The following is a 72,089-nucleotide window of genomic DNA, read 5'->3' as shown; positions in this document are numbered from 1 at the left end:
GAATCCCAAACTGTACTGTACCTCGAACATAACGAAGTATTCTTTTAGCTGCTTTCCAATGACTTTCACGGGGGTTTTGCATAAAACGAGCAACAAGGCCAACAGCAAAGGAAAGATCAGGACGAGTATGGGTTAAATACAAGAGTTTTCCGACAAGTTGACGGTATAAGGTAGCATCAACTTCAGGAGAAGTACAAGAGACTGAAAGTTTGACTCCAGACTGAAAGGGAGAAGGGGCTGGCTTACAGTCTTCCATGTGAAAATGACGAAGAATATCACAAGCATACTTGGACTGGGAAAGGAAAATACCCTCTTGGGATTGCAAGACTTGAAGACCGAGAAAATAGTGTAAGTGTCCTAAGTCTGTCATTTCAAATTTCTTTTTAAGGCTGGACTTCACATGGTTTATAAGGTTGGGATCACTACCAGTAAGAATAAGATCATCAACATAAAGAACAAGGATGATAAGAGAGTTTCCCACTTTCTTTGTGTAGACAGTATTGTCAGAATGACACCTAGAAAAGCCAGATTCTAAAAGAAAGCTATCCATTTTGGCATACCAAGCCCGAGGAGCTTGCTTGAGGCCATAAAGGGATTTCTTAAGTCGACAAACAAGGCTGGAGTCTGTTTGTATGAAGCCAATGGGTTGTTCCATATAGATTTCTTCCTGCAAGTCCCATGCAAGAAGGCAGATTTAACATCCATTTGATGGACTTCCCATTTTAAAGAGGCAGCAAGGGAAAGAACAAGGCGGATAGAGTTCATTTTGGCAACAGGGGAGAAGGTTTCAGTGTAGTCAATGCCTTCAACCTGTGAAAAGCCCTTAGCAACGAGACGAGCTTTATGTTTATCAACTTTCCCATCTGGTCCATACTTGGTTCTGTAAACCCATTTACATCTAACAAGTTTGCGTCCCTTTGGTAGAGGAACAAGATCCCATGTATCATTTGTCATCAATGAATGATATTCTTCATTCATAGCTGCTTCCCAATGTGGATGGCCTGAAGCTTCTGCAAAAGTGTCAGGATCATGATTTACTGGAGCTTGAGCCAGTAAAGAAGAGGCTCTTTCAAACTGAGAACGTGTACGTCGCTGATCTGTAGGATCACCGGCAAGATCACCTGCTGCATCCCGAGTAGCACGGACCCATCTTGGAAGTTGAGGATCCTGAGAAGGTGGGGGAGGATTATCATCCTCGCTTTCATCATCTGAAGAAGAAATGTTTTCAAAGTTAGAAGAGAGAGGAAGAGGTGGCACATCCGCCGGACTAGGCTCGCAGGCCAATTTATTTTCATCTCTTCTAATGATAACATTTTTGGACTTAAATGGAATAAGTCTATAACCTTTTACATCTTCAGAATATCCAACAAAAGTACATTTCTCACTCTTAGGTTCTAAAGCTTTATGCTTTTCATCTGGAATATGGGCCCATGCTTCACTTCCAAACACACGAAAGTGACTTACATCTGGTTTAATGGAACTCCAAGCTTCTTCTGGAGTGATATTCTCTAGAACCTTAGTAGGAGTGCGATTGATTATATAATTTGCACAATTAATTGCTTCGGCCCAAAAACTAAGACTGAGTCCTTTAGATTGCAGCATACAATTAGCCATTTCCTTTAAGGTGCGATTTTTCCTTTCAGCTACACCATTTTGTTGTGGAGTGTATGGAACAGTATGTTGCATTTGAATTCCATTTTCGGTGCAAAAGTTGATGAATGTGTTTTTAACATATTCTCCACCATTATCAGTTCTTAGCTTAAGAATTTGATGTCCAGATTGTTTTTCAACAAATGCTTTGAAGGCCAAAAAAGTGTTAAATACTTCGCTCTTGAGTTTTAAGAAGTATACCCAAGTGCGTCTGGAGAAATCATCAATGAAAGTTAAGAAGTACTTGCAGCCAGAGAATGAAGCAACAGGAAGAGGACCACATAAATCACTGTGCACAAGCTGTAAAGGGGCTGAGGCGTGCCAAGAGGCACGTTTGTCAAAACTGTCCCGATGATGTTTTTCGAGTACACATCCGGAACAAACACCATCTCTGCAAGATACCATAGGAAGACCTGTCACCATATTTTCTTTACATAGATGCTGAAGGGAGCGATAGTTTAAGTGACCAAATCGCTCATGCCAAAGTTTGCTCACTTCATCATTATGAGCAACAAATACTGAGGGAAGATTTGATGACCCAAAGTTGTGAAACTTATACAACCTTTTGGAATCATCAGCAAGACCAGTAGCTAGAATCTGTTTAGGATCTTTTAGATCCTTGATTACAACATCATGAGGTGAAAATTCAACAATTTTACCTTCACCTGAATGAGTTATCTGATAGACAGATAGAAGGTTGCAGGATAAGGTTGGAACACATAATACATCATTAAACTGACCATTGTCTAGATGAACAGTTCCAGTCCCTACAACATTAAGAGATCTATCATCACCAATATATATATTTTTGGTGTTACAATCATTTAAAGAAGAAAACATGGCTTGGTTTTTGGCCATGTGACAAGAGGCTCCAGAATCAATGAGCCACTCATGAGAATGAGAAGAAGAAGAAGATACATTTAATGCATAACCAGACTGAGATGATTGACAATGACATGCAGAAAGTGCCATTCCGGAAGTTGAAGTTGAAGTAGGCTCCACATGGATGTTATGTTTCTTCATTGCGGCTTCCAAGGCTTCCATCTTCTTAAAGCATTTAGATTCTAAGTGGCCATCTCGATTACAAAAGTTACAATGTCTATCAGTCTTCTTCCATTTGTTTTTATTGGTCTTATCATTTTGCTGAAATGATCTTTCATTTTGAGGCTGAGATGGTTTAGGACCATTCTTTTGAGGATATGACTTCTTAGGATTCTTTGAATTTGGTTGCTGCTGGGCGGCTAACGCTTTCGTGGAAGAGTTTCCAAGATTAAGAAGACCAAGGTGTAAGAGTTTTTCTTGTTCTCTTATTAAGGAATCACAAAAGGAGTCAAAGGAAGGGGCCTTGTATTCTTGTCCTTGACAAATGAAAGCTTCCCTTGTAGAATGGAAAGTGGAAACAAATACAGAGTAGGCTGGTCCCAACTTAGTAAGGATGGAATAAATAAGGTTACCATCTTCTTTCTTAACTTTAACACCTTCCAAGAGATATCTAAGGGTCTTGAATTTGGACAAGAAATCTTCAATGCAAGAAAAATTATTAGGATCCAAAGTAAGCAGCTCATTTTCAAGTTGATGGGCTCTAATTTCATTTTTAATCCCAAAAACTTTAGCAAGTTTTTCTAATGCTTCATGAGGAGTCTCAAGTCCTGCAATGTGGAATCTAAGATCAGGAGAAATAGACATCCCTATCAAACCACGTGCTTGATCTTGTCTATTTTCCCATTTTGCCGCCTTGTCTTCATCTTTTGGTTTCTTTTCTTGGTTTGTGGCTATTCTGAAGAGACCTTTACTTCTAAGTAAATCTTCCATGTATTCTACCCATTGGAAGTAGTTAGTGCTGTCAAGAATGACTTGGCATGGACTTTCCATTTTAAAAAAAAAACTGAAGCTGAAGATGCTGAAAGTAAGTGTTCCAACGGATAGATCTCGAAAAAATAGGCGGTTTTAAAAAAAACGGCTCTGAAAAAGGCTTCCGGATGAAGAAGTTATGGCTTTTTGAAAAACAATTGTTGACGTTGCCGGCAAAGTGCGCGAATGTGCGGGAATGAAAAAATCCGCCCCCACAAAATGGAGACTTGAACCCAAGACCTCTACTCTCTTAAAATAGCTTTGAACCAATTGATCTATACAAAAAATTTGAGAGAGAGAGAGAGAGAGAGAGAGAGAGAGAGAGGGGGGGGGGGGGGGGGGGCTTCGTTTGCGTGCTTGCCTTGAGAAAGCTCTTTTTCCCTACAAAACACAAAACACAAAACCCAACACGAATATGCAAAGAAAAACGAACCTTGCGGCTCGAAGTTAGCTTTAGCCAAAAAACTAGAAATTTAAAAAAAATCTCAAGGTTAGCTTTAGCCGAAAAACTAAATATTTTTCTCAATGTTTCTGATTTTCCGAGATCACACTAAGGTGCAGGGAAAAGAGCATACGCATGAGAAAAATCCTTCCTTTCTGTTTCTGATTTGCCCAGATCGCACAGAGTCGCAGGGCAAAGAGCATACGCAGAAATGAAAGGTATAGATCCGGTTGAAAAAAAAGGCTAAATAAACTGAGACCGAAATAAGCAAAGAGAAAATAACAGTAAACTGCAAAAAAAACACTGTATACCTCCCGATCTGAAAAATGACGCAGCTAGGGCTACCAGAAATCTTTTCGCGTGAAACGAAAGGGTTTCCTCACTGGAACAGATGCTCCGAACGCAACAGAGCAGTCCTCTCGGCCCGAAAGCAGTCAGAAACAACAGATCTAGGAATCGACAGCCGCATGTAGTTCTACCGGCTTCAGATTTGGATCACCAACGGACGCGGCCCTCAAATAGCTCTGATACCATGTAGGAATTTACAGGGTAAGTTCCACAGAAATAATACCAAAAGGACACCGCTCACAACCAGATCTCAAATCAATACACCAGTATTTTTGACGTGGTTAAAACCCTCAGAGTGCAAGGAGGGAAACAGTCCACGGCCTGTCCCAACGTGGGTACTACAGGCAATTTATTAATCAAAGAATGAAAATTTACATAAGCTTCTCTCATGCACGGATTACCCGAACAATGACCCTCCATGCGCTTTAAATAGAACTCATGGACCAATTGGGTGTCAAGCCACGGATCAAGTGTCGGTAATACCGAGGTGAGAGTGAACCATCGGATCACTACATATCGTGACCGTCGGATTGTAAGTTACAAAATGTACAATGGTAAAGAAACACACTTTACCTAACTCTAACCTAACTCTATACTAGACCAAGTTGAACTTCACTATATCCTATCTGTCGGAATATCCTAACAATATTTCTTTAGGAAAGATTCTTTCATTTGATCCGAGTTATTTATAACCCCACCACCTAATCCCATAAACCATCTTAAAGCAGCCCCTTTTAATGTAGAGGGAAATAGTTTCCGTTTCTGGGGGTCGGTGGTGTAATCATATCCCCTGCACAACACATCAAATAAAAATAAAAATGCATTCGGATCTTCCGATGTGAGACCGTGAAATGTAGGAATATGTTGAAGAGGGATTGCTTTCATAGGCGCATTTGCCGCAGAATTCACTATAGGGTATTGTAATGTAGAGGTTTCAGCGTTTGGCTTATTTTGAGCCATAGGGTCAAATATATGCCAATAACCTTCTGGGATATCTAGGAGGGTATTCCTAGGTTGAGAGGGAATGGCTTTGACAGGAATAGTTTTAATAGCACTTCCTCTATCTGGGATAATGAGAATGCCTAATGTTTGAGGAGATTGGGTTCCTTCAACAATGATTTTTGCAGCACTCCCCTTTTCTGGGCTGTTTAATGGCTGATTTGTTCCAATAGGAGATCTTGGTTCCTCGGTCTCACCTGTTCTCCTTCTCCTTCACAAAGATTGCTGAAATTCCCTTGCTGCAATAGTTCTGGAGTAGAATTTTCAATCTCTTGAAAGTCCTGCTCTTCAGTTTGACTATGCACCTGAGCAAAGGCTACAGATGGTGAACCTGTGGCCTGAAGGGAACTAGTAGGCTGTTTGGAAATAATTCTTCTGGGTCCTACTGATGGCTAAGATTCTGCTTTCTTGTAGATTTCGTCTATGAAGGTTGTTCGGCCAAGGGTCACCGGCCCCTTAGCTTTTTCTGGCTTGGGTGGAGGTTTGGTATTTTTTTCTGGTCTTTTCTGCTTAGTCATGCACTCAAATGAACTACTAAATTCTAAACAAAGCAACAACAAATCTGTTAGGAAAGCAGACAGAGAAGCAGGGCTTTTACATGCTCCGTACGTATGTTCTTACCTTCCGTTTTTAAAATCCAACTCTTCCCTAGTAGGTTTGTACACTACTCTGAAAAAAAAGGACAAATGGCTACACTCTTTCCTCGACAACGACGCAAAAATGTAGAGCTATAAAAGGGTCTCTTTCACCTCTAATTACCTCACATTAATATGTCAATCCAGGAGCATTTTGTTATTTCAAAGAGTGTCTCATTTTGAGGCTATCATTTGCCAGATTAATGCTAGTAGTACAGTGTTCAGAAATACAAGAGTAAACGGATGCTTGTCTACAACTAAGCTACTCCAAAAGAGCAAATCACACACTCAGAAGACTAGGCAACTTATCAGTCAAGGGTTCGGTAGCGATAACCCATCCCTTTGGAAACTGATGGAAAGGAAATTAGAGAACAGACCGTGGATCTGGGAGCTAGACAGTAAATGCCAAAGCCCACTACAGCCTTAGATCGTCTCCCACATGAAAATAACAAACACTAGCAATTGGAACGACAGATAATAAAATGGAACAACAAATAAGAAATCAAACAACAAACCTGTAATGGAACAACAATTCTTAAATGGAACAGCAACTATGAAATAGAATCGACAACTAAGTCTCGCGAGCAGTAACAAACTTAATCTACCAAATCAAAGGCATTAATCATAATCAAACAAAAATCTTTCACTCTTAAGGAAAATCGAACAGCACGCACTAATGGAACAGCACTAAGTATTGATAAGTTATGCTTAAGAACCATATACGCACACAACATGCTTAAAGAATAATCTGATCCAAATATCAATCATAGTTAGAGGGAATACGACTGCATTTCAAAATAGAACAACATCGTTCATCAACTCAACAATCGTAAAGAACATAACTCTCAGGATAAATTCTGTAATCGTGAATGAACAGATGCACAACACAAAAGCTCTGTAATGGAATAGTAACAATATTCTATTAAGACTAATAATATTAAATCAACTCTGAAAGGAATAGTAATATGATGCAGAGTCAATACAATAGTTCTGTCTGTAGAAATCTTAATGAATTAAGCTTAACAGAGCATGTGATGTAAACTTATAAAGCATATCAGATTACCAAATAATGACGATAAGCAAACCACGCAGAAATCAAATCGTAATAATACAGGAGCAAGTGTCCTCCAGGGCCGGGCCCTTAGCCTCCAGGGGTACACTGCTGAGGTTAATCCAGACTTAGAGATGAAGTAATTGCCAAGTTTGTATTAATGCATGAAGCAAAATTACAATAAACCAGTTCTTATCGAGATTCGATGATCAAAGTTTTGATCTTAACAGAAATTACATAAAAGCATAATCATCCCTCTCTCTGAGCTAAAAATGTTGTCCCTTTTATAAGGGTGATGGTGGAGATGTCTAAGTATAAAAATAGATAAAGCAGCGATCCCTCAAGATCAAGGATCTTGAGGGATTCGTCGAACCGTTAATCCTTAATCATCTCTTTTCCCTCCTGCGTCGAGCTGGTGTCTTCACCTCATTTTCAGGGCCGATTTGCTTTGATCTGCTTAGCCTTATTTGCATTTGGTCTCCCATAAAAGGGACAGCGGTTACCTCGTCCTTGTCCTTTCCTTTGGAACAACAACTCCTTGTTTTCACCCCTTCCTGCATGAGGAAATGACAATTGTCAATGTTTTAGTCTTGTGTATTAATCTCACATGTTTTGTTATAATTCTTTATCATTTTCCAAGTTCATAATACAAAAAGGTTTTCAAGTTATACTGAAAAGCCACTGAAATGATCATCAAAAACATACCTTTTTAGTACTCCACAGTCAGAATCCCAGTCAACCCTATACCCAAAATTTTGCATGTTTGACAAAGTAGGTAGAACTCTCTATCTTTCTCATACTGGCTCCGTTTTGAGTGAAACGAGTTGCGTTAGGATCGTATCACTGAGACATATGCGGTTGTTCATTTTTTGAGTGATTCTGAGAACTTTGATTTTTGAGCAAATTTTTGCCCCTAATCCAAATTTTGATCAAATGACATGCTCTTGCCTCAAGGTCTAATGTTGAAACTTCACTTTAATGGTCTGCATCTCCTGCTCTATCTCAGTCGATACATTAGCATCATAACATACCAATATCATCATGATGGCCTAATTTCATACAATGACTTCACAATGCATGTCTGACCTACCATACATGCATAACCATAACCATGAAAATGCATGCATAACAACATATAGACACTAACATGCATAAAAAATGCATATAAAACCATACACTCATGATGACACATTCCACAACAACACCATCAACCTTCACATGAAAACATCACTACAACCATGATCAAAACCATGGAAATGCAACAAGAACATGGAGTATAAGCATAAGGAACACATATGGAACCGATGTGAATGCATGAAAAAGACACCACCCATCCAGTCTGAGGGGTGAACCATGCTCTAATACCACTTTGTAACACCATCCTCCCACATATACCCAAGTAACTGGCCAACTGGGGTAAACATGTGATGATAAGTTACTATGATATGATTCGACCTCCTAAGTACGATTTAGGAAGTGGAACTGATGGAAACACACAATAGCGACCTTCCACACCAATAATAGGACTCCGAAGAGCCATCCAAACCACTCAAGTAACCAGCCTATGAGACAATCTAAAGTTTGAGACCACTAAACCTCCAAACACTCCCCTGATATGGGCAAGCAAGTGTCCAAGAGGCTCCAGGTGTTCCAACAACATGGGTTTGCATACATACATGGACTTTTCTTCCTAGTGTTGTGCCTGAGTCTCTAGGATTTGAGCCACCTTTTGAGGCCCAGAGCCCAGGTCACTGCCCATAACTCAATGACACTTTAGGAAATGAATTTACACAACATAACAATGAAGCATTTGCAAAAACAAGGACAAGGTCTAGACTGGACCCCTACTAGTCATGATAGGCATTTTGTCAAACATGTTACCAAGATGAAATCTATAGGTTTAAACAATAGATCTGAGAATAGGGGTCTCATACTTATCTGAGACTAGTTAGAAGCATTGATGCGTTAAAATATTAGCCTCAATTTCCTCTATTAGGCCATAGATAGATTGTTCAGTCATTTTCAAGTAAGAACATGATTAGATCCAACATAGCCATTGTCATAATACATGTTCATAGCCAACATAAGAACAACAAAAATACCAAGGAAATCACAACCATATCATCCACATATAGAACAATATAATACTCATGAAATAACAAGGAGAAATAACCTCATATTAATGATGCAAAGGCCAAACAATTGTGGGACTTCCACGAACTACCTGACCGTAGACATGGCTGAGCCAATTCTATCTTCAGCCAGTCACCCCGGTGCCATATTCCTAGCATGAATGTGGGATCTCATGAAACACATTAATAAAAAACATCCAAGGCTTCTAGAGCCCAAACCACCTCAACCCATCAAACAGTGATTCCACCTCACAGTTGGGCATCACAAAATCATCATCATATTGGTCTCTAACCAAGTCTTCTAGGGCTCTAGAGCGTTTTTTCCAACTAAGGCTCAAGGACTAGTAAGTCAATGCACAAATGTTGTTAGGATCTAGAGTGTTTTTCCAACCAAGGCTCCAGGACTAGTAACTCAGCGCACCAAGGGCTCCAAAATGTTTGTCCAACGAAGGCTCCAAGACTAGTAACTCAACCCAAGGTGTTACAGGGCTCCAAAGCATTTGTCTAACCAAGGCTCCAAGAAATAGTAACTCAACCCAAGATGAAGGAAACATGAGAACCAACCAGAAATAGAGAAATTAGCCAACAACACCATGGTTATCCAGTAAATGGAAAGACTAGGAAAATCCACTTTCAATCCAGGAAATCCTCCATGCTAGTGACCGATCATGACCAATAAACCAAATGCATATGCCATGCATGCCAAAACTGGTGAGGAAATCAGACATGCAACTCAGTACCTACAAGAGAAACCCAATGTATCTATTGATCCTGATGTCATCTTGTGCTTTCGTGCTCTTCCTTTACATTCTTGCTCCAAACTCCAAGTATGCCACACTCCTCCAAGGGTGCTCCAACAAAAATCTAAGTGTCCAAGAGAATGAGAGAGAGAGAATAGAAGAGAGCTCCACCAAAACTTGTCAAAATATTGCCAACTAATCCTCAGAAACATTTTTATCAATGAGGCCTCTATTTTATTCAATTTCAATTATTTTCCTTCAATTTCCTCCTCACATGCAACCTATGACCTTTCACATTCCTTTTCTCCTAATTTCCATTATTTTCATAAATAAATGTGCTAAAATTCCATTTACCTTTCTGAAGCCTTTTCCATTGCCTTTGCCAATTTTCTTTAGCCATAATAACTTAAATGAACACCCACTAAGATTTTTTTCCCACCATTCAGCTTGGAATACGTGTCCCACGACCGTGTTCTTATATATTTTTATACGGATGTTTAACCAGGGTTGTTACACTTACAAAGAGACTTTTAGCTGTTGTGGCTGATGAAGATTACACCAAAATGGCAGATTAATAGGTGGCTTTCCGAAAGATGTATCAATTTCTAACTCTAGATAAAATTCGTTGGGAAATATGTGAAACTTTACCCTAGAAAGCTACAATTGAAGTTGAGGAACCATGTGTTGAACCCTAAGGGAAAAATTATGTTGCGCATTTGGATTATTAAAGGATGAAAAACTTGTATTTTGTAATAATGTATAAGTTTTAGTTAAGAGATATTTAGACAGTTAGATTCCTAGATAGTTTAATAGTGATATGTAACATTTCTTCAATGTAATATTTCTTTAAAAAGAGGGGAAGAACCAATCTAAGGGGGTCCAATTTTTTTTCCTCAAATACATTTTTTTAAGCTTTTTTTGTGTAATTTTGGGAGCTCTTTTGGAAGATTAATGAAGTTTCAAAGTGAGTCCAGATGTTTGTTGGTTATAGTATGTGATTCTCGTCTTGATAATTCTTTCATGGTGTATGTTATTCTTTGAAATTCATGTATGTAGTTGTTGGTTTCTTTATTTATTAAACAAATTTATCAATGTTGTGAGAGTAGTAAAGGATACCTGTAAATATTTATTTAAAGAAGCCTTATTGAAGTACTCCATAATTCCATCACTTTGTCCCCTTTTTTCATGGTTTCTACTAATATTTGGTACATAGGGTTTTGTTTAGCCCTATACATTTGATATTTCTTCTCAGGAATTCTTCTCACTGTACTACAAATTCATAAAATACTATAACCATAGATATGCCCCTTTTGAAGTAGTTTGTATATTCTTCCAAAATTTAAAATGCATTAGTTATCAAGGGTTGGCCCTTGGGAAAAATAGAAAATAAAATGTATATATCTTTGCTTGAACTGCATGGATGTCCTAGGCACTGACCTCCTTTCAACCAGAGATGGTATATAGGGTTACATATTTTGGCACTATTGTTGGGGAATGGATTTGAGCATTTTTAAGTGGGAATATTTTTTAGCATTTCTTTGATTGGTGAGAAAAGAAAGTGTGGGCTGGGATCACTCACCTGAGGGAGTTAATAATCAGTAATCATTGCCCCAAGAAGACCTCACACCCTCTCTGATACCTCATAGCAGAATACACCATTTTTTTTCTAATCCAAATAAACTTCTTTCAAAGAGATTTTGGGGAGAAATATCTCCAAAACCCCCAGTTTTACCATATCTACTCCCGGGGATTTAAGTTCCATTTCCCAAAAGGCTAAAGTAAATACCCCTAAAGTTTCTCCAAAGACTTTAGGCGTTTCAGAAGAAGAGTTTCCCTCTCCTATCTTTCCTTTCTCTTAACCTAAATTAGAGAAATAATATTTTGAATCATCTTATTTCTCTTTTCGAGTCTTCCTAGAAGTTGAAGAGATTAAAGATATTGTTATACTGCTCACATCTCAAGTTCTTGCAGTCACGTCACAACATGTTCCAATAACTACAGTCCCTCTTGTTTCATCTACGTACCAAACAATAAATATTCCTCCATCCCCACTTCGAAATATCGAAATAACAGGGTGTGTCCTTAATAGATATGCCCCTTTAAATATTCCACAACCAATGAATGATATTCCATAATATTATTTGAAACTCTTACCTTGTTTCATAGGACAAGATGAAATAGCAATTGAGAAACATGTGCCAACCTCCTGTGCATTTGTTGAGAATATTAACGTTTAGCATCTTGATGTTGTTATGGGGATGTTTGTACAATATTTAAATGGGGAATCAAGAAAATGATTTAAAACCTTACCTGATAATGGAATTAATACATGGGAGGAATTAGAAAATGTTTTCATGTAGAAATGGGGAGGCAAGGAAGATCACGAGTACCTTTTAACAAAATTTAATGGAATAAAGAAAGAGGCTAATGAAGATGTTATTGAATTCATAAAAAGATTTAATAAACTTTACAATAGTCTACCAGTAAAACTAAAGTCTCCATAAAAAAATTCAAAGGTAGTCATTGCAGGGACCTTTAACTCTAATTTCGGATTTACTTTGAGAGAATGAAAATCACCTACCCTTGAATAAATTTACACTGATGCTTTAGAGGTGGAAGAAAATATAGAAACAACAAGAAACATAAAATCGAAGAAAAATCATGTTGATAGGAGAAAGGATAAAGAAGAGGTTCGTCCTACAAGGATGCAGAGAGATATACAAGAGAAAAAGTTCAGTGACATGACTAAAGTGATTAGAATTATTTCAAATAAGTTGGTAAAGTGAGAGTTGCAAAATAAAAATCCTACAAGGAAAATTAAATAAGGCCCAAAAAGTAATTTCAACCTCGAATACAGGAGGCCCCCTCTATATATTCTATAAAGGGAGAGGAAATATCAACATGATCAGGTTCAACCAGCTTTCTATATAGAGGATGAACCATATGAAAATTTTGGAGAAGCACTAGAATTTCAAGACAATCAATATTCTACATTGTCAAAAGAGGAAGTTGAGGCATAGGAAGAGTGTGTAGATTTGGATCCTCAAACCCTTTTACATCTAGCTCTGGAGGTTAGATGCAAAGATTGCTTTTTCCTAGATTTTTTGCATGCACATCATGAGCCTCAAAATTATTTATTTGATGCTTCATAGCTAATTCTTCACATCGAACTTGGATCTCTAACATCCCAGAACACATCCAGGTGTCTTTGACACATCTAGCTCAACTATTTCTGGGTAAGTTCACTTAACTTGTAGTTTGCAGCATTTCTGACGCTTTTTGTGTTTTGGCTTCTGCGAGTGATGTCTGCTTGCTTTCTATGAATTCTTCTTGTCATTTTCATGCATCTTAGCACGTACAAGCACCATTTTAGTTTTCGTTAGCTTCTCACTGTTGTCACATGCATGACAGTGTTTTGCACAAACAATCACTGTTTTGGTGAATCGTTTCATACACGTGCATGGTGTTCCGTTTTTTGAATCTTGCATTCATTGTTTGCATGCATGATCATTCACCTATGCTTACACTAAGTTTCACCATGCATTCACATCTTCATTTTATTCCAGTCACCTGTTAGCGGGTTTGGGAAACCTTTGCCCAAACTCTGCCTCACCCGGATAGCATTGCGAAATTCTGAGAGGAAAGGCTCTGCCTCCCTCCTAGAAAATGCACAAATATGGCCAGTCACTACCCTCGAGCCTAGCTTTGCATAATTCTAAGAGGAAGTGGCTGTTGGCCCAGAAAATTGCAGAATGCAATCCCTAGGCATGCATCACTTGCCAGTTGAAACTGCGCATTGCACAATCTCAACACCTAGTAGGCTAGTCTGGATTGTGCATTGCGCAATTACAACAGTCAACCAACCTCCTGATAGTCTGGACTAACTTTTGCATAGTTCCGATAGTTAGTCTCCCGACCTCCCAGTGAAAATTTCGTAATCCTTACCAGAAGTTCCCTAGGTATGTTGCATGTCATCCCTCATTTGCTTTGTTTTTAACTGATAGATTTCTTAGCATGCATGTCGCTATGTCTCCAGCTATATCAGGTGTTCATCCATATCTCGAAAGTTCAATATCAATGGCCTCCAAGAGAGTAGGGTCAAACGACACCGACGAAAGCACAACTAGAGGAGTAGTTGAGTGAGTGTCTACAAGTTTGTCAATCTATGAAGACACCAAGATGATCGTAGACAAAGAAATCAAGCTGAAATGGAAAGAGGTCAATGATGCATTCTTAGACACATTTGGGGAAGATTTCAAAGACCACCAATTCAATGTGAATATTCACAGGTATAGCTTGTACCGAATTGCATGGAGGTATCCCGCGTTCCCATGCACGGACATGATACATTGGATCATCTTGTACACTGGTCTAGAGATGATGACATTGAGCAGTGTCAGTGGGATAGAGATTGGTACCTTCAGGGCACAAGATTATCAACAGATGTACCACTTGCCGAAGCCAGTGATCACCATGGAGACACAATTCAGCATACCCAACAACAATGCCAACTCTAGAGATGTCTTAAAGAATTGGGTGAAGGATCCAGCCAAATTCAGGATGACGCCCAACCACATTTACAAGATGAAGATACTGAGGAAGGCATATCAATACTTGGTCATATTTTCATGTCACTTGTACGGCCAAGAGAGCACGAAGACCTTCCCTCAAAGTTGGGTGATCGTGTTGGACGAACTGGACAGTGAGGGAAAATCATGCAACTAGTCTGACATGTTGGCTCACAGGCTGAAGGAATAGCTAACAAGAGTTTGAGAGCCGCCAAAAGGTTAGCAAGAAGAAATCTACATGTCCACGTATATCTTGGATGCAATCTGTTCCCGTTAGGAGTTCCTGGGCAAGAAGTGGGCATGGACATCAACGGAAACCTCTGTTATTATTTATTGTAAATTGTTTTTTGAATGTAGCTTCAGAGGGGTTATCGCACAACTATCGGATCATTTTGTCACCCTGATGTATAAGATGATATTTGAGCAGGATCCACCTTGCGTGTCAAAGGCAGTGAGGGATGCACTGATTGATATACCATATTGGTATGCCTCACCATCCAACACCTTCATACGAATGTACATCGCAGAGAAGCCTCCGAATTTTTTGTTGAATTTTTCCATGGGCAAGCTTGTCATGCAAGAAGTGTCATACCACATCTCAAATGGATTTTCAGCTAGGCTACACCGGAAGAATAAGGCACCTTGGCCCACTCTTCCATTGTGGGTCGAGTTGTACAAGATATGAAATCTCAAGCATGCGGATGCCGAAATAGAGGAGATCAAGAAATATCTTTTCGACACTTGAAGCTATAATCTGTATTACCCGCATTGTTTGGTGAAGGATCACTATGTGAGAGTACAGTTTCTGTGGATCCACTGGGCATGTCATTGGGTGGAGGAAGACTAGTGGAGATATTGTTACAGCTTCTCCAGGCCCAATTTTTATAGACATATTTTTGCATATCAACCGAAAATCATATGTCGATGATATTAGGGTTCATCCACCCCTAAAATTGTTGTTTTATGCCCTAAAGAAACTTAGTCATCAGAATGTCTCATTCCCCAAAAGTTCCATCTCAAAAATCATCTAGAAAGTGCCTAAAATGAATCATTGCTGAAACCCCTGTATTAGGGTGAGATGCATCTCAGGTGTTGCACTGTCAAAGTGAGATGCCCTAAGTTAGGCTGAGATGCATCTCAGGTGCTGCACTATCAAAGTGAGATGCATCACAGTTTGGCCTTCTAGAATGTGCAATGGGCGAGGTTGGAGAAATGTTGGGAGAGTTTGAGAGTTGGTTGCTCATGGAACCTTTTAGAAACTTCTCCTATGCCACCTGCCTCACTGAATTCGCCCAAGGATGACCAAGGGAACAAGGAAACCATATCCAATTCCCCTCCTTTATGGAACCAATTTCAACAAATGGAATGGCATTCATCATCCCCCATTGATGAATCATCCTCCTGCAATTATCTATAAAAGGATCTCTCATCCAAGAGATCAGAAGGCTGAATTATTCTGAGTTGTAAGGAAGTGATGCTAGTTTCAATATTGAGGTGAGAGCATTCTGTTATTGTTGGTGTGTTCTTGCTGATTCATGAGGTGAAGAAGGCTTGAAGCTGGGAGGATGGCGCTGGATCAGACTTCTTATGGGTTGTAATTCTTCTTGTTATCAATAAAGTTCTTTAAGATTTTTCCCATTTGATTGTGTTAACTGTAAATGCATTCATTTGTTTATCATATTTTTTATTCTATGATGTTTATGTTGTGATGGATCATTAAGCTTTGACAGGTCTTTGTTTCTATAGTTGTGCAGGTACTCTCCAAGCGTGTTAAGTATGGGGAGGAGTTACGGGATTAGCCAAAGGAGAGGGAGATCAAGCGAGGATTCAAGCAAAAGTTACAGGTTGGTCCTTCATAATCTCTTTCTTATATATCACTAATAGGAAAGATAGTGAATTGCTTTGACTGTTGTTTCTAGGTTAGCTACCAAACCTACATCAACTAACGATCAATTCACTGATGTTGTACATCATGTACTGGGGGCATTGGAACCAAATCTCTCTTTCATGACCTCTTATGAGTTGTGATTGAATATGAGGATAGTTCGTTGTCTTATTTCAACCACGTTAAAAAATGAAACAAGGGTATGAGGATAGTTCTATTACTGTGTCAACCTCGTTAAAAATGAAACAGGTATGAGGATAGTTCTTTTACTATGTCAATCTCGTTAAAAAAATGAAACAAGTATGAGGATAGTTCTTGGCCTTTTGTTAACCTCATTAAAAAATGAAACAAGTAATCTGAGTAAAGTTCCTTGTCCTCTGTCAAGCTCATTAAAAAATGAAATAAGGTCCTTGGAAGAAAAGTTCTAAGTCAAGTCTTTGAGTAGATCTCGTAAAATCCTAGTCAAGTCTTTCACTTGATCTTGTAAATGAACCTTCATTCCATCCACCTAATAGCCACAAGTAGTCTACTTAGGTGAATGTAATGAAGCTTGGGGGGCATGCACCTAAGGGTAAAATTAAGTTTCCCTGTAGGTTATGTGAAGGGAATCACCCCATTCACCTTTATCCCTATTTGGATGAAGCCAAAAGGTGTTGGATAACCGTCCTGCTTCACCGAAGCGACTTCCATCTGGTTATAGGAGACTCTCCCTTTCATCATGCTAGGGGCATGTAAACCAATTTGAAGCATAGTTTTTCGTTCAAGCATAGCTTGTGTAAACATGAAATTGAATCCAAGAATTGTTCCCTATGGTTCAAGCTTGTCTAAAAATGAACCCATTTCCACTTTTAACCCTCGTGATTGCCATTCTATTAGCCTTTTCAATCAGATGAGCCTTGGTTGTTTCATTCCATCACTACCATCCCTTTGGCCAATCATACACTTTCACTTGGTTGTTTTATCCTTTTTTGAGGAACAGTTGCAATGAGTGGTCTTATTAGCGAGACTCTTCACATAAATCAACATGTCTTGAGAAGTTCCAACATCATTGGAATTATTTGCTATCCTAGACACCACTCGTTCCTCAAATTAGAGTCCTCTTTAAACTCTTTTCAAACTCTCTAAATAAGAAAAGATAGTTGAGTGCTTGTTTTTTTCCAGCTTGTTAAAGTATTGGAAATGACATCTCTCTTGTATTATTTTATCCTTTTTCGGACATGAGGGATTATTTTACGAAAAAGAGAATTTGGAGTTTTCTTTTCGTCTCTTGTCAAAATCTCTAAAAATGAAAAGGAACGAGTTATCTTTGTCGTTAAACTCGTTAAAATAATAGCAACAAACTCATCCATCTAGACGAGACCGAGTTTCACCGTCACTAGACTCGTTAAAGCATCAAATAACAATGGGTTTGCTTGAAGGGCGAATTATATAACAAGCATATGTTATCCTCCTCAAGCTTGATAAAAAATAAAGAGGTACTGGTCAGCAATGATTGTGGAAAAAGGGGAAAATCTTGAAAAACTAATGGTAGTAAGTTGCTCTTGAACATGACACTTTCACTTCATCTCCGTGATCCAGTAGTCATCATACCATTGGTCTATCATACCATCCATATTTTTGGGTTAACGCTACCAATTCATCTCAGTGTCACCGATATGTTTAAGAGAAGTCATCCAGTTGAGAAGTCATCTAGTTGAGAAGTCATCCAATTAAAGTCTCATCTATTGCAATACCATAAGCCTTCATTTTCATGACTGCCATTCCTGAACCTTGTGTTGACAGCTCATTTTCATCTCCAAAATCATTTGCTCCTTTTCATGTCGTAGATGTGGGATACATCAAGGCCCTCCTACAACGAGTCGCTTCTTGTCAAAATCAACTCACTATCCAAGAAGTTGACTTAGAAACACCCTTTCAGTGCTTTGAAGCTTGCATACATCAAAGGCAATTTTCTCTCTTCCGGCGACAGGTTGACATCAATGATCTTCGACCAAAAGATTTTGCGTGGTGTTCGACATCAAATCATCTTTTCACACCACGTAAAATTTATTGTCATACCTTGAGGATCATCTTCATTATCGGTGATCCCTCTCACATCCATTAAGAGCTTACATCATTGGCTAGTAATCAGATGATGTCTCTCAATGTTCGACCTCAGAACATCTTTTTGCATGGTTTGACTTATATGTTGAGTGAATATTGAACAAGTTTGAAGACCTCGGATCTACTTTCATCAATTTGGGTTGTGATATATTCAGGAGTACAAAAGCATCAAATGTACACATGCTTTACATAGATGGTCATCCAATCATGGATTACAAGTCTATATCTGCAAACGACTGTCTGATCTATGTACATATAATGGAATTTTACAAAGCTGAGCATAGGGATGCCTCCCTCAACTAAATCATGAAAATTCATATTATCATGTATTGTATTGTAATTGATGCAGGTCAATTTCCAGTTCAAAACTTCCGATCCTCATGATAAAGCATTTCACCCGACATAGATATTTATGACCTCATGCTTTAGGGGGCAACTGTTATAGACATATTTGGGTACATCAACCCCAACTCATATGTCGATTATATTAGGGTTCATCAAGCCATAAAATGGTTGTTTTATTCCCTAAAGAAACTTAGTTATCTGAATGCCTCATTCCCCAAAAGTTCCATCTCAAAAATCATCTAGAAAGTCCCTGAAATGAATCATTGTTGAAACCCCTGTGTTAGGGTGAGATGCATCTTAGGTGTTGCATTGTCAAAGTGAGATGCATCTCAGGTGCTACACTGTCAAAGTGAAATGCATCGCAGTTTGGCCTTCTAGAAAGTGTTATGGGCGAGGTTGGACAAAATGCTGGGAGAGTTTGAGAGTTGGTTGCTCATGGAACCTTCTAGAAACTTCTCCTATGCCACCTGCCTCTCTGAATTCGCCCAAGGATGACCAAGGGAACTAGAAAACCATATCCAATTTCCCTCTTTTATGGAACCAATTTCAACAAATGGAATGGCATTCATCATCCCCCATTGATGACTCATCCTCCTTCAATCATCTATAAAAGGATCTCTCATCCAAGAGATCAGAAGGCTGAATTATTCTGATTTGTGAGGAAGTGTTGCTAGTTTCAGTATTGAGGTGAGAGAATTGTGTTATTGTTGGTGTTTTCTTGCTGATTCATGAGGTGAAGAAGGCTTGAAGCTGGGAGGATGGCGCTGGATCAAACTTCTTATGGGTTGTAATTCTCCTTGTTATCAATAAAGTTTTTTAAGATTTTTCCCAATTGATTGTGTTAACTGTAAATGCATTCATTTGTTTATCATATTTCTGATTCTATGATGTTTATGTTGTGATGGATCATTATGCTTTGATAGGTCTTTGTTTCTATAGTTGTGCAAGTATTCTCCAAGCGTTTTAAGTATGGGGAGGAGTTACGAGATCTGCCAAAGGAGAGGGAGATCAAGCGAGGATTCAAGCAGAAGTTACAGGTTGGTCCTTCATAGTCTCTTTCTTATCTATCACTCATAGGAAAGATAGTGAATTGCTTTGACTGTTGTTTCTAGGTTAGCTACCAAACCTAGAGGGCTAACATTTCTTAGAAATACTAGTTTTTCCATAAACACCAATGAACTGGTCAGCATCGCTGTGGAATGGTTAGTGAAGCAGTGTGAAGCAACATCTAAGAGAGCACTAGCAACAACAACAACAGAGGTAAACATACTAGTGCAAGCCAAAGGCAAGAGAAATATTAACAACAATGTGGAGGCAGAGCAAAGATGCAAGTTCATAACATACCCAAATGTGCAAAAAGCAGCTTTGGCCATAGAGGCGAAGAGGCAACAATGCGACATGAAGAATGCACAAAGGAAGAGAGAAAAACATGGGATGGAGGAAACAGTGAGGGAGTTGCGTGAGTTGAAGGAGCAACTCTGGAAGGAACATGAGCTGCACAAAAAGAACAAGGAAGCGTAGCAAGAATATGTACAATAGGGGGCGCAACATGTGCAAACAAATGAAACTACACATGTACAGGTAGGAGACTCATCCAAACAACTGGCACAAAGCAGATAGGGTGAGAAGTTGTAGGAGTAGGACTTTGCTCAAGAGATTGAACGAGAACTTGAGCAAATGGATATGGATATGGAGAAACAAGAGTTAGAGCAAGAGATCAACCTCATGCCTTTCCACCAAGAGGTTGACCCACTAGCTTCACCGGATCTAGAAGCAGAGCAAGTCCCAACCAACCAAGGAGACATCGATATCCTTGGAGACAATCCGAAAGAAGAGATGCACAACATATTAGTCGACGAGTCGCAACATAGAGTTGTGCAATCACACAGAGTGTCTACTCCATATGACAACACATCTCCTATGTAGTTTGAAGAACAAGTGATCACGTCTAACGTGTGCAAGCATCTAGTAGCATTGGTCGATGCCACCAGAGCATATGTCGAAGCCACTGGCTCGAGTGTTCACTTTTTGATAGTTGAGAATGAGCTAATGGCTAAGGAGTTACAGACAATAAAGTAGGGAGAAGAATTGGTTACAACATCTACCCGAGCAGAGTTGAAGAAGGCGATAATGGATGAAGTATCATCCCTTGAGACATTCATGTGGGCATTGTATTCCAAGTTTGGTACCGTGCATAAGGCAATTGTCCATCTCAACGGTTGGCAATAGTGATGTGCTAGGAGAGCACATATCTTGTCAAATGTGCATATTGTTGTTGACTACATGCAAACAAGGACAATGAGATACAAGGGAGCCCCGTTACACTTGTCTAAGATGATGAAGCTGAGAGTGGTCGAGTTGAAGGCACGCATCTAGAGTCAGATCCAGAACTATGAACAACTCCCATCGCTCATCACTAGTTTGGAAGCTTCCCATGCATGGGTATTTAGAAGCATGGATGTTTTTGTGCGTGCACATTTGATCACATCTATTGGGACACTCACCATGGCAAATAAAAAGTCACAAGTCTGATTGGAGCTTGACTTGTACTATGATGAGTTGATAACCATATCCACTAGTACATAATTAGTGATTAGTGCAGACACCATGCATCTATATGTCGCTAGTCCGACCGCAATCAAGGCAATGATGTGCATGATATTAGACGAGTTAGACAGAGGAGTGAGAGCAGTGTACCTAGATGCAATAGAGACAAGAGTTCATTTCTAGAAAGATGTCACTACAGAGTACATGGACACCATTATGGACTACCAAGCTTGGCATCAGTTAACCACCATCGACCATCATGAGGATGTCAAAGAGTTGGTCTGCCCATAGTTGTACAAGTCATAGTGATGCCTTGCATGGCTTGCTCAAGCCTATTTGTCTCACATGGGTACATGTGTAGATTATATGTAACATCTTTCCAAGTGGAAGTTGAAGTGTCAGTAAGTGAATGTGACAATCGTACAATAGTTGAAGAGTCATGAGGGTAGATGAATGGTCACAAAGGGGAATGTCAAGGGTCACCCCACCCTTTGCTATATATATCCCTCATAACTCATTGTGGAGGCTTTTGGTCAACCAAGTTTCCTATAGGAGTATCTTAGAGAAAGCTTGGAGACTATTGTAACGAGCCTTGGCTTCTTCATGGTGGAGAGCTAGTACATCTCTTTGGAGGAGCACGTGACAATGACTATAACGTTTTGTTATTAGGACTAGTGGGTTGGTAATTGTTGTGCTATATGATTGGAACTTTCGCTTCTTAATATAACAGAGCCAACGCACTTACTCTAATATTTCAGTTAACTTGTTTACTCTAATGATATATGTATATGTTTGCTTACGCATGTATGTATGGACTCTTTCTGTATATGTATGTATGAATCTTAATAAAATGTGTTGTTGGGTTAACCATAACTTTGGATTTTTGGTTCACCTTCCTTCCAACTTGTGATGCATCTTTGCTCGTGTCTTCCCTTTAAAACTACATGTTTACAGAGGTTTTCAAGGGGCGCACTCACCTTACTCTCAGTGTGTTAGAACCGTTGATGCACTTTCCTTGACTTTTTGCATAAGTCACAACCTTGCTACCAACAGGGACATCTTACTTGCCTCTATGGGAAACTATGGTCAAGGTGATACCATATGACCCACTGCTCAGACTTCTTCACCAAACGGTTTGAGGTCTAGTTTGGACTTCTTATCGGGGAGATCCCTTGACATGTTGGTGGGTCCAAAACCGTCAACAATTAGTTAATCATTTATATTTATATACTATTAAATTTATTGTTACCATACTATTGGTGGTGTTGTACTTGCCAGCATGTAAAGGGATCCCCCCAATAAGAAGTCCCAATTAGACCTCAGACCATTTGGTGTAGGAGTCACAGCAGTGGGTTGTAAGATAATACCTTGACTGTGATTTCACACAGAGGCAGGTAGGATAACTCTGTTGGTAGCAAGGGTGTGACAGCTATAGTGAGCCAATGAAGGTGCATGAGAGGTTCTAACACACGAGGGTTGAGATGATTGCGCCCCTTGGAAACCTATGATAGCACACAGTTAAGAATGGAACACACAAGCGAAGATGCATCACAACATGGAAGGCAAGTTAGAAAGCAATCCAAAGTGATGGTTAAACCAACAACACATTTTAGAAAGATTCATACATACATACACAGATAGCTATACATTCATGCGTAAGCAAACCAATATATATATCATTTAGAGTAAACCAGATAGCATAGAATACAATACAACATATGCATGAAATGTGTCGGCTCTTGTTATATTAAGAAGTGTAAGTTCCAGCCATACAATACATCCATGTCCAACCAGTAGTTCCAATAGTGGAATGTTACAACCACAATCGCTTGATCCTCCAAAGAGATGTACTAGCTCTGCGCATTGGAGAAGCCAAGGCTCGTTACAATACTATCCAAGATTTCTCTAATATACTCCTATCAAAGCTTAGCTGAACAAAAGCCTTTACAATGAGTTATGAGGTTCTACTTATAGCAAAGGGTGGGGTGACCCTTGACATTCCCCTTTGTGACAGTTCATCTACCCTCATGACTCTTCATCTACTCTATGGCTATTACATCCAACTATCGACACTTGAACTTCCACTTGACAAGACGTTACATTACAATGCACATGTGCCCATTTGAGACAAAATGGCTTGAGCAAGCCATGTAAGACATCATTGACACTCGGTCTATTGTGTTGAGACCAACTCTTTGACATGCTTGTGATGGTGAAGGTGGTGAGATGATGCCAAGCTTGGTCGTTTGTAATGGTGTGCATGCACTCCTTGGAGACAGCTTGTTGAAGCGAACTCTTGCCTCAGTTGCATCCGGATGCATTGGTGTGGCTCCTCCATTCAACTCGTATGCTAACATGCATATGGTCTTCTTGGGTGTGACCGAACTGGAAACGCACTGATGCATAGTGTTCATGTTGATATTCCAGTGTGTGCTGGTAGTCATGCACATCAACTGTCAACTACATGTTCAGCTCCTGTTGGACTTTCTTCTTGTCTTTGCCTCGGTGAGTGTGTTGAATGGGTGGGATCGCATGTGTGCACACGATGACATGCATGCTGCTGAATTCCCTTACAGGTGATCAACAACACTGCTCACCATGTTTGTTCCATGCTAGCTACTAGGATGGATCTTTAACTTTTATGAGCACAACTTCACGCATGAGTGCATGTTGAGCCTGCTATTGTACCTATTCTTGCTACAACGTATTCTATTGTCTATGCATCTCTTGTTCTTCCTTGAGTTGCTGCTTGAGCACTTGCAACTCTTTCTCTGTTTCGTTTTCTGCCTTCGCGTCATCTTCATGTCGCGTTGTCACCTTGTAGCCTGAGTTTCCAAATTTTCTTTCACCACAAGTGGATCTGCTTGAGCTTGCAACTTTGTTCCACCTCTGTGTTGTCAACAACCTTCCTCTTGCATTCATTGCATCTGGTATGTTGCCTTCAACTGTTTTTCATGGTGCTACTTGTTGTGATGCTCCTATCGTCATATATTGATGTCCTTGTCTACGAACAACTTGATGTCTTCATGGGTAGGCAAGTTCATAGACACTTGATCGACTACATCCACAAGTCTGCTTTGAACGCTGTCTTCGACTCTACTCTCCTGAAGCCATTATACCTGTGTTGCTAAGAGGGAGATGAACATATTTGATACCTGGAAACATGGCAACACTCATGGCAAGCAATCTGTCAGTCAAAAACCAAAATGAATTGGAGAACTGACTTGCAACATACCTTTGTGACTAGTCATGAAGGTTGCACAATTTCCGCCAGGAGGTCGGGAGACTGACTGCCAAGACTACGCAAGGCACAATACGCGCTTCAGGAGGTTGATTGGCTGCTGGAACTATGCAATGCATAGTCCAGCTCAGTTATTGACTGCTGGAATTGTGCAATGCACAATCTCAACTAGCAATGGCTACAGGCTCAGTGAGTGCATTGCACAATTTTCTGGGCCAGCAGTCAATGTCCCTGAGAATTCCACAATGCAAGACTGGAGGATAGTCACTGGTAAAAAATGTGCATTTCTTAAGAGGAAGACATAGAGTTAATAATCAGTAATCATTGCCCCAAGAAGACCTCACACCCACTCTGATACCTCCTAGTAGAATACCCCATTTGTTTCTAATCCAAACAAACTTCTTTCAAAGAGAGTTCGGGGAGAAATATCTCCAAAACCCTTATTTTTACCATATCTACTCCTGGGGATTTAGGTTCTATTTCCCAAAAGGCTGAAGTAAATACCCCTAAAGTTTCTCCAAAGACTTTAGGCCTTTCAGAAGAAGAGTTTCCCCCTCCTATCTTTCCTTTCACTTAACCTAAATTAGAGAAATAATATTTTGAATCATCTTATTTCTCTTTTTGAGTCTTCTTAGAAGTTGAAGATATTAAAGATATCGTTATACTTCTCACATCTCAAGTTCTTGCAGTCATGTCACAACATGTTCCAACAACTACAGTCCCTCTTGTTTCATCCACATAGCAAACAATAAATATTCCTCCATCCCCACTTCGAAATATGGAAATAACAGGGTGTGTTCTTAATAGATATGCCCCTTTAAATATTCCACAATCAATGAATGATATTTCATAATATTATTTGAAACTCTTACCTTGTTTCACAAGAGAAGATGAAATAACAATTGAAAAACATGTGCCAAAATCCTATGCATTTGTTGAGAATCTTAATGTTGAGCATCTTGATGTTGTTATGAGGATGTTTGTACAATATTTAAATGGGGAATCAAGAAAATGATTTAAAACCTTACCTGATAATGGAATTAATACGTGGGAGGAATTAGAAAATGTTTTCATGTAGAAATGGGGAGGGAAGGAAGATCACGGGTATCTTTTAACAAAATATAATGGAATAAAGAAAGAGGCTAATGAAGATGTTATTGAATTCATAAAAATATTTAATAAACTTTACAATAGTCTACCAGTAAAACTAAAGTCTCCATAAAAAACTTCAAAGTTAGTCTTTGTAGGGGCCTTTGACTCTAATTTTGGCTTTACTTTGACAGAAAGAAAATCACCTACCCTTGACTAAATTTACACTGATGCTTTAGAGGTGGAAGAAAATATAGAAACAACAAGAAACATAAAATCGAAGACAAATCATGTTGATAGTAGAAAGGAGAAAGAAGAGGTTGGACCTACAAGGATGCAGAGAGATATACAAGAGAAAAAGCTCGATGAAATGACTAAAGTGATCAGAAATATTTCAAATAAGTTGGTAAAGTGAGAGTTGCAAAATAAAAATCCTCCAAGACAAATTAAACAAATCCCAAAAAGTAATTTCAACCTCGAGTTCAAGAGGCCCCATTTGTATATTCTATAAAGGGAGAGGAAATATCAACATGATTAGGTTCAACCAGCTTTCTATATAGAGGACGAACCATAGGAAAATTTGGGAGAAGCACTATAATTTCAAGAGAATTAATATTCTACATTGTCAAAAGAAGAAGTTGAGGCATAAGAAGAGTGTGTAGATTTGGATCCTCAAACCCTTTTACATCTAGGAAAAAGCGATCATCTAGGAAAAAGATTGGATCATTTATTAGTAATTAGTACTTAGTGAATGATAAGGTTCATTGGCAATTGGGAGAGTCCTTAAGCCTTTCATGTAAATACTTTTCCAATTTTGTTGACGCCCAATCATTCATCGACATCTAGCAAAAAGTTCAAACTTTACAATATTCTACAGTGTTTTGATGGTGCATCAATCCCAATGGATTGTTGATCTTATCACTGGCCTTCAACATAAGTGTGTTATTGACATTTTTAGGAATTATCCATTCACATCCTCACTTAACAATAATTCAATATTTTTCAACCTTTTCCTTTTTTGGTTGGTGTTGATGGTTCACTGTGATTTCCTAGTAAAGTTTCCATTAGCATTGACATTTTGGGAAAACTATTTTCTTACTTATTTCACCCAAACTTCAACAAGTTCATCGGCATTTTGGATTGACATTTTTGAGTTTGTTCCCTTTTTCAAATTTTTTGGGTTTTTGTACTTAAGCAAAAAATGAGATTCCTTTTATGGGTTTCACAATTTTTTGAATTATGAAATGTGAAGGAAGAAAAGTGCATCAAATTGCTAAGGGAAAAAAAAATGAATATGCATACTATGGGAAGCAAAACGGAAAAATATGAAAAATGCTCAAAGAAAATGGTACCTAAAATTTAAATGAAAATTTAAAGGGTATGTTTTGTACTCAACACCCCTATTACTTATATATTTTGGGCTACTTTCATGTGGACATTCGAAATATTTTAAAAGGTTCAAAACCTTATCACAATTGAGGGTTGAGAAAGGAAAAACCCTAACCCTAGATGGCTATGCATTATGTTGAATACCTAACCACTAGGAGAAGAAGGGAATTCAATTCCTTATCATTGTATCTTGTTGCATAGTTGAGAGAAAAAATCTAAGAGTGGCATTTTGTGACCATAATAGAGGAGGATGGGGGTTCGGGTGGGGGAACATTCTCTAGCACTTGTTCAGGCCATAGTTTCAAAAGGTAACTCCATAGTGTTGTTTTTGTGACACTAGTATTATAGGGACCTAACACATAGTGAGTTAACAGTGCTTTGTATCTACATTTTCAGAACTAAAGCAAAGATAGAAGAGCATAGGCCTCACCTTATAGCTAGGTTTTCTCTTGTATTGGGTTTCTTATGATAAATCTAGCATTCATTGGAGTGAATGTTGCATTTATGTGCTTCTTGTATCATTTCTATGTCAATTATTTCATGAATTGAAGCATTGGTAATATTCAATCAATCTAAGATCTGAGGAAAATTAATTTGCATAGTCTAAGATTCCAAAACATTATAATATTTTTTGTGAATAATGATTTGAGTGCAATATCCATGACATTTTACACATAAGTTTGTGTCTTCAATTCATTTTTTTTTTCCAATGGTTAATATTATTGTGCCTAACTTGAAGAAAATATGGTCATGAGTCAAGTCCTCTTCATTGCCTTTCAATTGACATAAGATTTGAGATCATTAATTTGATTTCAAGCCATTAATATCTGGGTAGACTTCATTTCAAGAAAATATGGTCATGGGTCAAGTCCTCTTCATTGCTTTTCAATTGGCATTGGATTTGAAATTATTAATTTGATTTCAAATCATTAATATCAAGTTATCAATGCTTATTTGTAGTATTTTATTATTCATTTTTCATATATATATTAAGTAACATGAGAAAACCTAAGGCTTTCTAACACCATCAATAATAATGTTTGGTAAACTTATATATCTAATTCTTATTTATGGTGTAAATGGTTTCTGAGATGAAAATATGTTTTATTGTTTTGTATTATAAGTTACACTAATTGCTCAGTTATTTAATTGAACATTATTGTTATTAAAAACAATAATATTGCAATATTTAAATTTTATTATTAAATATTAAAAAAAAATTAATTATATATTTTAATTGTAAACAATATATATATATATATATATATATAAACCTTTATATTTAAATTTATAAAATAATTAAAAACAAAAACACCATAAATAAATAAATTAACATACTAAGGTAGAATACATTGCATCAAACTATGCATCAAACTAGTGGGGAGTAATAACTTTCTTTGATTCCTATTCAAGCTAATATTTCTAGGCCAGCCATTAGAAAAGTCTAAGAAATAATCAAATAATTTTTTTTTGTTTCAGAAAGAAAAAAAGCATGATTATCTGTTCATAAAATATACAGGACATGTTCATCCACATCAATCATGGTATATAGGAGAGTATATCATGCATCCTCACCTAAAAGTATCAGGAAATAATTATCTTTATTTATGCATAATATTAGACATTCAAGTTTTAAGATAACTCCTTTATAATTTTCAAGAACTGTACTAATCAGCAGCTTGGACAGCTATGGTGTGTAGCTTGTTGTTACATGCAGATGTAATTGCAGTGACAGCTAATTCTGTGTTGGAATGACTGGTGCGTTCTTGTTTTTATCAACCACTTGCAAAGCAGATATCTGATACATACACACTTTATCTAGTACTATACAAAATATCAACTTATAATAGGCATTCTAACGACACCATGGCTGGACCAATATTTTGTTGAAATCTGACCATATTAAACAATTGATCTTTTTCCTTATGAAATATTTCCAGAATCTACATCTACTTAAACATCCTTATAAGTCAGACCCAAAAATAAATAAAAAATAAAAACAACTAAGAAATCATTAAATGGTGATTTTTTTATTTAAGGATAATTTTAGATATTCAAGTTCTGCAAGTTGGAGTAATCAGTAGCTTGGACCGCCATGTTCGGTAACTGGTTGTGACATACCGATGTAGTTGCAGTGACTGCAATTTCTGTGTTTGAATGACTGCCACATTCTTGTTTTTACTGACCACTTGCAAAGGAAAGAATCACATTAAACTTTACTTCATATTTCTATTATGGGATAGAATCAGATTGCATTCAGAGGTTTTTCATGGCGGTTGATACTCCATACAAAATGCCAAATGACCTTTAGAGATCATGGATAACTGTTTCAAATATTTAGTTTCTTGGCCTTTGTGGCCTGTGCAGGGATTTTTTTCCCTGCAAGTGTTCCTCTTCCAGAACTTGAAGCTGACAGCCTCACCCTCTCCTGTAACATCACTTCCATTTGCTCAGACAGAGTTCCCTGGTTTCAGGCCTCAAAATCAGGGTGAAAAATAGACCGGTCAGAGTCGAACAAATGTATCTAATATATATTCAGAGTGTATCCTATATTTAGAATAAAGAATGACAGTATTATAATCCACTGCAGATTTTAAAGATATTTCTAAATTTAGTAAATAAAAATTATATTTTTTAAATATTAAATTGTATGATAACCAACACATTCTTACCGTAATTTTTGCACACTGGCCTCTGCACTTAAGCAGATATATCTTAGAATTGACTACCCATGGGATCGTGCCCATTCCAGTGGAGAAGAAAATAATATAGAGAGCCAGGCCAACGATAGCCAGGAAGCCCAAAGTGTGGGAATCTTGCCCATTCCAGTGGAGAAGAAAATAATATAGAGAGCCAGGCCAACGATAGCCAGGAAGCCCAAAGTGTGGGAATCTTGGAGTGAAGCACAAATTATACCAATCCATAAACAAATTTATACTTGAGAAAATTTATACATATAAACATATATAGAAGAGGAAATTAGTGAAGAATCAATTCCATTAGTGCTATGGTGTCATGAAATTCACCTAATTTTATAAATTGTTTTCAAAAATTTTGGATTTTTATAAGGCTTATTGGAATTCACTCAAACTATATCTTTAATTTGATTACATATTGGAAAATCCCTCTAAAAATTACATTATTTAGCCCCCTACCAATATGAACTCAATACAACTTCCCAATTTAAAAAGCTCTTACTTTCACTTGATATTGTAGATATTTATTTATCATTAACATTTTTTATACCCCTTATATATCTCTCAAAATTTTTCCTCAATATATATCCCCCAATATGAACTCACGTGGTATGATATTTCCCCCCAATAAAACCCGGTGATAAAGTTATGGCTACAACTGTATTATAAAATTCATAAAATGGAAAATGCTAAATTTTAAAATTTATCCACCTAAACTAATATCATACTTATTAAACAATCATTTTCAACATTCTCTTATACTATGCTTAGGAAACACTTCTCACCCGCTCTCATTTATACAAAGGAAATGAATGGTCAATAACTAGCTAAGATTTGCCCTCTCATATTATATTTTCTTATTACATTCTCTTATACTATGCTTAGGAAACACTTCTCACCCCCTCTAATTTATACAAATGGAAGGAATGGTCAATAACTAGATAAGATTTGCCCTCTCATATTATATTTTCTTATAATAAGAAAATATAATAACAGCTGTAATTATACTATATGTAAACACACACACACACACATATATATATATATATATATATATCATTTTACTTTCACTGTAATTATACTGTATGTAAATAAATATATATATATCATTTTACTTTTACTATTAATTTACCAATAACCCGTGTGAAGTAAAAAAATGCCAATGGGTGATTATTTCTACTTTTTCTTCCATCTCTGTTTATTACTCGAGCATCATGTATTAGGGAATGGAAAATGGTTTATATCAAGTAAGACTATAATTAATAAATTTAATTTAATTTTAATCGGTATATATAAATACATACATATAAATTAATATGGTTATGGTTTATATTAGGTAAGAATATAATTAATAAATTTAATTAAATTTTTAATTGGTATATAGAAATACATATAAATTAATTGATTTTGGTTCACTTAATTTATAGGGATTAGGAAAATATTGTAAATATATAAAAAAAAAAAAAGTCTTTTAATATATATCAATAATTAATATTAATAAATATTTTTAATAAAAATTTAAATTAATTGATTTTGGTTCACACTTAAGTTATAGGGATTAAGAAAACATTGTAAATATTATAAATAAGAGAATGAAAAAGTGAAAAGATACCGAATATGAATTTCAAAAGTCTTTCAATATTTATATTGATAAATTTTCTTAATAAAAATGATATTTCTTAAAGTTAAAGTTTGGCCCTGACATGTTATCAGAACTACAAATTCCATTTAATCTTCTCTACTCAATAACTCCTCTACTTTCCTCAAATAATTTGGAACGTTAATTATCTGTTAAATGCGTTGAACAGTCTTGAGCTGTGCGTTGAAGCAGCATATGGTAACAGTGATTTTTTCCTTGGCCGTAACAGTGAGATTATATGTGCACTGGTTACAAGTCGAACTGTCCCTTCTCTGCGTTGATTAAAGCAGCTAGCTGGTGTAGCAGTGTATGAATGTATGCATTGGGTTATCTAAGCATGCAGCCACCATATTGACAATTCATTTCGGTCTCCATATGATGGTCTCTTTCAAAGCAATTCAATTCATTTCTATCTAGGCGCATTGGAATGGGAATGGTGTTGAATGATAGTTACTAAGTTTAAATAATTTATATGAAAAAATTTTAATTGGGAAAATATTTGATAATATATATTTTAAATATTTAGAACTATACAATTTTTTTCTATAACGGCAAGGGTTTTTGCTCATTTTTTTCTATTAATTTTGAAATTGAAATAATTTCTATTAATTTTGATTAATATAAACAATTTTAAAATTACGATTAAAAAAAATTCACATTCCTCCATATTTTTTCTTATTTTCGAAACTCAAAACTTTAATATAAAATTCATTCCTAATTTTAAAATCTTTCTAAATTCATTTAGTAATTAATATATATTTAAAAATGGTTTAGCCTTTTTCATGACCTGGTTAATTTTAATTAAAACAAAGATTTTTAAAAACTTGAGTTTAAATTGTTTAATGTGCATAATTCGAGTGTTGAATCATTTGTGCATTCAAAAATATATTTTGAACAACAAAAATTCTTGAAATTGTATTTGATTAATTTTAGTGAATTTCTGTGAAAAATGCTATTTTGTCTATAAGTTAGACTAGGTCTTTAAAAATTAAATATTAAAAAACAAAGAAATTGGAAAATAGATTAATTTTAGTGAATCCTTGTGAAAAAGGCTATTTTGTCTATAAGTTAGACTAGGTTTTTAAAAATTAAATATTAAAAAACAAAGAAATTGGAAAACAAACATCATGGACAGATTCATCAAATCAATTTGTATATTACTCACAAAGCCAAATCACAAATCACATAAATAGTGCTCATGAGATCCAACAGATTCCAAACAAAAGGAGAATATTCTTGAGAAAATCTCTCAACAAAACTCCAACAACCAACAACACAATCCTACCTATATAGTAATGTAAGAATTATTCCAAGTCCCCCCTTAATGCTTACATTACATCTTTACAAAGATTAATACAAAAATAACAAATACAATTCACATGTCAAGTCTATTTGGTCTTCCTCAATGCTTATCCCCACTCTGAAGTCTCCCAGAAAATTCTCTTTTCACCACCACAATATGCAAATTTTCCATTCAACTCATGTAAGACATAATAATCTCTAACCATCTTTGATGAAATTTGTATAATTAAAGCTTCTCAATCTCCCTAAAAACAATCTCAATACTGCACTGTATCTAACAATCAAATTGTCACACCTACTTTAACATAAAAAAAAATAAAAAATCTTTTGGATATATAAATTACACACACGATAATCCTTTACTTGCAGCTCATTATGTGATCACCAGCCTTATTTGCACATTATACTTTACAAAGATAAACGTATAGGTTACAGTTTGCATGGAATGGAAAACATATGGCCCACGACACGATTGGCATACAATATTAACATTATACAATTGCTACCCAATGTATTTCATTTGATTGACACCTATGATAAGGTCTCGGTTACGTCTCCATGCGGCAACATCTCCAGTACAGGTGGTAGGTTATGTAATGTTTAAACTTCTGCAGTCACTGCAGATATTTTAACTCTTGGTATTAATGGCGTGGGCTTTTCGGATCCCACCGCAGTACCCTTCATTGACAGATCACCGAAGCTTTTATGTCCGCCCGTCCTTCTTGGGCAGGTGGCATGGCCTGGTTCTCCCAGCCATGTGACTTCTCGGTATTGCCAACGTTGATTCCTCCGTCAGCTACTCCCGCCATACTCCGACGGTCCAGATCTCTTCCTGAGATCGGAGGGCTGGAAATTGTTCAGGGTTTTGCGTGGATATTTAATCGACCATTCACACTATTGTTTCCTTTGTTGTCCGTGGTCTTTGCGGAATGGTTCCTCACTCCTCCTCGAGTTCACTATCAACAGCGCTATACTGCCGTTCTGTCATGCCGGAGCTGGACCCTGTTCGCTTTAAACCTTACAGGTACTAAGAAGGTGTTCTTGTTCATTATTCTGTATTTTTTTTTATGGCTGGAATCGCATGGTTGATTACTTATTGCAGTTTGGTTTTCCCTTGACAAATCCTGGTGCAGCGGCCCTGGTTACATTTGGTCAACTCCCACGGGATTACTCTGCAACGACTTCTATCAAACCCAGGTAAGCTTCTCAGCATTTGAAAGTTGGTTTATTCGGAAATATTTCAGGGTTTATAGTCATACATGCCCTAAGGGTCGGTTTATTCGAATACATTTCAGGGTTTACCGTCATGCATACCTTAAATGGTCTATGCAGGTCTCAGTTTCCCCATTTGGTAGTCTCGTTCCCTCCGAGTTGCTCTCGGTGAAGAACCTTACATCCGGCTTGTTGCTTAACTAAGATTGTCTGTGTTAATGGTTACAAGTTGTTCTTTCAGAAATTCGGGGTTCTGTGGTAACCATCGAGGTCTTCCTTTTTTGTATTGCCGAGCCACTGGCGGCAGACTTAGATCATAGCTATGTTTAAGAATGTTCACATCTGGCCTCCACGCGCAGATGGGGTTATAAATGTATTTAATGGAACTGATTCTGTTCGCATATGTATTAATTTGCTCAGAGTATAAGTTTGCCTTTTAATGTTGTAATACTCTGCTTAGCCCACAGACATTTCACTTATATATTGAACATTTCATTTTGTATATTCTTTCTCAGAAATAGAGTCACCGCGTTAATTTGCTATATGGGTTTTTGGTCTTTTCTTTTGGATATCACTGTCTTGACATTTACCATATTATGATGATAGTCATGCTATAGATTCTGTAAAAGAAATGTTACGTTTACCAGTTGATTTATCATAGCTTAGCGCGTAAATAATGTTTGGTTAACAATCCCTCATTCCGTGAAAGGATTAGTTGCTTGCATGACTTCTATTTCATTATACAGTTCCGCGGCTATTAAATATGTGTCTGTGGTTAGGTTCTTTATGCACAGGCTTGCAGTTTCACAAGGTTACTTTCCCTTTGCTTGCATGCATAGGCCCGAAAAGTTATGGTTTGCTTACACATATTTACTGTTTAACGGAGTCACCCTTCTTTACTCATATGCTCAGTTCTTTGCTCAGATTGAACAAGGTTATCTGTTATTGCCAGATACAAATTCTCGTCTCAGGTTTATAGATAAATGTTTTTCTTTATTTGCATGCATTAAAATGAATATATACTTTCATAGTTATCAGGTTTAGCTCTAATACTCAGAGCCTTATTCTTCACTTCAGTTAATGCTTCCGTCTCTGTACTTCACAGCATACGGAAATGTTCTCGTTCTGTACATTCTTTATTATAAATTCATCTTGGGTTTTCTACCTTAAGCCAGGAGGTTCTATGGCACCCTTTAATACTATAAGGTGACCCGTCATCCAACGCTCTCTGCGCAGAGCTTTTCTGTTGAACGCACGTGGTTTGGAAAACCTAGGGTATCTACCAGCGTTCTATTCGTTGTCACAAGATTTCTGCTGTTGCAGTCGATACCTTTTCTTTCTCTATAAAGGCATAAACCCTCTTTCATGCACTGTTCTACGACACTCATCAGTCCACAGGTTGTAAGGCACCTTTCTTTTTAACCTGTCCATTGTTAAACAAATTGATTAATACTGCTTTATTAATAATTTTTGGATCAAGGCTGCTACCTCGTAGCCGAACCTTGAGTAGGGTTCTGTACACCCATGCCCTTCTTGACTTTACTCTTCCGCCTTATTAATTCTGACTGAGTGCTAACTCATTTGGTCCATTAACGGACAATTTTTATTTAACCTTTACAGATGCACAGAATGCTATTTTCCCATCAGTATTTAGGAATCACACAGAGTCTTTCATAAATAAATTACTGTAAATTCCATACACAATGCTTTTTATAACAGGGACTACTGGTTTGGGAACCGTACCTGATCACCTCTGACAGGAATGGTTTTGTTCAAACAAAAGTCACCTGAACTTAAATTCTGCTCTCCTCCCAGCCATGAGAATCCATCCTTCAGACGGTGTTCTCCCCCCGAGCAATCCTGCAGGCCCCCAGCCCTCAACAGGAACAGTGCACTTCTTGTGCCAGGTTATCTGGTCCTCACCAAACTTAACCTCTCTCTCTCCTTTACTCTTGGAGCAAGATTTGTTTTTCCTCTGTCTGTCCCAACAACACAGAATCCCTCAGTCAGGGTTTTTCCCTCTTTTGGAGGGTAGTTCCATCAGTTATCACAACTGATCATTTTCTTTAAGATTCACCTCTTAGAGGCTGCCAGCAATTCCAAGAAAATATTTAAATTTAAATTATTCAATCAGAATTAGTTTGCCACAGTTTTGTTTAAAACATAACAACAACTGTATTAGTCTTTTACCACAGTAACTTTCAAATTTACATAAATCTGGGGTCATTACATCTCCCCCTCCTGAGATTGGACATCGTCCCGATGTCTATCTCCTGTAAACAGATTTGGATAAGCCTCTCTAAGGAGTTCCTCATCTTCCCAAGTGGCCTCCTCTGGTCCATAGTGCTGCCACTGCACTTTAGCTTGGGAAATAACTCGTTTCCGTAGCTGCACTTCTCTCCGGTCGAGAATGGTCAGTGGTTCGACTAGAACCTCGCCTTCCGGCTCGACCTGCAAATAGCAACGGATTTAGTTATTTTTCAGTTTATAACCAATGCTTATCCATAATAACCAGATTACTTCTTACCCGCACATTCTGCCATTGAATCACATGTTTAGGATCGTAAACGTATTGCTTTAATACGGATACGTGAAACACATTGTGAATCCTAATATGGCTTGGTAGGGCAAGTTGGTAAGCGACCGGTCCTACTTTGGCCAAGATCTGGAAAGGTCCAAAGTAACGAGGTGCTAGTTTGGCACATCCGCTCCACTGCAAGGTACTCCTTCTTGGTTGGATCCTCACAAACACATGATCCCCAAACTGGAATTCCTTAAATCTTCTCTTTCGATCAGCGAAACTTTTCTGCCTGTCCTGAGCGACTTTCAAGTTATTACGCACCCTTTTCACTGTGTTCTCCATTTCCTGTAACATATCAGGACCAATTCGCAACCTGTCCTCCGGTCCACCCCAGCTTGCGGGTGTGCGGCACTTCCGCCCATACATAACCTCAAAAGGACTCATCTGAGTTGAGGAATGGTATCCATTGTTGTATGCGAATTCGACTAAGTGGAGATAGTCCTCCCATTGAGTCAGCTTCATCATAACGCATGCTCTCAGCATGTCCTCCACAACTTGATTTACTCGTTCTGTTTGACCATCTGTTTGGTGATGATAAGCTGTACTAAAGTTCAGCTGTGTTCCCAGTTCAGCAAACAAGGTCCTCCAAAAGGTTGACGTAAACTTGACATCCCGATCGGAGATAATCACTTTCGGCAGTCCATGCAATTTGAACACATGCTGCATGAAAATATGGGCAATTTGTACAGCCCTGTATGTCGACTGCACAGGTATGAAGTGTGCTGCCTTGCTCAGCTTATCCACTACCACCATAATGGAATCATTATTCTTCTTGGTTTTGGGCAGTCCCGTTATAAAATCCATGGAGATAGTCTCCCACTTCCTTTCTGGAATGGGTAGAGGTTGTAACAGCCCTGCTGGGTGCATGTGTTTCGCCTTAATTTGCTGACATTCTAGACAGCGTGCTAAATACTCAGCTATCTCTTTCTTCATTTTTGGCCAGTAGTACTCTTTGCGGAGTGCGGTAACCATTTTCTGGTAGCCCAGATGTCCCGTATAATGGCTGGTATGAAATTCATCCAAAATCAGCTTCTTAATGCTGTCTTCATTGGGCACATACAACTTATTATTAAAGCACAACATATCAGCATCATCTAGTTTGTACCCTTGCTGTAATTCCTTATCAGATTGCTGTTGTAATTGCTGTTTGATGTGCTGATAAACAACATCTTGTTCAGCCGCTATTTTTATCTTTTCCACTAAGGTACTTTGCCACTTACTAACTGAAATTTTGCACACGCATTGGACCTTCCGACTTAATGCATCCGCTACTCGGTTCTCCTTACCCTTTAGATGCTTAATTTCAAAGTCGAACCCACTTAGGAAGTCAGCCCAACGAGCCTGTCTCGTATTTAAGGTGGGTTGACTGAAGTAGTTCGTTAAACTGTGGTGGTCTGTTAATAACAGAAATTTTCTGCCCAAAAGGTAATGTCGCCACATTTTCAGGGCATGAATGACAGCAGCCAACTCCATGTCATAAGCAGAATACTTCTGTTCATGCTCTTTCAGCTTTCTGGACTCATAAGCAATGACTCTTCCTTCCTGCATCAGCACTCCTCCCACACCTTCTTTACTTGCGTCCGTGCAGACCACGTAATCCTTGTTAGGATCAGCTATACTTAATATAGGTGCAGTAGTGAGTAAGTGCTTGAGCTGTTCAAAGCTCTTCTGGCACTCTGAGGTCCACTTAAATACTTTTCCTTTCTTTTGCAAAGAGGTGATTGGGTATGCTACTCTCGAAAAGCCTTCGACAAATCTTCTATAATACCCTGCTAACCCCATAAAGGACCTAATATCTGCCACATCCTTTGGTATAGGCCACTCCATTATAGTTCTAATCTTTTCAGGGTCCACTGCAATGCCTTCTTTAGTGATCACGTGGCCCAAATATTGTATCTCCTCCTTGTAAAAGTCGCATTTACTGAACTTTGCATATAATTGATGTTCCCGCAAAGTTTGCAACACCAATCTAAGGTGCTCCTCATGTTCCTTCCTTGATTTGTTGTAAATCAGGATGTCATCTATGAATATCAGCACAAATTTATCTAAAAACCGATGAAACACACTGTTCATCAAGCACATGAAAGTGGCAGGTGCATTTGTCAGCCCAAAGGGTAACACCATGAACTCATAATGCCCATACCGCGTTCTGAAGGCGGTCTTAGCGATATCTTCCTCTTTTATTCTGATCTGATGGTAACCAGATCGCAGATCAATTTTTGAAAATACCGTGGCTCCCTTCACCTGATCAAAGAGCTCGTCGATTCTAGGCAAAGGATATTTGTTTTTGATTGTAAGCTTATTTAACTGGCGATAATCAATGCACATCCGAAAGGTTCCATCTTTCTTTTTGACGAACAGCACTGGGGCTCCCCAAGGCGACACGCTGGGTCTGATATAGTTTTTATCTAACAGTTCTTGTAGCTGCATCTTTAATTCTGTTAGTTCTGGCACACTCATACGATAGGGTGCCCGTGATACAGGTGCTGCTCCTGGAATTAGCTCAATAGTGAAATCCACATCTCGTTTTGGTGGTAATCCCGACACTTCCTCAGGAAAAACATCTGCAAACTCTTGCACTATCGGAATGTTACCTAGCATGGCAGTTTTGTCCTTTTGATTTGCATACCCCACCTGGATAGCGTAGATTTGACATTTCTTCTTGATGCACTTAGCTAGCTGGGTAGCTGTAATGGGTCGGATCTGTACAGGGTGTCTAATTCCTTGTAATTCTTGCTGATCCCCCTGATCATCTTTATAATATATGGTCTTGGTCTTGCAGTTCACCAAGGACCAGTGTTTCTCCAGCCAGTCCATCCCAATCAAAATATCGTAGGAGCCCAACGGTAACACATTCAAATCTGCCACTACTGGCTGCCCTGCTAAGGCTAAGGCACAATTATTTACCTTGGCCAAGACTCGTCTCTTGGCTCCTGTAGCTAGTTGGACCAGCCATGGATTCTTGAATTTTTCAACTTGCAGTTTACACTATTCTACAATTTTTGGACTAATATAACTTAAGGTAGCCCCTGGGTCTATAAGAACAGCTATGGATAGGTTTGCGATTTTACCTTCGAACTCAATCATAGATGGCTGGTACTCCGCTTGACGGTCCTCCAGCGCTGCATTGATTCTGGGTACGCTACGTGCCACGTCCCCAACCGTTGATGCCTCATGTATCTGAGATATCTGGTCTGTTCCTTTCCTCTGTGGACAATTTTTAACATAGTGGGGTCCTCCACAACCCCAGCATTGCACTGGTGGTCTGGTCATCCCCTCACCATCTGGTCTAACAGACTGCTCATTTGCCTTAGATTCGCTCATTGGTCTGGACCGGGGCACGTTCCTTGCAACAGGTCTACTACTTAGTCCTTTACCAGCACCCTTATTCCCACTGCCGCGACCTCCTTTGCTGCTTCCAACCACCCGACCACTTCTTTTCTCATTCCATCTCTTACTTGAAGTGTCCCCCTTCTGTTTACTCTGCTGGTAACAGATTCTCGCCTTACGGATGGCTTCATCCATGGTTCTAGGGTTATCGAATTCAATCCTTTCCCTTATGTATGACGGTAGGTTGCTCACAAACCTCTGAACCTTGGCCTTCTCCTCCTTAATGTAAGGTACATAACGTAGCAGTGAGGTAAACCGGTTAATGAACTCGTCCATGGTTTGCTGTCCCAGTCTTAAGTCATTGAATTCTCTAGCCTTCTCATCATAGAAGCGCTCTGTCAGGTACCTCTCCTTGAAATACTTCTGGAAATTTTCCCATGTAATAGTTCGTTCGCTGACCCCCTTGACAATCTTGATTTCCTCCCACCACAAGGTTGCCTTGCCCTGTAACTGGAAGATTGCCAATCTTGCTTTCAGGTTGTGGTCGTACTCATACAACTGAAAATACTTGTTCATATTGATCAACCAGGCTTCAGCAGCTTCCTCCTGCTCACCATCAAAATGTGGAGGTTTAATCTTTCGAAATTCTCCCTGCAATTCCACTTTCTGACGTTTTGATGTTTGCTGTTGGGGTGCATTATCAGAGTGATCCTACTTATCTTCAGAATGTTCAGGTTCCATTTGATAATCTTGATCTTCTGTTACCCTTTGCTGTTCTGCACTGGGGTTGGACAGGGGTGGGTTTTGCCTGTCTGACAAGCTCTTCAGAATCTTTTCCTGTTCAACTGTTAGACGTGCGTTGTCCTCTCGCAACCGTGCCATTTCATTTTTCAATTCCTGGACAGTTTCCAGGATTGCAAGATTAGTACTCCGTGATTCTGCATCCAGTTGCACCCACAGTCCTGCATTCTCTTGAGGGTTACTGCTGGGTCCTTGCATTTTGTCTCCACTTTGATTAACTGCCAGCTATTGCAATTCTGTATTTCATTCCAGATAACAAAACACAGTTAAGTACGTTTGTTGGTTTGCATTAGTTTTACTTGGTGTACCCTTCTGCATACTGTATATGCTTTACTTGAGGCCACAGTGTTGAAACTGGGCTCTGATACCAATTTGTCACACCTACTTTAACATAAAAAAAAAAAAAATCTTTTGGATATATAAATTACACACACGATAATCCTTTACTTGCGGCTCATTATGTGATCACCAGCCTTATTTGCACATTATACTTTACAAAGATAAACGTATAGGTTACAGTTTGCATGGAATGGAAAACATATGGCCCACGACACGGTTGGCATACAATATTAACATTATACAATTGCTACCCAATGTATTTCATTTGATTGACACCTATGATAAGGTCTCAGTTACGTCTCCATGCGGCAACATCTCCAGTACAGGTGGTAGGTTATGTAATGTTTAAACTTCCGCAGTCACTGCAGATATTTTAACTCTTGGTATTAATGGCGTGGGCTTTTCGGATCCCACCGCAGTACCCTTCATTGATAGATCACCGAAGCTTTTATGTCCGCCCGTCCTTCTTGGGCAGGTGGCATGGCCTGGTTCTCCCAGCCATGTGACTTCTCGGTATTGCCAACGTTGATTCCTCCGTCAGCTACTCCCGCCATACTCCGACGGTCCAGATCTCTTCCTGAGATCGGAGGGCTGGAAATTGTTCAGGGTTTTGCGTGGATATTTAATCGACCATTCACACTATTGTTTCCTTTGTTGTCCGCGGTCTTTGCGGAATGGTTCCTCACTCCTCCTCGCGTTCGCTATCAACAGCGCTATACTGCCGTTCTGTCATGCCGGAGCTGGACCCTGTTCGCTTTAAACCTTACAGGTACTAAGAAGGTGTTCTAGTTCATTATTCTGTATTTTTTTTTATGGCTGGAATCGCATGGTTTATTACTTATTGCAGTTTGGTTTTCCCTTGACAAATCCTGGTGCAGCGGCCCTGGTTACATTTGGTCAACTCCCACGGGATTACTCTGCAACGACTTCTATCAAACCCAGGTAAGCTTCTCAGCATTTGAAAGTTGGTTTATTCGGAAATATTTCAGGGTTTACAGTCATACATGCCCTAAGGGTCGGTTTATTCGAATACATTTCAGGGTTTACCGTCATGCATACCTTAAATGGTCTATGCAGGTCTCAGTTTCCCCATTTGGTAGTCTCGTTCCCTCCGCGTTTCTCTCGGTGAAGAACCTTACATCCGGCTTGTTGCTTAACTAAGATTGTCTGTGTTAATGGTTACAAGTTGTTCTTTCAGAAATTCGGGGTTCTGTGGTAACCATCGAGGTCTTCCTTTTTTGTATTGCCGAGCCACTGGCGGCAGACTTAGATCATAGCTATGTTTAAGAATGTTCACATCTGGCCTCCACGCGCAGATGGGGTTATAAATGTATTTAATGGAACTGATTCTGTTCGCATATGTATTAATTTGCTCAGAGTATAAGTTTGCCTTTTAATGCTGTAATACTCTGCTTAGCCCACAGACATTTCACTTATATATTGAACATTTCATTTTGTATATTCTTTCTCAGAAATAGAGTCACCGCGTTAATTTGCTATATGGGTTTTTGGTCTTTTCTTTTGGATATCACTGTTTTGACATTTACCATATTATGATGATAGTCATGCTATAGATTCTGTAAAAGAAATGTTACGTTTACCAGTTGATTTATCATAGCTTAGCGCGTAAATAATGTTTGGTTAACAATCCCTCATTCCGTGAAAGGATTAGTTGCTTGCATGACTTCTATTTCATTATACAGTTCCGCGGCTATTAAATATGTGTCTGTGGTTAGGTTCTTTATGCACAGGCTTGCGGTTTCACAAGGTTACTTTCCCTTTGCTTGCATGCATAGGCCCGAAAAGTTATGGTTTGCTTACATATATTTACTGTTTAACGGAGTCACCCTTCTTTACTCATATGCTCAGTTCTTTGCTCAGATTGAACAAGGTTATCTGTTATTGCCAGATACAAATTCTCGTCTCAGGTTTACAGATAAATGTTTTTCTTTATTTGCATGCATTAAAATGAATATATACTTTCATAGTTATCAGGTTTAGCTCTAATACTCAGAGCCTTATTCTTCACTTCAGTTAATGCTTCCGTCTCTGTACTTCACAGCATACGGAAATGTTCTCGTTCTGTACATTCTTTATTATAAATTCATCTTGGGTTTTCTACCTTAAGCCAGGAGGTTCTATGGCACCCTTTAATACTATAAGGTGACCCGTCATCCAACGCTCTCTGCGCAGAGCTTTTCTGTTGAACGCATGTGGTTTGGAAAACCTAGGGTATCTACCAGCGTTCTATTCGCTGTCACAAGATTTCTGCTGTTGCAGTCGATACCTTTTCTTTCTCTATAAAGGCATAAACCCTCTTTCATGCACTGTTCTACGACAGTCATCAGTCCATAGGTTGTAAGGCACCTTTCTTTTTAACCTGTCCATTGTTAAACAAATTGATTAATACTGCTTTATTAATAATTTTTGGATCAAGGCTGCTACCTCGTAGCCGAACCTTGAGTAGGGTTCTGTACACACATGCCCTTCTTGACTTTACTCTTCCGCCTTATTAATTCTGACTGAGTGCTAACTCATTTGGTCCATTAACGGACAGTTTTTATTTAACCTTTACAGATGCACAGAATGCTATTTTCCCATCAGTGTTTAGGAATCACACAGAGTCTTTCATAAATAAATTACTATAAATTCCATACACAATGCTTTTTATAACAGGGACTACTGGTTTGGGAACCGTACCTGATCACCTCTGAGAGGAATGGTTTTGTTCAAACAAAAGTCACCTGAACTTAAATTCTGCTCTCCTCCCAGCCATGAGAATCCATCCTTCAGACGGTGTTCTCCCCCCGAGCAATCCTGCAGCCCCCAGCCCTCAACAGGAACAATGCACTTCTTGTGCCAGGTTATCTGGTCCTCACCAGACTTAACCTCTCTCTCTCCTTTACTCTTGGAGCAAGATTTGTTTTTCCTCTGTCTGTCCCAACAGCACAGAATCCCTCAGTCAGGGTTTTTCCCTCTTTTGGAGGGTAGTTCCATCAGTTATCACAACTGATCATTTTCTTTAAGATTCACCTCTTAGAGGCTGCCAGCAATTCCAAGAAAATATTTAAATTTAAATTATTCAATCAGAATTAGTTTGCCACAGTTTTGTTTAAAATATAACAACAACTGTATTAGTCTTTTACCACAGTAACTTTCAAATTTACATAAATCTGGGGTCATTACACAAATAAATTATACAAGTGATATTTCTACACTCATAGATCTCATAACATAAAGTGTAAGAGATGATATTGTGGCATGGCATCGAATTTATACGGAATATGAATTCCAAAAGTCTTTCAATATTTATATTGATAATTTTTCTTAATAAAAATATAGAATTAAAACTTGGTCTGACATGTTATCAGAACTACAAATTTCATTTAATCTTCTCTACTCTGTAACTCCTCTGTCCCTGGACAAAAAATCGATCTAGATTCCCTACTCTTTCCTCTGCTAATTTGTAACGTTAATTCTCTGCTGGTGTGTACACTGAGTTATCTCTTCGAAAAAAATTGTCTGAAAAAATTTCAATTAGGAAAATATTTGACAATATATATCTTAAATATTTGGAAGTATATAATTTTCTTTCTATAACATCAAAGGTTTTTGCTCATTTTCTTTCCATTGATTTTGAAATTTAAATAGTTTCTATTAATTTTGATTAATATAAACAATTTTAAAATTACAATAAAAAAAAATCACTTTCCTCCAGGATTTTTCTTATTTGCAAAACTCAAAAGTTTAATATAAAATTCTTCCCTAAGTTTAAAATCTTTCTAAATTCATTTAGTAATTAATATATATTTAAAAATGGTTTAGTCATGAACTGGCTTTTTTCATGACCTGTTAATTTTAATCAAAACAAAGATTTTTAAAAACTTGAGTTTAAATCCATTTGTGCATTCAAAAATGTATTTTGAACAACAAAAAATCTTGAAATTGTATTTGATTAATTTTAATGAATTCCTATGAAAAATGCTGTTTTGTTTATAAGTTAGACCCGGTCTTTAAAAATTAAATATCAAAAAACAAAGAAATTGGAAAATAAACATCCTGGACAGGTTCATCAAATCAATTCACAAGTCACATAAATAGTGCTCATGAGATCTAACAGATTCCAAACAAGAGAATATTGCTGAAAAAATCTCTCAACAAAACTCCAACAACCAACAACACAATCCTACCTATATACTAATGTAAGCATTATTCCAAGTCCCCTTAATGCTTACATTACATCATTACAAAGATTAATGCAAAAATGACAAATTACAATTCATATGCTATGTCTGTTTGGTCTTCTTCAACACTTATCCTCACTCTGAATACTCCCAGAAAATGCTCTTTTGACCACCACAATATATAAGTTTCCGTTCAACTCATTTAAAACATAATAATTTTTAACCATCTTTGATCAACTTAGTATAATTGAAGATTCTCTATCTCCCTAAAAACAATCTCAATACTGCATTGTATCCAACAATCAAATAAATTATACAAATGAAATTTCTACACTCATGAATCTCATAACATAAAGTGTAACCGATAGTATTGTGGCATCGAATTTGTAGGGCTCATTCAACCTGAAACTAAGGAGTGTTGCTCTGTCACAAACGATGACTTGCAGATCACGCAACCCTTTAATCCAATACACGATCTTCTTTATGCAGGCCAGTCTATGGCTCTCCAACATTAATGGTGTCCCACTCATGGCATAAACGTGCGCACAGCAGACTCCTCTACAAATACATCGTTCAGTCAACGGCACAAGTCGAAGGCACTCCAATACCGAATCACAGTTCTGCGCAGGTCCCACGGAGGATTCTTCAACTCCATTGTCTGCTCAGATTTTACAGAGTTTAACTGGGCACTGTTGGGTTGTTAGCACTGTTGAGTCAACACGACCCACGTTGCGGAGCTTTCCCAATCCAGAGGCAAAGTCTTACTGAGATCGAGACATATGAACATGGTGGTGTTGTTGTTGGAAACACAGTTATATAAATAGTGCTGATCAGATTTAACGGATTCTAAACAAAATTCTAACCATCAATAACCTAATCTTAGGTATATAATCTTACTTATATATGAATGTAAATATTATTCCAAATAAAAATTTATATAAAATTTCTCTTTTATATAAACACATTTTAAAATTCAATTACAGATAAAATTCACTAACTTCGTAGCCCAAATAATTTCTTTTCTCTTATTCCCGATTTTCAACTTTCAACTTTCTAAACCCTTAAAGGAAACAATGAAATTGAAAAGTACGAATTTTACTCACTCTACGCATTTTGGGTTTAGAGGACACCACTCTACGCATTCATGTGGACATTAACAATTAACAAATCCGTGTGGATATTTCTTATAGTGTAAACTTGATTTCCTTTCGTGCAGACAATTAGCTACTTACCATATAAACCACATCGAATAATCTAATGGTCGAATTTTCATATTTTTTACTCCAATTTGAGCGAACTTGGTAACTATGTGTTGAACTCTCGATGCATTAAACTTTGTTGACTGTGATGTCTTGGTGTCTCCTCACTTTGCAATAATTAAAATCTCTTGTGAGTGCATTGAAATGTTCTGGTATATATTGGTTGTACATTAATTAAAATCTTGTGAGCGCATTGAAATGTGCTGGTATATATTGGTTGTACGTTGGTCAAAGGAAATTGAACTTTCCATGCGTAATTTTGTGGTATGTTTTGGTATTATATGCTGTCCAAACACCAAGTTTGCTTTTGTATGATATGTTTATATATAATGTATTTACTCGTTTCTATAATTGGAGAAGTTTTTTTTCGTAAGGAGAACTATCACGAATGGTCCAAAAAGATAAAGCACAATCTCACTTTAAAGAATTGTGGAAAGGAGTATCTAAGTAGAAGTTGGAAATCCACTTGAGAAACCCACATTTGACAAAAAGCTTGTCCTATGGGAAAACAAGAACAATGAGGCCTATCCCTTAATTACAACATCAGTCAATGAAGGGTTGAGTCATCACATTGCACCATTTACGAATTCCTTTGAAGCTTTAAAGAAGGTAAAAGACGGATATGACTCACACTCTAAGCTTGAAGTAGTCCAATTAGTGATCAAATTGCTCAATCTAGAATTAAAAGATGATGATCCCCTTGCTATAGTCTCTAAAACTAGATCTATTATGCATGATATAGAGGCTACCAGAGTTAAAATAGATGTTCCTCTCATAGATTTTGTTAAGGCACTATATCCCACACATTCTATTTATCTTAAGTCATTACAAGCGAGTGGAAAAACTAAGGAGATTTCCTTTGACTCTCTTGTAGAGAAGTTTATTGAAAGAGAGAAATTTTGGGAAAAATTAGACAACTACTCAGTCTTCTGAAGAAGTTGTGTGCCTCGTATAGGAAGAGAACCATACACATAATTCTTCTAGAGGAAGAGGTGGTAGAAGAGGATGTGGAAAGAAGAATGATAGAAGCAGGGAGGCAGACATTACCAAGGAGGAAGACATGATCTTCATTGTATATGGTGCAATAGAAATGGACATGATGCTTCCACATCTAAGCTCTCTTGGGACAAAATTAGATAAGAAAGGAATGAAGAGAAAGGAAAATCACTAGATCTAGGGAAAGGTAAAGAACTCGAATTTTCTCATTATATTGTGGCACATTGAAATATTGGATTAATTGAAGACTTGTTTAATGCTTTACTTGCTTCCTAGAGAGATGCATGGCTTCTTGACTCGTGAGAAACATCCCACATGACCTTTCAAAGAGATTTATTTGAAGAATTCATTAACAACGTAGATGGAGTAGTCTATTTTGCAGACAAGTCAAAACTCAAGCCATCCAAACTTGGCACCATCAGGCTCAAACTATTTGCTCTCCCAGACTTTCTTCTACACCATGTTCTCTAGCTCCAGAGTTGCGAAGAAACTTGCTTTCTTTGGTTCACATCCACAAAAGGAAATAAATTTTAGGATGCAACAAAGTATAGACACCTCGTAGGAAGTTTGAACTACCTAAATACTACTAGACCAAAAATTTCATTCGCTGTTGGAATCCTCTCCAAGTTTATGCAAAAACGTTGTGAGGGTCATTGGTCTGCTACAAAAAGAGTTCTATGCTACTTGAAGGGAACTCAAGATCTTGGAGTCAAGTATACATAGATGAATGGCTTTAGCTTTATTGGATACTTTTATTCAAATTTTGATGGAAAAAAATAAAATGGAGTATCTACTTCATGTTATGTTATGATTATTGGATTAGGATTTGTCTCCTAGTGGTCACACAAACAATCAGTTCTAGCATATTCCACAATAGACGACGAATATGTGGTAGTTGGAGAAGAAACAAATGAAATTGTGTTGCTTAGGAAAATTATAGAAGATTTTCAAGTGAAATAAGTGCATTATACTTCTCTTTTGGTTAATAATACTTCTCCAATAAAATTGGCCAAGAATCCAAAGTTACATGACCGAACCAAGCATATCAACACAAAGTATCATTTGATTCAACATCATGTTGAGTCCAAGACTATTCACATATGCCATTGTTCCAAAAATGAGCAGATTGCATGCATCTTCACCAAAGTGTTTACAAGAGAAAAGTTTGAAAGATTCAGAATGATGCTTATACTCACCAACATCCCTTCAAATTAATGGGGGTAAATGTTTAAAACTAATATTTAGGGATTAAGAAAATATTGTAAAGAAAATGAGAAGGTGAAGAGACACTGGGATATGAATTTCAAAATTCTCTCTCTCAATGTATATATCAATGTTCTTTCTTAATGGAAATGGGTCATTCATGGAGTTAACAATGTCTGGCCTAATAATTTCAATATGATAATAATAAATTTAACAGTATAGAAATATAAATGATTAGCAAAGCATTTATGATCAATTAAGCTAATTTTATTTATAAGAGGTTTGGAACAACGGCATAGGCCTATCTGACTCCCTTCCATTACAAATTGATTGTAAAAGGAGTATATATAATTACTATAATGAATAATAACAAAAAATAAATGGGGTTTTCCTATTTCTTAAAAGTCATGAATATGTTATTATAATTCATGAGTAGTTTATTGTAGGGAGGAGCATACCAAATTTTTTGTGATAATGGTAGAGAAAATGAAACTTTATAAAAAAATAAAGCTAGAGTGCTTTATATTAATTTTCTCATCCTTCTATATTAATCTAATGTGAGAAGAATAAACCAATGGTCAATGAGTACCATGTATTTAAAGAAACTTACTTCTGTCCTAGCTTAGTGCATTCAATGTGAGGTTGTTGATGCCGTAGTGATGTCACCACTCAACAAGGAAGATTCATACTATTAACAAAAACCTAGAAGGAAATTTAACCATCATTATATGGTGGCCATGTCATTAACAAATATTAATAGTTCAATATATTAATGGATGAAGGGTTTACCAACACTTCCTCCAATATAAATTCTCATCGTTGGGAAATTTAAGGAAGTGTCAACCAATCGTTCCTATAGAAAAAATATTTTTGGTAAAGGGGGCTTAAGAAAGGGTTAATTAACCCTTCCTCATGATCAATATTCCTACCAAGAGGGATCCACAGGAAGGTTTAGTTGACCCTTCCTCCACATTAGTATTCTCATTGAACTAGGTCTTGGCAAAGCACAAAGCTAACCTTTACCAAGTATAGTATCCCCTATAAGAAATACCCTAGAGAAGGGTTAGTGGACTCATCCTCCATAGTAGCATTCTTATTAAAGGTGTTGCAGTAAATTCTACAGACAAGGAGCCATTGTTTCGTAATCCTATGCCCTATTGCGATCACTAGAAAAAAAAAAGGGTGGCTAAATCAAGACAACAAAAATCCCCCAATCAAATGATCATGCAAGAAAACATTCATGCAGTTCCTAATGTTACAAGGTTTGAACTGATACCTACCCTCCTCAAAGGTTGGTGAAGGGTTTTGGGTCTGATGAAAAATTCTCTTGCTCCAACCAGGAGATATCTCTCTTCCGCTATCAATCCCAAGCCTACATATAAGCACAATAAACAAAGATGATAAGTAGTCTTTTGCAGAAGACATTAGCTCAAAACATCAAGAAACACATGAATATAAATTACTGCAACCACTGGTGTAAAGGAAGGGAACATGAATTTTTATTAACCATAAATAAAATGTACATCAATACCTTCAACTTTGGTGTTCCTCTCCTAATTTCGACAGAGTCTACCAAATATGATGAACAAGGACTCAAGGCAACATGTAGCTCTCAAAAACTGAATCATGATAGAAACATATGATTCTCTATAGCTCAAACTGTTTGACCATAGCTTTCAGATTCTGACTTGCACGGCCATCTATGATAACACAGTATAAATAGGAAGAAGAAGACTTCTTGGAGGATAAATGAAAACACCTAGAATGAAGATAAGTTGAATAAGCTTCTAAATAATGTGTCCTAGCTAGCTTGAATAGATGAGATAAGGTGATGAGTCAAACTGATCTCTTAGAAATGTAATCATCTAGGATAAGTTCCCCAACCACAAGCACAAAACTAGTGAATCTCAGTTATAACAGTAAGGAAGACTTGTCTTGTGTGTTTTTGGAAGGTTCCAACCACACTCCTAAGTTTCTCTGCCTGTGGTTGGGGATAAATACTAGGGAAAAGAGTATTCAAAGCCAAGGTAAGTGTCAATGGTGTAGTGACTCAAAAATACTAACCCTAGGAAATAAAATAGGCTGATAACAAAAGGAAGGTAGGGGAAGGATCATCCGACCCTTCAATCATATTATTCCTATTCAAGATGACTCAAAATAAGGGTTAGACAACTATTTTTCCAACATATACAAATTTTATGCTCAAGGAATGATTGCCCAACCTTGCCTTAAGCATGTTATTCTTATAGAGGGTGAATTGAAAAAAGGGTTGGATAACAATTCCTACAACCTAGAATTCATATATAGGTGTAGCTTGTGGAATGGTTAGTTGACTCATCAACCAACATAGCATTTCCATTAATGTGTAATGATATAGATTGGATCATTATATTCTTTGTCATCCATGTTAAATTTAGAGTGGAAAATTTTGGAGAAATTAGTTGATATGACCGTTTTTAAGAGTGGATTCCTCTTTGGCAAATTGGTTTTTGAAATTTCTAGAATAAGTAGTTTGAGGCATCAAACAAAATATTTTGGGGGTAAACTTTTTCCACTTAAGTGTGCACTCCTAGTAAAAGTTATGCCACCCAAAACTTGACCTTCTCTCTTTTGACCACCATGATTCAAGATGATGCCTTGTCAGCACCCATTATTCATGTAAAACAGTATAGATACATAATCATGATGAAAAAGGCTCTAGAAGATTCATTATTATAATTCTAGTTGACTTGAACAAGTCAAACTTAACCATTTACAACTTGGGCACTAATAGGAAAAGGGGTTCCACTCTATTGGAGTATTGTAGTATCCCATATGGCACAAGTCTCATTCCTTTGTACTTGCATCCATTTCCATTGAGACAAAGAGAGGGTAGAACAACCTCACTTTCTAGGTGGGTTTTCTCCAATAAGGGTTTCCCAAATCATATCTTCTATTCATTTTGGGTTTTGAGTTTTATTTCGTTGTTCTATATTTTTCATATTTTATCCATTGCATGCATAAGCATAACACAATAATTATCAAATACAAAAGTCTTAGAAAATATTAACCCTCATAGTATACATTTTGGATATTCAAATATATTTAAGTAGATCTATTACGATGATATTTCCAGTGGAATACTATGACAACTTATAGATCACTTAACTAGTGATCTAGGTGGATATTAGTGGCCACCTACCTATTCCACTTGGACCCCCAACATTATTTATTTCATTTTCCTTAATTGTAGCTCAATTTTCTATTTCTGGCAGTTTTTTGGATCTTAAACTTATGAAACCGTTTTGAGGTCCAAAAAGACATTTTTTGAGAAAACGAAGAAACCAAAAAAGTGCCAAAATATTTTTTACAAAATATTTTTTTGAATCCTCATGGACATATTTGAAACAAGGTATTATTATATCCAAAAAAAGATCATATGCCAAATTTACGAACCTCAGAAGTTGGTGATCCAACCTACCCCAATGGGGCCCAAAACCTTTGGCACTTCATCTCCTAGGGTTAGGGTTTCACACTTCTTCTTTATGATAAAAATGCCTCTGTGCATGATTGTAACAGAGTTCAGAGGCATGTAGACATCACACCAGAGATAAGTTACCATTGCCTGATCTAGTTTATTTCCATTCTGCATGTAAACAATTTTTAGTATTTGTATTAATTAATTGAAGTTCATTTTTTATGGTAGCTCTCTGTTTCTGTTTAAATTTGTGGTTCATTTCATTCTTGAATAAACCCATATCAACCGAGGAAAGGTTTATTTTAGCCCTCATAAGAAAAATGGAACTTCTATTATTGCGGAGCTCATGTAAGTGTAAGATAATAGATCTTACAGAATAATATTCTCATCAAATAGGTTCCTTAGGAAGGGTTAATTTGACCTTCCTCTTGCATAAAATTATTATCAAGGGGAAGCCTAAGGATGTATTGGCTAACCCTTCCTCATGCAAGGTAATCTCATCTAAAATGTAATGAAGAATGGACAATCAATTATTTCTTCAACCTAGTATCCTCATCAAGGTAGAGAGAAGGTAAAGGTCAATCAACACTTACACATCAATATTTTCATTAGAGGGTCCATTGACTCTTCTTGGTGCATAGTATTATGATTTAGGGATACTAGGAAAGGTTCTATCAACTATTCCCTTACATTAGTATTATTAACAAAGAAATACCTAAGAGATGACTGGATACTAATTCCTCAAGCCGAGTATTCATGCGAAGAGCACTAGTAGAAAATGAGCAATTAGTGACTAAGTGACTAAAAAATTTAGTCACCACAACTTTTCCAAGTGAAATACTACCAAAAATGAGAAATCTTAAGTGACCGAACTAAAAACGACTAACATAAATCACTAATTTAGTCTCGGGTTAAAATATGTGACTAGATAATAAGTAATACAACTAAAAATGGCTGAATGAAATTAAATGAAGTTTTTGTGTGCAAAGGGGGGCGGTAGCAGGGAAGAACCTGAACTAGGGTTTTGAGTTAGGATTTTGTTGCTAGTCACCATGGTGGGGCATGGAGGAGGGAGTTCAGCTCCCTCCTACAGACAAGTGGTTGTGGACAGGAGCAAGGGATTCAAGAAACCAATGGAGGTGGCCTAAGAGGCTATGAATATAGAAAAAGTGGAAAATATTAAACCTCATGGATAGGAGGAGAATCATGAGGAAGCTAGTAAGGAGAAGAGGATAGAGGTTAGCAGTCAAAAAGTTGCTCCTATGAGTAAAACAGGGGTCTGTAAACCCAAGTCGACCACTATTCCTCGGGTTGTTTTAAGTGATCCAGTGTTATATGTGCACAAAGATCACATTGCGGAATATGCAGTTATCTGCAAATTTATGGGGATTTGGCCGACAAAGAAGGCCCTACAAGCATGGATAAGGAACCACTGGAAACCAAAGGGGGAAATCAGCCTTCACCTTGGGTCTAAGGGTTTCTTCACAGTGGTGTTCAGAAGCTTAGAGGATAAAGATAGAGTGTTCGAGGGAGGACCCTATTTTTACGCTTCTGCAGGCCTTTACATGCGACCATGGGTGATGAAATTTCTCCCGGAACGAGAAACTTTCGCATCGGTACCGGTATGGATAAGACTCTACTCCCTTCCTTTAGATTATTGGCTATCGGAGTCTCTAAAGGCTATCAGAAACAAGCTAGGGAATTTTATAAAGATCTCTGATGCTACTCTAAGAGGAAAATATACCTACTTCGCTCAGATATGTGTGGAAATGGACTTATCTGGGGCACTTCCAGAAGAAATCATTTTAGAGATGTATGATGAGGAATGGGTGCAGGCGATGGACTATGAACACGTCCCATTTATGTGTCGTAAGTGCCATGAACACGGGCCCCTATATAGGGACTACCCACTGAACACCTTAGGATATTAATAATCTTGTCCAAAAATGGTCTAATTACAAAAACAACAAAAAAAAAGAAATTTGTGGAGCATACTCCTGCACCAGAGTTCCTTCTCATTTTTACTTTGAATAATTTCCATTGCAAATAAAAGAGAGAAAATAAACCACACCTTTGAACTTGGTTTTCTCCTGTAAGGATTTCCCATAACACATCTTGTTGTTTGTTTTGGTTTTTTTCTGATTGTATTTACATATTATGTATTTTCTACATATTATCTATTCCATACATAAACAACAAAACAATAATAAAAAAACTTAAATATAAAAATAGTTAACCATTCATAGTATGGATTTCCGTTTTTTTATAGATTTTTGTGACATACTATCCAATGGAATATCCATGGGAGTTATATATCATATCTTTCACTAATGTGATATTGGGACAATACATAACATGCTGGTAATATATTTCACTTCTAACCAGTCTATTTGAGTCATAGATTAGCACGAGATGATTTTGAGTGGTTACTCCACAAATTTGGAGATATGTATGTCCTTCCTCAAAATAATAGGTATCTATGTACCCGAGGATTTTCATAGCATGTTTAGATAGTCTATGGCATTCTTGTCTAGATATGAGAGTACAAAAACATTCCATAAAGAGGTGATTGATCAAAGCATGAGAAAATTGATACTTTTTCTCCCCTAAGATGTCAAAGTGGACATGGGTAGTGGAATCTCTGACATTATATCTAAGAGATGAACCAACAAAAATATTCCTTTCCCATACCACATCAATCTAATAAGTAGCCATGTATAATGAGTTTAGCATACTTAGCTTGCTTTCGTGACATTGCTCAAATTTGGCATCAATCCATTTATAAATAATGGATCTCAATTTGGATACCTTCCCATGCATAGCTATTGTGTATGTTAGTGGCACTCATGCTTATATGAACTTTGATAATTATTTTTCTCCATAAAATCTATAACTAAAAATCATGATGCACCTATATGAATACCATAAATCCGTCATAGGTATCCCACCTCTAGAATTGTTGAATAATTTTTAATCATCTTTCCACTAGTTGGCTAAGATTTTTCTCACACCATGTTTATGTTAAAAAGAAACCAAAATGTTGTTACTAAATATTTCCTTAGCATCATGGGATTTGTAATAATTGTTGACTTCATGTGGGAGAAAATCCTAAATAAAATCCCATTTTTAGTATTAATAGATTATTTTTCACAATTAATGTGGTTGATGATCAATTTTATCACTTTAACGCAAAGAAAAACTAGCGTCCATGTTGCGGATGAGTGTAATCAAGAAGATTTTATATTTAGTAAAAGCTAGGTCACCTACCTCGTTGAGGTTAGGGTCATTATGTGGTATGGAATGGAAATGCTCTTCATTCATAAGCTTAAATAATATAACATTCCAACCTAAAAGAAGAACTTATGTCTTGGTGCTTAGCTTAGGGTCTCCATAGAGAGGTGTTTGTGAGACTAATTTCCTCGGGGGTAGTGATATGATTGATTCACTACCCTTTGCTAAATATGGATATACCCCTTGCATTAGCATTGGGATGTATGTCTTGGATGATTCTCTTCCCTCGCTCTCTTACCAAATTTATTGTCGTAGTTTAAGTCTTGGTTTCTTCCAAAAATATTAAAAATTAAAATAAAAAATATATATGCAAAAATAAAAATACAAAGGAGAAAAGGAATTTGTAGAAGGGTTAGAACCTATCTTTATTATTTTTATTATCAGCACTAGCCATTCAGGCTTGCTGCATAATACAAAAAGGGTGGACCCACAACAATTAAAGCCAACCGTTAACCATAGTGCACTTCCGATGATAGATCACGTTCCTTTCAATGAGAGTCACATCACACTCAATTGTGATGGAGCAAGGTGCATGAATTTTAAAAATTAGAAGGGGTGGTGCAAACCTGATTTAATATCCCACTCATCAAGCGATTAATAGCCAAGATTCATTACGCCACCCACAACCTATTTTTTAAAAACCACTAGAGAGGGGGGTTGCGAAGCAGTGAATGGTTTCTTTAAACCACTTTCAGTTTCATCACATCACATGACCACTTCACCTATTAAATGAGCCTGCTTGCTTTTCTCACCCTACCACCTCATCCACCCACATCATTGTCCACGTTCCTCATCTATCATATCATCCTTTTTCATCCATATTCGTCTTTCAGTTTATTTTCCTATTCGACAAGAAGCGTTAAAAAGGTTCATTTGACCATTCATCCTATTAGTTTCTTGTCTTTTTCATGCTCAGATAGCTCTGCTAACCATCATCTAGGTCAACCAACTACCAGTACACCTCAATGTCTACTATTTTTCTCCAGTACCAGGTATTTACACTATGTTCCAGACCTACATTTCTTGTAATGATTAATTTAAAAAGAGCTCCAAATTTGACCCAAAAATGTAAAAAACCCAATCCCACCTCTAAGGAGCCCTTAATGGACATCGAGGCCGAAATTCATGATTCTTTTTATCCTATAGACTTTGAAGAATTTTCATTTGAGTCTTTTGGCCTTTTTTGAATAATGAAGATTATTTTAGCTATGTTTAGCTTGGTGTATATTACATCATAATTCCAACCACATACCACATCTCTGAATTTGTAACCTAGCTAGCCTCTTCCTATATTTCCTAAAGAGATTATGTTGCTTCATCCAAGCGATAAAATGTCCTTGAGGTTACATCTAAACTTATCTGAAAGGCCTTCTATTTCCCCAGCTTTCCAAACTCACAACCATTCACTAACACTTCATTACTTTTGGGTTTCACTTAGTTGTCAAAGGAAAACAAACAAGCCTTCTTCAATCAAATTTTACTTCCATGGTGATAGCCTCCACCAACACCTTATTTTTACCCCATGTTTGTGCTTTCTGAAGATGCACAGAAAATTTTGGCCACAATTTTGCTATTACTTGCTGTGGATGATACAAGAAATGCCACCAATCCAACTTTAGGGTTCCTAATTCAAAGTCTACACTAGATGTTGTGTTGCACATACATTTCTACCTAGCTCAATCCATCAATTTCTAATTTAAGAACTTCTACTTGGCCAATTGCTTCAGACATCTTTCCATACTAGTCTATCTTTTCCTGTACACTCATATTGATAAATTTGATTCTCTGGGTCAAAGAATTTTTTATTCCAAGAAGAAGAGGAAGTCAATAGGTGAATGGACAAATGCAGTCAAAAGAAAGGTTGACAATGAAGGTTTTTCTCAATTTTTGATCACATACATGGCAAGTACCTACACTATTCTAAATGGTGCACCACCTCCAAGAATTATACCAAAGAAGAAGTTGTTACAACTCAGTAAAGATACCAAGGTTGGGGATTAGTACCTCTTTAAGGAATTAACAAAAATAAGACTATATGGATGTCAAGTGCAACCTTACAGATTACCAATTTTCATATCTATGATAAAATTCTCCCTAGATTTCATAAGACAAAGCCTACATGTAGACAAAGTTAATTTTATTCCTAGATGTAGGGGGTATCTATTTAAATTGGAGAATGATATTGGTCTATTCTTAGTGAATTCAAGATAGACCCTTACTCACATATAAGAAATGATGAAGGAGTTTCATTTTGAATTGGTAGAGAAATGGAAATATGACCCACATTGTTATTTCTGACAGAATAAGAAGTGTCAAGTCAACTCCGCACTCCCATGAAAGGAGGCCTGAAAATGAATGGAAATAAAATCAAGAAGTTTGTCCTATTAATTTAGAATTGGAAATTGAAACTCCTACAACCAAAGAGAAGTCTCTAAACAGAAATATTGTTGAAGCAATGGATGTAGATGTAGATGTAGAGGAGATAAAAACATCCAAGAAAGCCAAAATAAAGTGTGAAGATGAGGAGGAAATGTTAGTGAAGTTGATAGAATAGACCTTTGGTTAACTAGGTTTTCAAATGAATCATGTCCCATACCTTTAGCTAATTTAGCCCTTAATACAAGATCATTTAGGTCAGGTTTCTTTGTTATTGGGATAAGTAGATCTTTATGGATCTATCCCCCGAAAGAACCAGACATGCCAATTTTTATCATCCGGCTCGAACAATAACTGGACGAAGTATATATCACTTATTTTTTCCCGTGATGGAAGACGAATTGGAAAAATAGGAACTAATAATGTCTATGATCATCCATCATTGGTCATTTTATTATTCTAGTTAAATGCTCATGACCCAAGTAAGCTCACAAATTCGATCATGATCGATATGCCTTTTGGACCATCTTAGTCCTTGTAATTTGTGTTTATCACCACGAATAGACCTCAAAAGTTTTTTAGCATACAAGGTATTGACTTGTTATTGATCCAGCCTCTCTCCTTCCTTAGATCCCTTCTTTCACTCCAATAGTTTTCCCATCGAAATGGATGCATTTTCACACTATGAAAAGGAGAAGTAAAGTCATATAGTCCAATTATTGAATATATGAAAATATTGTCCCATTGTCCGGATCTCACGGAGCCCTTCCTGATTCGGATTCGATCATAGAAAGAATTCTCTTGGAACGGAACAAACTGACCAATGCCTTTCCACCCAGGTGCTAAACTTCCTATTTCTGATAAGGAAATTGGGACAAAGACACATTTTATCAGAAATATTTATGTGGTAGATCGGAGAAAGTATTTGCATGGCCTAATCAATAGTTCAAGTCACACACTCCCATAATCCATCTTCTTCGTCTGAGAATCTACTCCAATTATTTGTTTGTATTGGATGAATAATACTCCAAAATCAAAAGGAGAAATCCAAGGACCATATTTTCTATGGATATTTCCATTTTTGAATAATAAATATTCCTGGCGATGATATATTACTGTCGTTATTCGGAATAATAAGTTATGAATAGTTATTTTCAATCTATCTTTCCTCTCTATAAAGGACCTGGAATACCCTGCTTATGGATCATTAGAAAGTGCATTGGCATAAATACAACAGTAAGAAGGGGTAATATGAAAGTGTGTAAACTATAAAAACGAGTCACGGTAGATTGACCCACAATAACACTTCCGCGTAATAATTCTACCAGAGGAGATCCTATTACAGGAATAGCCTCAGGCACACCAGTCACAATTTTCACTGCCCAATAACCAATTTGATCCCAGGGCAAAGAATAACCAGTTACACCGAAAGATACGGTCAACACAGCCAAAATTACACCTGTGACCCAAGTTAATTCACGGGGTTTTTTGAATCCACCTGTGAGATAAACACGGAATACGTGCAGGATCATCATTAGAACCATCATACTTGCCGACCATCGATGAATTGATCGGATTAACCAACCAAAGTTAACTTCGGTCATTAGGTATTGAACAGAGGCAAAAGCTTCTGTAACGGTCGGACGATAGTAAAAAGTCATAGCAAAACCAGTAGCTACTTGTACTAAAAAACAAGTAAGTGTGATCCCCCCTAGACAATAAAATATATTAACATGAGGAGGAACATATTTACTGGTGATATCATCCGCAATCACCTGAATCTCGAGACGCTCTTCAAACCGATTGTATACTTTATTGAGATAGGTAAACTGAAATTCCCCCTCTGAAAACCGTACATGAGAATTTCCCTTCATACGGCTTGAACAAGAACAAGCAAATGCTTTTGGACACGAATAAATAAATTTTGGAAAAGAGATACTTGAGGGTTTGTTGCCTGACTAGCTGGAGAAATGAAGATCATTCGAAACAATCCAGCATTTCTATTAGAAGACTCTATAGTGCCAAAATTTCAAAAAGTGCCAAAATTTCAAAAAGTGCCAAAATTTCAAGTTGGCTCATCCCTATGGTAAATCACTATAGGCCCTTTGAACGATCTTTTACCCTATTCGTGTGATATCAGTTCCCTAGAAAAGAACTAATATAGACGATTTATAGGAATTATCTTGTCAAGATCTCAATAGATGAATCAATCCAAACCTCGGATTTCAATTAGACCCTGATGATTTTATCAAATACCCAAAAGGTTCTCTGGGTAATAACCTTTTCATTTTCGCTCATTCGACGAAATATTCTAACTAAGAGAAATCAGATACTATATCATTCTTTGTTCATAATCAACATAACTATGAGATGGGATAGATCCTTCGATTTATTATAGGAAATACCTCTTTCAATTTCTTTATTGGAAGTCTGGTGACGAGGAAATGATAGGTACAAACCATAGTTCAGATCTTCCGGAACATATCTATGATATACCTCGTGCTCTAGAGATTTAATATTCTAGAAATGAAATATCCAACGAGGTAGGACCATCTTGATGAAGATAACAGATCAGTCTTCTGTACTATAAATATGGATTGATTTCAACAAGTCGCACACCCATATTCCAAAAATCCTTAGAGAAAAGTAATTACACGATCAAATTATTGGAACAAGATAAGCTAAAAACTCAAAGCCACTATTTGGTCTGGGTTTGAATCCCTCAGTTCTTTTTTTTTCTTCAAGAGCTCACCAAGTGAATTTTGGAGTTCCTCAGCCCCAACTAACCGGAATCCCATCCAATAAAACAGAAGAATTATAAATCTCCAAGATAATAGATAGGAATACTGCAAATAGAGCCATTGCAAAACCCATAAGAGGAGTAGTTCCCCATCCAGGAGCTACTTTACCATATTCTAAATTAAGCGGTTTTAAGGTCATTCCTACAAGGGTTTCTTTTGGCGTGGTTTTGGAAGTATCATCAATGGTCTGTGTAGCCATAGAAACTATTGTATTGGTTGAGATCTGTTAACTTTGTTATTATACGGTAAACATACCATGATATTGGGATCACCTAATAATGGAAACTACAACCTTAGTCACCATCTCCATATCTTGTTTACTTGTAAGCTTGACTGGTTATGCCCTATACACTGCCTTTGCGCAACCCTCTAAACAACTTAGGTATCCTTTTGAGGATCACGAGGACTAATTGAAAGAATGACGTTCCCTATAGGGAAGGTCATTCTTTCTTTCGTTGGAGAGAAAGAATGACGATTTGGAGAAGCAAAATTATTTTCCCCCTTTAGTCGGAAGTTTGGGTGGTTCTCGGAAGAAAATAGTGAAAAGGATTATCCCTAGGGTCGATACCAACAAGAATGTATAAACCAATGCTTCCATAGATTTGATTAGATCGTAGTTTACAATTATGGAGATAGCTTTCGTACTAATATTTATTAGAGAAGAGATAGGAGCAATATCATACCACTTGTCTTTTAGTAGTTGGATCTCCTGGTTTTTGGAATGCTCCAAATTCTATTCGAGCATCCAGATCCGAGTCGATACCAGCAAAAACATCTCTAAATAAGGTCCTAGCACCATGCCAAATGTGTCCAGAAAAGAAAAGTAGAGCAAATGTAGCATGTCCAAAAGTAAACCAACCCCTTGGACTACTACGAAAAACACCATCAGATTTTAGAGTAGTACGATCTAATTCAAAAATTTCACCTAATTGAGCACTTCTAGCGTATTTTTTAACTATAGCAGGATCACCAAAACTGACCCTGTCAAGTCCACCACCATAGAACTCAAAAGTTACACCTACTTGTTCAACACTATACTTTGATTATGCCCTCCTAAAAGGAACATCGACTTTCACAATTCCTTCTTTGTCCACCAAAACTACTGGAAATGTTTCGAAAAACGTAGGCATACGACGTACAAAAAGCTCATTTCCCTCCTTATCTTTGAAGATAGGGTGTCCTAACCAACCAACAACTATTCCATCTCCATTGTCCATTGCACCTGCTCTGAATAACCCCCCCTTAGCTGGATTATTACCAATGTAATCATAAAAAGCGAGTTTCTCGGGAATTTTGGACCAAGCTTCTGATAGGCTTAAATTTTCGGCTAGACCGGCACGAACCCGTCGATCTATTTCTTGTTGGAAGTATCCCTGATCCCACTGGTAACGAGTGGGACCGAATAATTCGACCGGAGTAGTTGCGGAGCCATACCACACGGTCCCAGCAACAATGAAAGCTGCAAAAAACACAGCAGCAATACTGCTGGATAGGACTGTTTCAATATTCCCCATGCGTAATCCTACGTATAAACATTGTGGAGGACGAACACTGAGATGGAATAGACCTGCTAATATACCCAAAATACCCGCTGCTATATGATGAGAAGCTATTCCTCCTGGAACAAAAGGATCAAAACCTTCAGCTCCCCATGCTGGATCCACTGGTTGTATTTTTCCAGTTAGTCCATAAGGATCAGACACCCATATCCCAGGACCATACAAACCCGTTACATGAAATGCTCCAAATCCGAAACAAGCTACTCCTGAGAGGAATAAATGAATTCCAAATACTTTTGGCAAATCTAAACAACGTTTTCCCATACGTTCATCACAAAATATGTCCAGATCCCAATATACTCAATGCCAGATAGCTGCCAAAAAGCACAGGCCAGAAAACATGATATGTGCCCCGGCCACACCTTCATAACTCCAAATACCGGGATTAATTACAGTTTCTCCGGTGATGTTCCATCCACTCCATGAATCCTTTATTCCCAAATGAGTCATAAAAGGTATAACGAACATACCTTGTCTCCACATTGGATCAAGAACAGGATCGGATGGATAAAAAACTGCTAATTCGTACAGAGTCATTGAACCATCCCAACCAACAACTAGAGTTGTATGCATTATATGTACAGAAATTAACCGTCCAGGATCATTCAATACGACGGTATGAACGTGATACCAAGGCAAACCCATGCAAACACTATGTAACTTTCTCACATTGGATTAGAAGAGATCATGTTATCGAGCTAGACCCGGATCATCTCGAAAGTGAACATCTATTCACTTGGACATTGCTAATGATGGAACACGTTTGAAACAATTTTGTTCATCCATAATAGCAGGGAGAGGCAAATATATTTTATCGTTTGTATGTACCAATACACAATGTAGGGATTGGTCCCATTTATATTGATAAAAAAAGAGGAAAGAAATGAGATATTCTAATCCTTCCATTCGTTCATGAACGATACCTTTGCAATTTATGGACTAAGTCAGATATAATTTTTGATGAAAAGATATCATTTTTCTACTAAAGCGTGGAGCTATTACTGTTCCATAAACAGTAATACTTTACTGCACTGCGGGAAAGAAATAAAATACTAAGTTCAAATGCTCAGTCAAAATGATAACTTTATCATTTTGTGCTATGCAATGAAAAAAAAGGTCAAAATAGGAAATCTCTAGGTTAATGGGCCTTTTCCGTTTCGTAGAAAGATTTGGGGTTATTCGTTTTCAGGATCAATAGTGGACGAACGGAGAGAGAGGGAATCGAACCCTCGGTATGGATGATCCGTACTACGGATTAGCAATCCGCCACTTTGGTCCGCTCAGCCATCTCTCCAAGATGGAAGAGTTCATGTGTAACAAAATGAATGGTGGAGTAAAGGTGTATATCATAGTATGTACAGATTGTATCGGCAATATAATGAATATTGCCATTATTCAGTTGGATAAAGAACAATCCAGTCAATCGTATTGTTCATTTCGTTAAAAATAGTTTTGTATGACTGATTTTTTCTGCTTTTCTTGGCCTGGCCGATGGCCAAGCCAAGAAAAGCAGAAAAAATCAGCAGTCATACAGTGCTTGACCTAATTTGATAGCTAGAATACCTGTTGTAAAAGTAAGAAAAAAAGCTATCAAAAATTTAAGCTCTACCATATCTTCATTCCCTCCCCAATGAGTTTGATTAAATGCATTACATGGATTAGTCCATTTATTTCTCTCCAATATCAAATTTTATTATCTAGATATTGAAGGGTTCTCTATCTATTTAGGGTTCTCTATCTATTTTATGTATTATTGTAAAGATATCAGTTGCTCAAGGCCATAGGTTCCTGATCGAAACTACACCAATGGGTAGGAGTCCGAAGAAGACAAAATAGAAGAAAAGTGATTGATCCCGGCAACATTTTATTCATACATTCAGTCGATGGAGGGTGAAAGAAAACCAAATGGATCTAGAAGTTATTGCGCAGCTCACTGTTCTGACTCTGATGGTTGTATCGGGCCCTTTAGTTATAGATAGATAGAGCTTTGGATGGATCAGAGATCCATCCAAATATCCTTTAACTATTTAAGTTGATAATGTAATGAATAAAACCCACCTGTATCACTAAACTATACACGCCACAATCCCATTCACGGATATTCCGTCACTTCTTTCCTTCAACATTTGAATCCAAATTTCAGAATTCCTTAATTCTCTCTCTTCTATTTCCGAGAGAGAAGAAAGGATTCTATCCATTCTAGTTTTAGAAATTCTAGGTTGTTCTTTCTCTTTATCAAGGAACTTTTTTTGCTCAACTCCTCTAATCTTCTAATTGAATTATTTCTAATTCATTTTAGAAAGATCTTCCTCTTCCAGGAAGAAAAAGAGCCATAAACTGGAATGGCTCCATATTCTTAGCTCTCAATCTTTGTTGATCTCTTATAGTAATCACATCTTGAGGTTTGCAAGGGTAACTTGGTATATCTACCACATGGTCATTAACCCGGATATGTCCATGATTCACTAATTTTCTAGCTCCGGGAATGGTGGGAGCCATACCCAATCGAAAAAGAATATTATCCAAATGCATTTCAAGTAATTGCAATAGGACTTGACCCGTTGAGCCTTTGTCTCTTCTAGCGATACGAACATATTTCAGCAAATGCTCTCAGGCATAACTTTTCTCCATCCGCTTCGTATCAGCTCAGCCCGGAGTTTCCAGTATAGCGATCCTTACCCTACGAGCTACTATAATATATGTTCTCAACTTGATATCTATAAAGATAGATGGATCATCCATATCCAATTTGTTGTCCATCTACCATAGTAGACTCACTCATTCATATATAATGAGGGGGCCCTTTTAACTTAGCGGTAGAGTAATGCCATGGTAAGGCGTAAGTCATTGCTTCAAGTCTGATAAAGAGCTCATGTTTCCCACGAAGAAAGAAGGCTCGGGTGTCATTTCTATTACATAGATAGAAATATTTTCACCGAAATATGAAAATGATGATAAATCAGATTCGGATCCAGTCCGTTTTTTATCTTCTTTTATGAGGCAAACGACGGGAATTGAACCCGCACGTGGTGGATTCACAATCCACTGCCTTGGTCCACTTGGCTACGTCTACCCCCGAAAAACCAATTTATCTATCTACAGTCATTTCTTCCAAGAATAAAAAATGAGCTAACATTTGTTCTTATGTGGGTCGTCAGTGACCTCTGATAGGGGATCAAAGCAAGATCGATGACTAACTATCAACTCTCGAAAAAGTTGTATGGCTTATTATCAAATATGTGATAAATATGAAGTATTTTGTATTTCTCCCGGAGAAATATCCCGATCCCATCTTCCCTCCGTTCTTTTGAATGTGAAGGAAGAATCTTTCTTCTTTTGTATCGATCCTTTGTCTATTCACTCATGGGCGATAATTATTGTTTTTCCCTATTAGATTTTAGTTTTCAACTAACACAGTTTTGCAGATTGGTTCGGTAGATCCCACGTTATTCGAGTTGTAACGAACGGGCCATAACCATTAAAATGGTTCAGTGTAAATGGAATAGATCGAGATCTATCTCGATATTTATTGTATGTTTTATCTTGATACTAATATCTTGTCCATCTGAACAACTCTGGGCAGGGTATTTGATTGGAGAGTCGTTGTTTAAAATGATCAAGGTTGTGGCTATGTCGACAAGTTCGACCCTATTCACTTATCATATATTTAGATTCGATGAATCTAGACCATTTGAACTTGTATCCTTCCTTCTTGTATTAGAAGGTATAGGGTTTTCCAATCTGGAAAATTTTGTTATCTTACATGCACGGCTAGGATACAATCAAGTTCTTTGTTATATTATTATGCAGGTTATGGGACAAAGATACAAATTTAAAGGCTCATCTACCGACAGAGATAGTGAACATTTGATGAATCAAATATAAATTTGATTGTTGTCTTTCAGTTAATTCGTTTGAAAGTTTAGATCAAGCGAACAGAATTGGTAGGCATCAATCGATCCGTGGAATGTATCAAATCTTTCACATATAAGTTCATTATGGGATTAGCCCACTCATCTCACAATGATATAAAATCATTTCGGACAGATCTATTGCCGAGTAGAGATCTATTTGTAACGGGGCAGAAAGCAGCTTCTTTTGGGTCATTGTCCACATAATTTCTGGACAAGGGGTAATAATTTCTTTCTTTCGTCCCAACCCAACAAACTTCTTTATTCTATTGTTTGTTCCAGAACACATTCCATGAAATATGTGTATTCTATAAAATAGTGGGGTAGATTAAAGCAAACGTTGGTCTAGATGTAGATCTAATATGCATAGCCGGTAGATTGCATTTTTGTGATATGTTACTGTCACACCCTATATATATATGTACATAAAAAAAAAAAATGATACAAACGGTAACTTTGTCATAAACATAACAACCCCCCCCCCCCCCCATAACTTTACTGCGCGTTAATTTATATGCACCACTGTTATAAGTTGATAATGGTTTGGACCTACGTGAATGTTATTTGTCCATACGGCTCTTTGACTTGACTGCACAGTGACGTGTATTGAAATGGAAAACGGAAATGTTTTGGTCCGACCCGCAGCTTCTGCCGGCGTTGAGTTGTTGGCAACATTTATACCCTTTGTCCGTGTTTCGGCAGGTGGCATGGCTCACCCGCTTGGCCATGTGATACATCGGTTTCTGCCCTCTCGGCCTTCCCGCTCCGGCTTCCCGCGCTGCATCAACGACGGTGATCTATTCTTCAGATCAGAGGGCTGGAGGAAGTTTAAGAGTTTTGGGTTTATACATAAACCCATGAGAACGAGCCTGGGGTTCATTTGTTTCAAGAGGGCTTCTCAACTCCTCTCGGGTTATTCAGACACCGGTTCGATTCCACTAGCGCTGCCCCTGAACTCAGTTGACAGCACTGTGGCCGTGGGTTTGCCCCATCGAAGGCTTGCATAGGTAATTCATTTTCCGTTTACTTTGACTGTTCTTCCGCCTTTCAACTCTGCTGTTTGCGCTCAGAGTTATGGATGCTTACTGTTTGGATGTTCATACTGAATGTGGGTTTCTTTTTGCTATGGAAGTGTGTGCAGATGGAGCTTGCTACGAGCCCCTTTACCGTTGGCGGAATGATAGCACCGTCGCCACGGCTCTCTCGGCACCTTTCAGGTAAGAGGTTGACACTTACTACCGGGTGCGAGGGTTCTATGGTTTCTTCGACCATGATGTATCAAAGAACTTGTGAATATTACTGTCTATTCCTAATGTGTTGTTTTCCTCTCGTTTACGAACCAGTCGAGGTATTTCCTGAGGGGATCCTCACGGCTTGCATGTATTTCTTATTCTCAGGGTTTTATGTCCTCGACCTACTCAGTTGATATATGAACTACGGCAGATCTTCGGCGTCTAAGTCTCGTTCGGCTATTGTTTCAGTTCGGGCAATCTTTCCTTCCTGTGATTTTAGGCTTTAATGCCTCTGTGTATATATAAATGTGCAAACTATTGATAGGCTGGCCGCTATGCTGGACCTTGATGGTTAACGTTATACAATCTGGACAAGAATACATATTTTGTTTCGAATATATATTAATATGTTTCCCAAAGTTTATATTACCAGAACTCCACTCTAATCTTTGCGTTCTATGTTGTTATTTTACCCGAGCCCCTTCTGGGTCGGTTGCGGTTGGTTCATTAATGTTTCGTTCGTCCTTCGGATATGGTTAAGGGCTTTGTCCGTCCCTACGACGGCATGGCTTTTCGAATTTACTTATATATATGTTAATAGGTTTGCTTTCAATAATGTTATCGACTCTGTTTAACTAAGCTATAGTTGATTCTCGTTATGCAGTAGCGCAATGTTTCATTATTAGCTGTAGAGTTGGGTTATAACCAGTTTGGAGTGTTACTTTGGGGCATGCTCATGCATATTGTTGCTGTTCGTGTGGTTACTCCAGAGGTTTTCCACACAGCCGTGTTCACAGTCACGGTTGTATACCTTCCGAGATGGTAATAACCTTAACATGTTACTTATTGATGTTGTTTTTGGTTATCTGCGTTTGTTTATTTCTTTTCCGTTGGTTATAAGCTTGAAGCAATACTCTTAACGGTGGCAGTTTTGTATATGGTCTGTCGTATGGTTTCACTTTTCTCTTGCAATCACATTTTTTCTTTATTAATGTACTGAACTCTGAGATTCGACAGTCACATGTTTTCTATGATTCGCTAGGCATACTTCTGTTGGAGTTCAATGGGAAAGATTTTACAGTCTGGGCATTCCTTGCACAGGAACTTGAAATGTTTCCGTCGCTTGTTCTTGGCATATCAACAGCTTGTTTACACACACTACGGTGTTCTGGTTCGCTTAACCTATTATGTGCTTTCTTTATTTTGGGAGCTAACCCTAACGCACTGGTTATTCCTTTATAATTGTCTATCAAATAAATATTTTGTCATTTAAAGTAGATCTATTCGCCTGATTTAACTATATTAACAACATGATAATAACGAAAGATATGAGATACAAAGTCTACTTGTCGACTACTATAAAACCCATTGTGTAGTCAGCATTCACTACTGAATTAATTTCTCTGCAATATGAGCTCGTACCTGGTTCGCCAATGATGTAAATAGACACTTCAGTAAATTCACCTGCATTCCGATTTCGCTCTTAACCACCCAACCTTGAGATCCATCTCTAAGACTGGATTCTCCCCCCGAGCTATCTTGCAGGCCTACAGCCCTCAACAAGATACATGCACCTTGTGCCTGGTTATCTGGTCCTTACCAAACTTAACCAGTTTCTTGTGTTTTCTTTTTCTTTCCTATTCTAGAAAATCCTTCTATCTGTCCCCACAGCACAGAATTCCTCCTCCCACTCCCCAGGACTTTTCCCTGTTTGGGAGGGTGGTTTCAATCAGTTTTCATAACTGATTTTTCTTTCTTTAAAATCCTCCTTTTAGAGGCTGCCAGCATTCCAAGAAAATATATTTAAATTTCTCAATAAAATAATATAATTAGAGTTTTGTTTTTTTTTTTGTAAAATAAAAGACAACAAACTACCACTCTATCTTTTACCACAGTAAAATTCCACATTTACATTTTCCGGGGTCATCACAGTTACTAGAACGGAACTAGAGGCAAGGAAGAGTGTTTGTCCCAATATGAAAATCTTCGGTCTCAAAAACCATGTGATGATCTTAGGTGAAGAAAGAGAATGAACCAAAGGTTCGCCTTTAGCTAGGATGGATCAACTCTAGAGAATTTCTCTGCCCGGGTATTCGGAATATCCATCATACTTGCCACTTCTATGGTTCAAAAATAGGCTCGATTTACCGCACATAACTTATTGTAGAGAATCCTAGTTGATCAAGATCTTCACCCCGATATTTAGCAAAGGGATAGATACATCTGGGATTTTCGATTGAACGGAAATTTTGTTCAACCCCAACAGAATGCATTGCGTTTGGATGGAGCTAAAAGTCACATGTATGATCGATACTTTGACTGCTCTATGGATTGCTTGGAACATATGATATTCGAGAGATCTCTCGAATTTTTCGAAGAACTAGCGATAAAAAAAAATAAAAATAGTTTATAGGTTTGATCATCTGGTATCGGATCAGTCTCGATCGATCCAAAATACTAATATGCCTGCTCTGGTCCAACATTGCCATCCATCGATCTAGATAAGGACATGAGATTGATATGATCTGAAAGACTTTTCAAGGCCAAGTCATAGGGACGGACTATGAGGGGATATATATAAATAGTATCACTTAGTGGAATGTATAGGGCTATACGGGCTCGAACCGTAGACCTTCTCGGTAGAACAGATCAAAGTTCTTATTATCAAAATAATTTGAATTGTTCCAAGAACCCAACATGTGTTTTATCGCATTGGGCTCTTTCATTAACTGATGGAAAGATCGGTTAGTCTGCCATTCTCCTCGTTCCGGTAAGATACTAATATGGCTCCGTGTGCTCCAAATTCTTACCCTTCGGAAGCAATCCCAAAGTTATTCAAAAGGTTTTTTGACGTAGTTTTGCCTTGCTCGGGCATAGATTGACTCAAATAGAGTCTCTTTTATCGCTCCAAAAGTAAAATATGACACTTCATACACCTAAAAGTTCACAGAGCGAAAAGAATATATTTTGAGGTCCCCGTATTATACTCATTATGCCTGGCATTGAACAGAGCTGGGATTGACCATATCAATTAGATCCATAATTCGAATCAAATCGAACTTAATCTTTGTCATGCTATTGTTCCCCAGAGAAACAAATTTATAGAGTAAGACTATTTCACATATAATCTATTTCGTGGATCGGACGAATCGATAAACTCTCCCGAAAACCATTGGCGCACGTGTAAACGAGGTGCTCTACCTTGCTGAGCTATAGCCCTTCCTTGCCAGTCTTGGTGATACACTACTATACTAACCAGATGGATCACTTTATGTCAAGGTAGATATTTCATGATCCAATACGTTACAATAGTTTCGATCTGGGCCAGGGACACATACATTGTCTATACATTTAATTCGATTTCGATTTAGAATCATTTATAAATCCAACTCTACCTATGAGAATAAATGACCCACTTAACTCAGTGGTTAGAGTATCGCTTTCATACGGTGAGAGTCATTGGTTCAAATCCAATAGTAGGTAAATTTATTAGATGCCATCGAGTTTTCAATGGTATCTAATAAGTTTTACTCCACGTGTTTGGATCGAGGCGGAACATTGAATCCATTTTTCAGATCATTATAGAAAATGTTAATTAGAGACGGGGGGGCTAGCATTGATAGCCTCTAATCGGGTTCTAGCCATTTTCAGAGCTAAATCAGCCTCAATTGCTTGTCTTTTGCCTTCGGCTCGAGCTAAGTCAGCTTTAGCTATTCGAAAATTTTCCTGGGCTTCTTGGGGATTGATGTCAACATCTCTCTCTGCATTATTTACCAATATAGTTATTCTATCACTGTCTATCTTGGCGAAACCGCCCATCATAGCCATAGTGGACCACTGCCCATTGAGACGTATTTTCATAACTCCTATATCTACAACTGCCACAAGTGAAGCATGATTGGGTAATACGCCAATTTGACCACTATTAGTAGATAGAATTATTTCTTTAACTTCTGAATCCCAAATGACTCGATTAGGAGACAGTACACGAAGATTTAGGGTCATTTTCAGAATTAACTTTCCATGTCGGAGTTTATATCCTTCGCGGTAGGTTCATCAATATTACCCACCAAATAAAAAGACTGTTCGATAAGACCATCTAATTCTCCAGAAAGGATCATTTGAAAACCTCTAATTGTTTCCATGAGACCCACATATTTTCCCGGGGAACCTGTGAATACCTCTGCTACGAAAAAGGGTTGTGATAGGAAACGTTCAATTTTTCTTGCTCTTGCCACGATTAAACGATCTTCCTCCGATAATTCATCTAGTCCAGGAATAGCTATAATGTCTTGAAGTTCCTTATAACGTTGTAAAGTTTTCTTAACCCCTTGTGCAGTTTCGTAATGTTCTTCGCCTACAATCCAAGGTTGGAGCATAGTCGATGTTGAATCTAAAGGATCCACTGCTGGATAGATACCCTTCGCAGCTAATCCTCTCGATAGTACGGTAGTAGCATCTGAATGTTCAAATGTTGTAGCAGGAGCAGGGTCGGTCAAGTCGTCAGCAAGTACATAAACTTCTTGAATCGAGGTTATGGATCCCTTTTTTGTGGAAGTAATTCTCTCTTGCAAAGAACCCATTTCCATGCTAAGAGTTCGCTGATAACCCACGGCGGAAGGCATTCTGCCTAATAGGGTAGATACCTCTGATCCCACTTGGACAAAACAGAAGATGTTATCAATAAATAATAGTACGTCTTGCTCATTGACATCTCGGAAATATTCGGCCATGGTTAGAGCAGTTAAACCGACTCTCATGCGAGCTCCCGGTGGTTCATTCATCTGACCATAGACCAAAGCCACTTTTGATTCTAATATTTTTTGTTCATCAATTACTCCCGATTCTTTCATTTCCATGTAAAGATCATTCCCTTCACGGGTACGTTCTCCTACTCCTCCAGAT

At 37.6% G+C, this 72,089-nt stretch overlaps 1 protein-coding gene and 2 long non-coding RNA genes across 4 annotated transcripts; 2 read left to right on the top strand and 1 right to left on the bottom strand.

Moving 5' to 3' along the window:
* Positions 1–33,626: 33,626 nt before the first annotated feature.
* On the top strand, positions 33,627–34,291 carry LOC149226980 (uncharacterized). Its single transcript, XR_016247080.1, has 3 exons — positions 33,627–33,676; positions 33,786–33,849; positions 33,985–34,291. It is a non-coding gene; the product is annotated as an uncharacterized LOC149226980 (long non-coding RNA).
* A 960-nt stretch (positions 34,292–35,251) lies between these two features.
* On the bottom strand, positions 35,252–41,469 carry LOC149226979 (uncharacterized). The gene is made up of 12 exons (XM_089380371.1): positions 41,356–41,469; positions 40,541–40,801; positions 40,151–40,381; positions 39,755–40,054; positions 39,517–39,652; positions 38,675–39,384; positions 37,904–37,987; positions 37,196–37,786; positions 36,392–36,730; positions 36,298–36,315; positions 35,608–35,724; positions 35,252–35,287 (listed from the first exon to the last, which is right to left on the bottom strand). The coding sequence occupies exons 1-12, from the start codon at positions 41,467–41,469 to the stop codon at positions 35,252–35,254; spliced, it is 2,937 nt and encodes a 978-aa protein (XP_089236497.1).
* Positions 41,470–41,634: 165 nt separating this feature from the next.
* LOC149226978 (uncharacterized) lies at positions 41,635–42,248 on the top strand. Of its 2 annotated transcripts, XR_016247078.1 has the most exons (3): positions 41,635–41,684; positions 41,794–41,857; positions 41,993–42,248. It is a non-coding gene; the product is annotated as an uncharacterized LOC149226978 (long non-coding RNA). The 2 variants fall into 2 exon arrangements; XR_016247079.1 differs by lacking the exon at positions 41,635–41,684 and having other exon boundaries at positions 41,784–41,857; positions 41,956–41,998.
* Positions 42,249–72,089: the final 29,841 nt, after the last annotated feature.

This window comes from Pinus tabuliformis, chromosome J (assembly GCF_031772625.1).
Source record: "Pinus tabuliformis cultivar Carrire ecotype Pingquan chromosome J, CPIR1, whole genome shotgun sequence".
Taxonomy (NCBI): Eukaryota; Viridiplantae; Streptophyta; class Pinopsida; order Pinales; family Pinaceae; genus Pinus; species Pinus tabuliformis.
This window is presented reverse-complemented; position numbering and strand designations above follow the sequence as displayed.

Bases quoted from the DNA above. Each gene is read 5' to 3' on its own strand.
- LOC149226979 (XM_089380371.1), bottom strand. From the start codon at position 41,469: ATGGCGGGAGTAGCTGACGGAGGAATCAACGTTGGCAATACCGAGAAG. The intron at 40,055-40,150 runs GCTAGAGAATTC...CCTTACATTAAG, and splicing joins AGCGCTTCTATGATGAGAAG to GAGGAGAAGGCCAAGGTTCA. The intron at 36,731-37,195 runs GTGGTAGTGGAT...GATATGTTACAG, and splicing joins AGAATAATGATTCCATTATG to GAAATGGAGAACACAGTGAA.